A 72,089-nucleotide genomic window follows, 5' to 3' on the forward strand; every position below is an offset into this window, starting at 1 on the left:
ACTGTACAGATGTATTGTTGCTAGTGACAGGGGACTTTCTGTTAGGCCTGCCATCTCTGCCAGCTGCTCAAGGTGTCTTCTGAGCACTGTAACGTCAAAGTGCATTCTTTGGCTGGATCAGAAGACGCTAACCTGATACAACTTGGAACACAGTACACAGTCATTTGCTGTGATGCATTTGCCATATTTACCATGGTTAACAATTGTTTATACAATTTCACCACCTGTGATTTAGCTAGCTTATGTGTGCTTTAACATAAATCCACTATGCTTTCCTTTTTTTACACCACTTTGTGGGACCTGTGGCATTTTAAGAATTGTGTGATGCTAGTTATCAATTTGAGGCCAGTTCTCTTCTATTATACATATATTGGTAAATAAGTTAAAAAATAATAATCAAATAATTTATTGTAGCAAATGGTGCATATCAAGTTCATTACAAAGCACATGGATATAGTCTTTGCAGCTGTTCTTAGTGGGACTGCCCCTTACAAATTCAATAGTTTTTTTTTTTTTACTATATATAGTAAAAGGCACACACAAAGTAATTGAACTCCTATTCCTCTCTTTAGTGAACACATTGCAGTTTATCCCAACAAAGTTGATATTGCTATGAAAAACACTATGTATGCCTTATCTTGCCTTCTGCAGTTTATGAGCAACTGAGGCCATCTACTGGCCCTTGGGTGGTATAGCAACAGGTTAGAATTGGCAAGACTCCAGCCTTGAAGGCCATGTTTTGATTAAACTAGGTCATAAAAAATAGTTTAATTTTAATAATACATAGCATGATGTGTATTGAGAAAAACAGACCGGGTGTTATGAGGCCTCGACGGTGGCCATGAATGTGTTTAACTGCATTAAGATCAGATTTTATGTGCAATTCATCTTTTTGGCTGACTGAGTTCTTCAACCTGTTGCTTGTTGCCTATTGCTGTTGCTTACAGAGCATCTATGATTTGAACCCCACTTTCTTTATACATGTATATATGTTTACATTTTACACATTATAAAAAATAAATATGCCTGGAAGTGAAATGCATCTTTTGCTTATATTGCAGATTTCATTAGAATCTACAGTTTTTTGTGGCCTTGCTATATATAGTATGCAATATAAAGGAGTATAATTTGGAATATATCCTCCACTCATGTAATGATATGCTACTAATTTTCCCACACTAGTTCTTGGTGTGTAGTGTATATAGCCATAGTTCAAGTTCAAATGATGCTACTTTTTTTCTTCTTTTAATCAAAGTGGCCTCTTTATTTGTATCATTCTGTCAACCTCTTATATTCACTTTTGAAAACACTCTGTAGGTACAATACTATAGTGGTTTATCTTCTGTAGCATGGACTTCAATGAGTTGAATCACTTTTTTACAGCAGAGTGAATGCTGTTGCTACTTCCTGTCCTGTGCTCTTTATTGTGATGCAGCCATGTCTCATGGATTAAAACAAGACCTCAGAGATGTATGATTTTGGCCAGGTATATGCATGGTTTTTAAAATGGTTTGGAAATACCGTGCTCCTAATATTTAATATTTGCTAACTTGATCATTGCTGTGCCTTGTTGACAGTGAATTGTAAAAGTAATTTCTTGTTCTATATAAGGGTCCTTCACTAATCCAGTGTTTTCCATATGTCAGGGTTTTTAGATGTGTAGGTCAGATAGACAAATACAGAGGGAGTGCTCTGCTTATACAGACACTGCACTGTTTAGTTTAGTTTTGCTGTTTACCCGACTGGTTTAAGAAACCGGATTCCCAGGTTTATAGCATTAAATTCCCTTTACCAGGACAAGTTGAAAACCCCTTGCTGTCATTTCAAGCAGCATGTACAGTGCCTATAGAAAGTTTACACCCTCTTGAACTTTTTTCACATTTTATTGTGTCAGTGCCTCAGAGTTTCATGCATTTAAACGAGGATTTTTTTCCCACGTACCTACACACCATACTCCACACTGTTAAGGGGAAAAAAAGTTTTTATTGAGGAAAAAAATTACATATTAAAAATACAAAACTGAAAGATCATAATTGGATAAGTCTCCACCTCCCTGAATTAATATTTGATGGAAGCACCTTTGACAGCAATTACAGCTGTGAGTTTGTTGGGAGATTTGGCAGTATTTGAACATTTTTCTTTAGAAAACTGTTCAAGCTCTGTCAAGTTCCTTGGGGACCATTGATGGACAGCAATCTTCAAGTCATGCCACAAATTTTCGATTGGATTTAGGTTGGAGCTCTAACTGGGCCACTCAAGGACATTCACCTTTCTGTTCCTTAGCCAATTCAGTGTAGCTTTGGCTGTATGCTTTGAGTTGTTGTCATGCTGAAAGGTGAACTTCCGTCCCAGTTTCAGCTTTCTTGCAGAAGCCAGCAGGTTTTCCTCAAGGACTTCTCTGTACTTTGCTCCATTCATTTTCCCTTCTATCCTAACAAGTGCCCCAGTCCCTGCCAATGAGAAACATCCCCATAACATGATGCTGCCACCACCATGCTTCACAGTATGGATGCAGTTCTTTGGGTGATGCACTGTGTTGGGTTTGCACTAGACATAATGCTTTGCATTTAGGCCAAAAAGTTCCATTTTAGTTTCATCACACCACAAAATTTTTTGCCACATGGCTACAGAATCTCCTGAGTGTTTTTTTTTTGCATACTTTAAACAGGATTCAAGGTAGGCTTTCATGAGTAATGGCTTCCTTCTTGCCACCCTACCATACAGGCTAGATTTGTGGAGTACTTGGGATATTGTTGTCACTTGCACAATTTCACCAGTCTTGGTCTTAAAAGCCTGTAGCTCTTGCAAAGTTGCCATTGGCCTCTTGGTAGCCTCTCTGATCAGTCTCCTTCTTGCTCGGTCATCCAGTTTTAAGGGACGGCCTGATCTAGGCAGGGTCTTGGTGGTGTTATACACCTTCCACTTCTTAATAATTGTCTTGACTGTGCTCCAAGGGATATTCAAGGCCTTTGATATTTTTTTATACTCATCCCCTGATCTGTGCCTTTCAACAACTTTGTCCCAGAGTTCTTTTGAAAGTGTCTTGGAGCTCATGGTTCAGTCTTTGCTTTGAAATTCACTACCCAGCAGAGGGAACTTACAGGAACTGCTCAATTTATCCTGAAATCAGGTGAATCACTACAATTTAACACAGGTGGAGGCCACTTAACTTGGTGTGTGATTTTGAAGCCGATTGGTTACACCTGAGTTAATTTAGGATTGCTATTACAAGGGGGTGAACACTTAACCAACCAAGCTATTTCAGTTTTTATTTTGTAATTAATTTTCTACAAATTCCTAGAATATTTTTTTCACTTGGAAGTTGTGGTGTAGAATATGCAAATAAATTATATATATATATATATATATATATATATATATATATATATATATATATATATATGCATTTTAATTCCAGGCTATAAGGCAACAAAAGGTGAACATTTTGAAAGGGGGTGTAGACTTTCTATAGCACTGTACATTAAAATCTGTCTAATCCAGCTCCTCTACAAACCGGCATTCTATAGAATTCATTGTCGGTTTTGGGTCCTGTCTATTCTGGAATCTGACATGACATGATGAGTCTTGTCTGCCGAAATCAAATGTAAATCTGACTGTGCAGTTTGACACCAAGTCATGTGATTTTTGTTTTCTGAGTTTATACTCAAGCATGTTGTATAAATACACACATGTCCTGCAGGTAAGGTACATCTGTAGTAAAATCCTTTTTACAGTATGGAAAAAGTAAAATTAAAATTGATACAATCCGTGAATGTATTGTAATAGAGTTTTTAAAGTGTTCAAATAGTTTATCAACTGTGCACGTTTTAATTTTTTTAGGTCCAGTGTATAGAAGATAATGCCTGATCTAGTGTGTGATATGAGAAGTGAACGCCCCCCCTAGGGGAGGGATGCTTGGATGGGCATTAAATTGGGCAGGTTTTTTTTTATAATCTCTGGTGAGCAATTTTTGTTCTGCCAGACTTCTAAAGTTCTGTGTTTCTTGTTGCTACGGAGATGCTTACTGTACTGAGAGGATTACTGTACTTTTCAGTTTGATTGTGCATCATCAAGTAAAGAACTAAACGTGGTTGCTATATACTAATTTTGCAATTATAAAAAATCTTCAATGTTCTGTGGTGTGGCTTCTAAGTGATCTAAGGGTCCTGTACATCTAGCTTCTAAAATGTTTACTGTGAGGCCACTCTGGGTTCTCTTTTACAGTTCCAGCTGACTGACTTTATGTAAATTTCACCGAAACTGAAATTACATTCTCATGGTCACCAACACATTTGGCATGCACTGTTTCTGTAACCAAATCGTAATCCATAAACGTTGTTTACTCGTCGGTAGTGGCTTGCATCACAGGTCAAAGTGAAGGGGGCATGCATTTTGCTCTTGAGCTTCCTCAGGAGTTTCTATAAAATTAAAAATATGAAGGCATCATCCCAAACGGTTTATGAGATATGAGCCATTGCAGAAGCTATCGAGAGTATTGTATTCAGAAAGTTGCATTTATCTACAGGTCTGTTTGTGTTGAAACTTTCTAAGGACAATTTTTCTCACAAATAATTGAATATATCATAATCTTGGCGTAAATGAAGACAGCCTTCCATCTAACTAATCTAATTTTTAATTTTATTTTCTCCTATATAGAAAAATTAATTACATAAACACCAAACTGTAAGTTGCGCTTCATAGCTAAATGATAACTTATGGTGGGTGTTGTTTGTACCAGTTTCCTACTGTACTGTATATCAGAGCTATGTTGTACTGCAGGATTCCACTGTGCTTTTATTGGGAGGGGTTCGAGTTATGAGAACACTGTGAGAATATTACATCCCAAGCCATGCTGGACTCAGCACATTGGCTGTCAGTTGCTTTTCATTGTTAACTCAAATTGATTTGAATAGAGTAGTCTGCTGTGACTGACTACAGAGACTTTCAGCCAAACAGCATTAGTCAGCAATTGCTTTACTAACAGAGGGCACAGCCTGTATGCTTTGGAATAAAGCCTTTGTGTGTCTTGGTCTGAGACAGAACTAATTTACAGCACAGAAATTGAGCCAAGCTCAGTCCTTGGTTAAGCATGCTGGTTTACTGCATTGATTCTTTGTCCACTCTGCCAGTATCTCTCCCAGCTGAAAGCCCTATGAATACAGCACTACCCTTTGACCCAGCTGACATTAGTTCAGAGCTCTAGTCTGGTGTTGACTGGCCAGCTCTAATTCTCATTTTAGCAGCAATGGAAAACTAACCAATAAAAAATCTATGCCAGGTACAATAATAAATATGTTCCCAGTTGAGTTATGGTATGCCCAGTATGGCATGGTAGGCAGGAAACATCTTACAGGATATAACTACAAGAAAATAAATCAAAAGCTTAGAAAAAAAATTATAATCATTTTGGTCTGGTGCATTTATCAGCCATAAGGGATGTACCACCAGGCTTTCAATGTTATTAGCATTCATTGCATGAGGCAAGCTCACATACTTAGCCATGCACCTGCGTGCAATAAAGGTACCTTAGCAGTTTAAATATATATTTGTTGTAACAAAACACAAATTTAAGCTATGTTAGATTTTTGGGTTTAATAGCGTAATGCTGCCACCACCTTAAGTATACAGGAAAGTTTTATAGAAGAACTAAAGGGGTGTGAGACATGGCTGGCACAATGGGAGTGATGACAAGAAGCCAAGCGTTAGTTTAAGTGCAATGTCTGTTTCACTATTCCACGCAGCTTTTAGAAGTAAACTGCCATGCTGCTGACAACTGTTTATTGTATAAGAAACCATGTTTAAAGGGGGACTGTAAACAATAATTCTGGTCAGGGTAAATACAAATAACCGGAATGACTTTACAAAATGTAAATAATCCTACTGCTGCCACCAGTTTAACAAAACCTGAAATTAGACTATATTAGTTTTTCTGGATTTGATAGCATAAGGGTGTGTGAAAGTACGGTTTTGCAGGGGTGACATCAGACCAGAAACAGACTCAAAACAGTGAATGGCGGGGCAAACTGAAACGCTACTTGCACTCAGTGTTTTATTAAATAATGAACAAATGTTTTAAATAAAACACTACAAACAAAAAGGCACGTTGGCCAAACAAATAGCAAACAAGTATCATGCTGGTGTATAAACCAACACGCTTCGCAATTGTTCTATTCCTTATTCCACAGAGTTAGTCTCTCCTTTAACACACTCTGCTGAGAGTGCAGACAGCTACATGCTTTTAAATTCTGGCCGAGGGGTTAAGTGGCAATTAATTAATTATTTTATTAGTCCCTCCATAGGCCATAGTCTGCATGAGATTAATAAGGATGCATGACTTTGTCTGCTAGTTAAATAATCAGTAGTTGATCAGTCATGCATCCTCAATCAAAAATACAAAATACCAAAACAATAACCTGGCGGACGGCGTCTCGCTTGTCCAGCCAAACAATACATCATAACAACAAAATAAACAAAGTAGTGTGAGGCATGGCTGGAATATTGAGATTAACAACTGGACACTTTTCTTACTGGGAGCGGCAGCATAAATTGCATTACCAGGCAAAAATAAGGTCTGGAAAACGAAATTGTGCTGTGTTAATTCTTCTGAAACTGAGCTAAGGACATTCTGCAACTCATGTTGTGTGAACATGTCTGTGGGTGTGAAATTGCTTAAAGGATGGTTTCCTGCCAGATTTGTTTTGGCTTGCACGCAGTATGTCTCATGTAGCAAGCTAGCGTTTCTGCTTTAGTTAAGCCTCAAAATACAATACATTAAACCTTCAATTTATCTAGTTTGTTTTATATATCAGAATACTACATTAAAAGTTTTAAATGTACCTATAAATAAAAAAGCACAATATAAATCTTAATTATCTTATAAAAAAAGTAGTTATTAGCTTCCTGAGGAGTTTCTATAAAATTGAAAATATGAAGGCATCATCCCAAACGGTTTATGAGATACGAGCCATTGCAGAAGCTATTGACAGTATCATATTGAGAAAGTTGCATTTATCTACAGGTCTGTTTGTGTTGAAACTTTCTAAGGACCATTTTTTCTCACAAATAACTGCATATAGCATAATCTTAGCGTAAATGAAGACAGCTGTCCATCTAACTAATCCATTTTTTTTAAAAGTCTGAGATCTTTGCTCCAAACAAACACCAAATTTTAAGCTGCACTTTATAGCTTTATGGTGGGTGTTGTTTCTACCAGTCTCCTACTGTATATCAGAGCTATGCTGCACAGCAGGATTCCACTGTGCTTTTGTTGGGAGTGGTTCGAGATGTTGATTTCTTCTGTCTTTCAAACAGAACACTGTGAGAATATCACATCCCATGCCACCCTGGCTGTGTGGTGTTGAAATCACATTGTGTCATACAGTAAGTATTATATTTATTAAATAGTATTATTATTAAATTAGTATATATGCACTGTATACATAAATGTAGGCATTAACTATTATAACTAAAAAAACAATCATTCAAAAAAAGTTACCAAGCTATCAAGTAGGCTAACTAAGTACCTGTACTGTTTGTTTTCAAACAAGTTATACCAAAAAGTTGGCTGGCTGGCTTGTTGACAGTACGTGACATGCATACAGTGTGTAAATGACCACCGTCCTATAACGTCCACTAAAGAGGATCCCCTTGGGTGGATGTCTGTGACAAAGTTTCACTGTACGCAGTTATTTTGGCTAATTGGGCAGCGAGTTCTACATTATATAACATAAGGGAAACCCACAAACGCCTCCACCCCTTCCTTTCTTATTCATTCTATAGTGTTTGTACGCAGGAAGAGGCGCTGCCTTATCGGAAAGTACTTTGCCCGGTCGGACAGACTGTGCAGTGTGCAGCAGGACTGCTGTGTATTTTTTGAGTGAGCCAGTGAGGAGCTAGGATAGTTTACGAGTACTGTTGATTCACAGGCGCAAGGAAGAGGGGCAAAGGGGGAAATAATAGAGCACGCGAGCAGCCATACAGTTTCACAGAACCCGTCACACACACACACACAGGTAAGGCTAAATAAAATGTCTGACTGGTAAAGGTAATCGCTGGAGATATGCTGACTTGCCATTAATCGACGTGAACTGAGATACTTTAAAAACAGAAGAGGACGACTTGTTAGGGAAAACTCATATATTTGCTGTCATGAACACACTTTTAGTTATATATATATATATATATATATATATATATATATATATATATATATATATATATATATATATATGAGAAGCATGGTTCGTTTAAAATAAATTGCATTAGCGTTTTTATGTTTCATTGAAAGGAAGAGGTAACACTAGGGCAAATTCAAAAAGTTATAATGTTTTTTTTGTCAGGTTTATTTTAAATATGCAGCTATCAAAATAGATTGTTTTTTTTTATAATTGTATTATAACTATAGGACAACAAACATCGCTAGTTTATTAATCTGTAAAAATCGTTTGGCCTAGTTAAGGGGCCAGAAACAAGATAAGTGTTTCAATCGATACGTCTCTCGACCAAGCATGGCTACCCGCGTTTTAGTTTAAAATCCATATTGGTGCTTATGAGTGAAAATGCATTTTGTTTGGACTTTTAAAAATTCAATTTTAAATTTCCAGCAACGTTGGTTACGCTAAAATCAAGGTTGCATGTGTGTTTAATGCAATACAGTGTTTAAGGCTACAGTATATGGGATGGTGATCGCTGAGTGTTGTTACACAAACATTGTTTCCATATGTGGTTATAAAATAAATTAGACGTATCCACAAGCTTTGGTAATCTTTGTGCAAAACCGGGGCTGATTAGGAATCTAACGTTCTATCACTTATTCCATGCATTTTTTAATTTTTATTTTCAATCCTGTAAAACTGAATAAATACACGAGGCGTCATTCCTCTGCTGGAAATTAGGGAATCCGATGCACTGAACGCCAAGGGAAATGCGTATTAACTGCCTTGTAGTAAAACAGTTCGCCTACTTGGTGGGGTAAGATGTTGGGTATTTTTTTTTTTTTTGCAATTTAGAAGAGGTACTATATATACATTTATAATGTCATTTAATCAAATTTCCAGAGGGGGCAGATTGTGTCTAACTTTAAGAGCTTATAAAATGTTCTGCCGTGAGTTGATAACAGTAGGCACTTTAACATTTTGAAAAAAAGGCAGCAACTAGGACGTGAAATGGTATTATTATGTAGTGTAATATTATATAATTATTTTTGTAGTGTTTTTTTTTTTTTTTACCTGTGTAACATTTAGACTCTAAAATGAATGTTTAGTTAACTGTTTTCTGAATAATAAAAGGCTCATATTTTCCAGATTCTTTCAACATCCCTAAAAAACAACCTGTCGCTTGTAATGTGTGTTTGCATCATGGTGGTTTGTTTCCTGCTGCATGTGCAGATTAGTGCCTGTTTCCTTGCTGGCCTGAGGTCTGTGAGACCAGCTGTCACCTTGGGCTGTGGTTAAGAAGTTTCCTGTTCAGAACAGTAATTGTGTAAAATATAGCTGTAGCATTAGGAAGTCTTGATTCTTGCATCTCTGTTTGATTTTAAAGTCAAATAAGTACACTGAAGTGCAAAGCTTTTAAAAACATTAATTCGCAGGTAAGGTTACCACAGCAGCTAAGGAGCTCTTAAATGATCATTGTAATAAAGCTTTGTAGCATTTTGTTCCTACTTTTAAGATGAAGTAATAAATACTTAAGTCCTTAAGTTTTAAAACCACACTATTGAAAATTCCATGGTTTAGATCATTAAAAAAGACAGAATGTTGGGTGAATTTCACTGAAACATTTTCCCCCTGAGAGAAAAAAAAACCTTTTAATTTGTGTGTCACTGTTCAAAGCCTCTGCCTCCTTCCCTTGGACTGTATCTGCATTGATGTCGACGCACACCACACTGTGCAGTGAGGCGGGCATTCGGCAGCACTGTCTACTGTCTATATTCATTGTGGTGGTATTTTGTTAGTTATGCAGTGGTTTGGTTACTTAAAAAAAAAAAAACTCTGATTTAAGTGTTCATAAAATACCACAACAGGTATACACAATATTACAAATAAAACAAATCTTCAATAGTGTTTCTGTAGGGTGCACAAGACACCGCAATAGCACCTGGTAGAATACCACAGTGGATACCCTTTCATTTGTGTGTATGTGTATTACTGTGTGCATATTAGTCAACTCTCATGAATACTAATTTCAAGGGACCAGCAAAAAATGAGTTCTCAGTATCAAGAAACTGAGTCAAATGCATAATGTCAATTTTTGTTATTATTTGTTTAGAAGTTGCCTTTATCCAAGGAGACTTACAGAGACTAGGGTGTGTGAACTACGCATCAGCTGCAGAGTCACCTACAACAACGTCTCACCCAAAAGTAGGTTAGTTTAGGGGATGCAAAGGAGGTTAAGGCTGACTTGCTCAGGGCTCACAAGTGAGGTGGCTGAGCTGACTGGTTACAAGCCCATTTCTTTAACCACTGGGCCACACAGCCTCCAAAGACCTGAAGTTGTTGGGAGGCCAGGATTTCGGGAATATATATAGATGCACGTTGTCAAGTGAGCAGTAGGATTTGAACCAGTACTGTAGTTTCTGTGCAGCAGTTTAGTTAGTAGAGTGCCGTAGGGGATGGTTGATCCCATTTCAACCACTGTGACACGTGGTGTCACAGCCCTCCAAGCGTCAGACCAGGAGAGGTGTTTGTCAAAACATTTTGGGAACAACAGCAGTAGGTTAGTTTAGGGGTGTGTTCATCCAAGCAGATCAGGTTCAGGAGCAGGACGTCTCTTTTAAGGCTAGTGCTCACTCCGATGTTGGACACTATTTTTTCAGTTGTGTTTATTTTTAGTTGTGTTTTCTTTATTAAATGTGACACTAGGGCCAGCATTGCTGGTATCCTAGTGTCAGTATGTGTGTGTGTTTATTAAATCGGAATGCCTGTGCGAATGCCTGCTGTGTCCACCACGTGTCAACACCCAGTGCTTTGCATCTGATGCCTTATTATTCAGTGACGACCCACACAGGTAACAGCACCCAGTTGCAAACGTTTTTTACTCTACTTTTCGGAAATGGCAGTGATGTGTGAGCACAATGACAATTCAAAATGCTTTAGAGGATTAGCAGTCCCAAAACAGCCCTAAAATACAGTACAGCACTTCGGACCACTCTTGTGAGCACAATGACCAATTCAAAATGCTGTAGAGGAGTGAGCCATCTACAATAACAGACCTAAAATACAGTACAGCACCAAACAACCTTGAATCCTGAGTAATACTCATGGTAACAATATCCTTTACACTCAGCTGTTCAAACTACTAGAGCAATATGTTTTATTCAAATGTTTCTTCCCTGGGAGAGCTCCAAAATAATGTGCTCAAATTTAATTGAAGTGAATTGGTATTATAAGAGGTAATTTACAACACATGATTGCTAAATTTGGCAGTGACCATCTACAAAATTCGTAGTATCAGGAAATGAGAATTGACCGTATATCTCTGTGTGTGTGTGTGTGTGTGTGTGTGTGTATAGGATAATAAGGGCATGATCAGAAGACTACCCTGGCAGGAGAATGCTAGCTGACAGCCTTACGTGTATACCTGTGTGTGTTTTGTGTGTGTGTGTGTGTACAACCAATGCTAAGAAATGGGAGACAGAACTTCAGACCTTAAGGATCAGCAGTGCTTGCCTATGACTAACGTAGAACAGTCGAAATTATAAATATATAAATAAATAAAATGTGTGTGTGTATATGTTTCAGTTTTTATTTTTCCTTTAACCCAGCAGCTATGGCCCGTGGGCACCAGAAGATTCAGTCCCAGCAGAAAAATGCAAAGAAGCAAGCCGAGCAGAAGAAAAAACAAGGGCATGATCAGAAGACTGCTGCCAAAGCGGCCTTAGTGTACACCTGCAGTGTCTGTATGGTAAGGGGGGCTGAAGACCAAGCATTCCTCTGGGCAAATCCTCCAGCCTAGGATAGGATCCTCTTAGAAGGAAGCTGTTACAGCACAATGATGTAAATATTTCCCTGTGGTAACAGTGAGGCCAAAAGGCAGATTGCTCTTAAAGAAAAGTGAACTGTTTTGGAATAACTCTGTGTCACACATTCCCCCCCCCCACAATTTGTGTGCATGAAAATAAGTGTTTTGAACCCCAGAGAAGAAAGCTAAGCTGAGTTGTGAAAAGTTGCCTTAAACATGTGCTGTGTTCATTTTAAGAATAAATAAAATAAAAATGCTCACGGTGGTAAAACCAGAACAAGTATAGCATCCTGCTTCCTCGTATATATCTCATGGCTGTAGTTATCAGCTGTCAGTTCCATGTGCCTGTATCTGTGTGTATGCGTGTGCATGTTTCTGTGTGCGTCTCTGCGTGTGCATGTTTCTGTGTGCGTCTCTGTCTGTGTGTGCATGTTCCTCTGTCTGTGCCCGTGTGCGAGTGCCTGTGTGTCTGTTAAATAGTAGGCTTTGGTGATGCAGCTGTGGTTTTCCATGACTGTGAGATGGCAAAGCAGGAGCTTGTCTTGAACATGCTAAAGCATTGCAGAATACAGTGTTGGTTTTAGATGAAACCTTTAGCAACATTTGTGGCTGGTAAACTTTAACAGAATGGCTGAACATCGTAGTAAACAAAACATAACTGTGTACACGTTTAAACGTGATAGCCTTGTTGATACTTCATGTGTTTAGCTGTGGTAGTTACAGGGTTACAAAGCTGTCCAAAAAACACAACATTTTTACTGTAGGGTAGTTTACAGGAGTTGGTTGAAAAACTGGACCAGAAGGACAGTATATCTGAAGTGTGATAGCTTTAACCTCAGGTTCCCAGGTAAGTATTGGTATGTAATTCTGTAAAAGATATATTAGTCCGGACAACATGCTTCATCTTGTACCTTCGGCTAATGTTTTTTGTCTCCTTGCAGACGCAGATGCCTGACCCAAAGACGTTCAAGCAGCACTTTGAGAGCAAGCATCCCAAATCCCCGTTGCCTCCAGAACTAGCTGATGTGCAAGCATAAGATGCATTTTCAGGTATTTAAGAAATATGTTAAACATTGGCTTAACCCTTTCAGGACCAAGCATTTTTCAGCAGGATGCACCCCCAGGACCAGGCACGTTTTGGCTGTAGTTGACTCTTCCTATAAAAACCCATTAAAAATCAATTTTTTACAGTAGCATCTTGCAAATGGTGTCCTATTTTCAGAATGCTCTGGGGAACATTATAAAGTACTTCAGAAACCATACAAACTTTTGTGCTTTTTTTTTTTTTTATTATTTTTTTTAAGTTAAGTAATTTTTATTATGTATTCTGCTTAGAGATACATGTATAAATACTATTCTATAACATGAGGGACCTTGCAATACTTCATGAAAGTTTTGTTGAAAAATATTGATGTTTGGCAAATTTACAAGACATTGTTTCACCTGAGTGATTGCAATGACGTAATACAGGTTTATTCTCAGGGTCTTTATAAACAATAATGGACACTGCTCTCGATTTATTTTCTCAAAATAAATATTTATAAATAAAAAGTTTCTCATTTCATTATCAGCAGTAAGGAAAAAAAACATATATGATACATTTAGTTCATGAAATAGTATATGCTTATATCCACTTGTTTCTTGATTTCTAAATGTTGTAAAAACATATATATTAAAACACATGAGACGGAACAAATGTTCTAATATAATTGTAAATACATCATTTACAGTGTTTCCCCTTTTTTATTCGCTCTAAACAAGTTCCTGTGATGTTTTGTTTCTGCTTTTGTCTCTGCTGTAAACTGTCTCCCCCCTTTAGACACTAAATGCCCCTCTCATTGACATCACATGATAAACAAAAGCTATCAGGAAGTGAAAATCAGCCCCTCCCCTACCTGTTGATGTGTGTTTCAAGCCTCTACTGTAAAGTACTGTGGCCCTGCAAGTCATCAAAATGAAGAGCTTTATTTTATCGTGTTTACACGATCGCTGTCCTAGAAGTCCACTTCAGTATGACTGTGTAACACAATCTCGGTCATTAAAGGGTTAAAGTGTTACTGAACAGGCTGTAGGGTTTAAAACACAACACATTACTTCCCAAAGTTTCCTGCTTTGTTTGTACATATTCCTGGAATATCTTTTTCAGCATAATTGCTTTTTGTTTTTTAATAAATATTTTTATGAACATAGCCCTGGTCACAAGTCAGTTTTGACTGTTTTCTTTTGTTTCACATCAGTTATGCTTTGGGTCTTCCTGTCAAAATTTCTTCTGAATTTATTACATCGGCTGATAAAATCCAACTTGTTCAAACAGAAACATTTCATTGGTACCCGACTCCCAAATCCAGCATTTAGATAGGTTCATCTTCACCTGCTCGCTTAGAGTTATGTTTGACTATAGCAGGGGTCGCGAACCATCATCCTGGAGAGCCACAATCCAATTTCTAAAGAATACAAGCTGTTGATCAATTTAGCAAGTTAATGTGTTCAATTGAACCAGGAGTGGTCGTCTGTGGTCCATGAGAGCTCCAGGATGTTAAGGATTTTGTTCCAGATTATCTCTAAATTACTTAATTGAACAAATGACTACTTAAATTGAAAATATGTCTGCTTAACTAGTCAAATTGTTCCAAGTCTTTAGAAATTGATGATTTAAGGGTTACCTGTAAAACCTGCTGGATTGTGGCTCTCCGGGACCAGGGTTGGCCACCCCAAGACAAGAGTTGGCTACCCCAAAATCTTTTATTGAAGAACAAAACACAAGCAAAGAACCATGAAAAGGGGGACCGGTGATAACACTATCTAGTGCTCATAAGAGGTAAGATAATGGGTTGTAAAACCTCTCCTTTAAATGGACAATAACTAAGGTAAACCATGTCGTTAAATATATATTTGCAATTTGTGTAACATTCTAACCACATTTTGTTGATTTACTGTTTTTTTTTATTTTTATTTTCATTATGACCCCAATCACCAGTATCATGCTGGAGCATGAAAAGTGAACATATAATCTGGAAAATGGAATAAGGTACTTGTGAAAATGTTTTTCTGCCTTTTACCTGTCTCAGTAACAATTCAGTGGATACAATTTGATATATAATCCCAACATGGACACTTGGTTTATAATTATAATAAGTGGTAGTATTGTTATGACTTTAATGTGCTGGTAAGTTATACATACGTTTCTGTACTATTGATCTGCAAAAGCGCTGCAGCACAGGACTGCATTATGAAGCCCATTGCTGCATGGGGGTGTATAAAGAGAGCTATGCAGCAATGTGGGAGTGTCCCTGCCATCATCTTTGGGTTATAGCTAGCTGGATAACAGGAGCTTAATCAATAGCTGCTGATATAGGGAAACTTGCAGCATTACCTTTCTGATGCAAGGCATACTTTAGATTGTAAAGATGCTAGTGGGAACTGCATTTTTCCTGTTCTAAGAAATCTCCCCAGCAGTGGGCACCTGTCATTTAAATTGTTAGCAAGCCCTCTGACGCGTGTAAACTGTACTGTACTGTCTTCCATTGTGAAGTGATTATTACAGAGCCAGCTAGAGCAGCATTGTTATAGATGTAGAATACTTGGTAGGAAGTAGTTAAATGGGAAGGTAAATACATAAATAATGCTTGTTCATATGCTTTTTATGAAAAATAAGCACAAGAGGGGATCTTGTTTAATCCACAATATGCAATACATTTATTATGCAATATAAATATATATTTTTCGCTAGATTCACATGCATTCACATTTACTAATACAATGCAGGATCTCTGATTTCAGAACCCCTATAATAATGTGTAGTGCTGCTGACAGTTCTCTGTTACATAGGATGACATTTTGTCTGTCACAAAGAGAGACTGTTTTACACTGTGATTATCATGGTTAAAAAAATCTTTTAAATTGACCTTGTTTTCCTTTTTCCCCAGACTAACTTCAAGCCACAAACCTACCTGTCAACAGCCCCTCAACAATAACCCTAGTCCTGCAGCTGCTTTCATGTTGAACTACTGAGTCATGTTAACAAAAGAGCTTCGGATTACTGAGAATGGCGGGGTGATTCAGTACAGCCAGTTGGCCACTTTGCAGTGCTGATGTGGAAAATGCATTTCTTTTGCATGTGTTCCTGTGAAAATACTGCGTCCTGCTGTTTTTGTATGTTACTGGAATGCCCATTTCAATGAGTTGTCACTTATAGTGGCCAGAAACCTTTGTGTTCCTTACCAAAATAAATATTGCATTTTGTAAAAATGAAAATGGCAAGGAATGCCATGCTGTGAGATCAGCAAGAAACAGTACTGTCACCATTTGGATAATACTCTAGGCTGCGCACATTGTGAAATATTTTATGTTTTCATGCCAACACACATGGTCTCTTCCCCCTTCAAAAGTAGTTCTAGAACCTTGCTCATTTGGAGCCTCCTCTGCCCAGTTTCATCACCAGGGATGAATGTTTTCCCAGAACAGCAAGGCACAGTGGCCAACTGACTGTCTATAAAGCCTATATTTATAGCCTGTAACTTGTATACCACCAGTGTATAGCAATGCTGCATAGTTTCATAAAAGCATAATTTTGCACTTGTAATTACACTTGTTCATATTATATAAAATACAATTTTAATAAAGTAATACTTTGGTACATTTTCCAGGATGTTTGTCTGGCCTGCATTATGATGTCTTAAAGGGAAAAATGGGGGAAAAATATTTGAGAAGTTGCAAATTTATTCAAATTAAAGTCTTATATAATGGGGCTGTACAGATTTGATATAGTTAACTGTGTATTGTTTGATGTTTTACATTCATGAACAAGAGGCATGTCAGTGGTTTCCATAGTAACTGTGTGCCCAGGCACTATGTTATGATAATCTCATGCTGTACCATGCCGTTTTAGTAGGAAAAGGTTAGATAGATGTACAGCACTTAATGGGCCAAAACACTTGAAAAATGATTCGACTAAAAGCTAGCCAACTGATTTTGTAATTGTTATCGCTGTATGGTTGTGTCACCCTCTTGCTGTTGAACATACTAACGTTCCTTTTTTTGTAATATATTATGAACAAATAGCAAAAATAAAAATTATACTTGTTTCCCAGCTGTTCATTCTAGTGTGCAAAATTAAACAACTCTGTCTGGCAGCCTGTTCCATTGGTCCACCACCCTTTCTGTGAAAAAGCTCTTTCTTCCCTCGATCCTGAATATGCCCTTCTTCAGCTTCCACCCATGGCCCCTGACTGTTCTCTGTGAAAAATAATTCTCAGCAGTTCCATTGTCCATTGTTAAACCCCTTGACAATTTGAAATACCACTATTAAGTCACCTCTGACTCATCCTTTCTAGGCTATATTTCTAGACTTTTTCAGTTTTCATATGACATGCCTTTTAATCCTGAAATGAATTGTGTTTTCTCCTCTACTCTTTCCAATACCTCTATGTCTCTCTTATGATCTTGGAACACACAGTGTTCTAGGCGTGGTCATACCAGTTCATTATATCATTTAAATTTCTCTAGATTTGAATGCCTTGGCTATATAACCTAACATTTGCCTTTTTTTATAGCTTCTCCGCACTGTCTAGTACACTCTAGTCCTTTTCATACGTAGCTTCCTGTAATTCGTTACTATTCGTGTTGTACTTGCCTCTAATGTTTTTTGCGCCCTAGGTGATTGTTTCTAGGTACCTTTTACTAAATATTCATTTTAATTGTCTAAAATATACACAGTGATTCCTGGTGTAGGATATCTTATCTTACTGATTTCAGCTCTCCAGTTAATCTAAAGCAATGTATGGCTAAACAATTTAGTTACAGTTCCGGCTTCATGAATCTGGTAAGTTTACATGGTAACTGCTCAGCTAAGTAGAAACTAAGCTTTATGAGACATATGTATGTATATAATAAAATAACTGGTGAAACTGTTTCTGCTGTAAATGGATTTTTGGTGCATTTCTTTACATGAAGAAAAGAGCATAAAGAAGTTAAGATTTCTTGGCTAGTCCTCTGTAGAATACAGAAAAAGCTTTATTATATCAGTATGGTGTTTGGTTTTCTTTTGTAACATTTCACTGCCCTTTGCAATAAAACTATAAGATCATTATTGCATGAAGCATGATGTTGCCAAGTTATTATTGTCAAATTAGAATGATTTGCATAAAGGGTGTGGTGCCTGGAGTCCAATGAAAAAAAAAAAATATATATATATACACACACACACAGTGGTTTGCAGAAGTATTCACCCTTCTGCAAAGTTTTCACATTTTGTTGGCACCTGAACGTACTCCACGATGCTTTCAAATTAGACTTTACATGTAGAATCTACACAAACTACTCCACATTGATAAAGTTAAAAAATGCATGTAGATTATAAATAAGTAAGATGTACAGAGAAAAACAGATTAATCTCAGTTGCATAAGTATTCAACCCCTGTGCTACAGCAGCCCTAAATCAGCTCAGCTGCAAATGATATGTTTGAAAGGTCACAAAATTAGTGAAATGGTTTCAGCCGGTGTGTACACAAAGTGGTTTAACTGGTAGATAATTTCCCTCAAGTATATAAAGACTTTCAAGCTGCAGCTCACACAGTGATTCAACAAAGCAACCATGAAGACCAAGGAGATCTCGAAACAGGTCAGGGATAAAGTGGAAGAGAGGCACAGAGCAGGAGAAGTACAAGAAAATTTCAAAAGCACTGATTATCCCTCTCAACACAGTGAAGTCCATCATTAAGAAGTGGAAGATACATCAAACTACCCAGACACTACCCAGATCAGGTCACCCTCCCAAACTGAGCAGCCGGGCAAGCAGGAAACTGGTTCAGGATGTCACTCTGACGCCAACAATGACCTTGAGAGATCTGCAAAGTTCTGTGTCTGAGATGGGAGTCAGTGTTCAGACATCAACAATAAGCCGGTCCCTGCACAAAGCTGGCCTGTATGGACGGGTGGCAAGAAAGAAGCCATTACTCAAAAAGCCTCATCTTAAAGCACGTATGGAGTTTGCAAAAAAGCATGTAGATGATACTACAGACATGTGGAAAAAAGGTTCTGTGGTCAGAGGAGACAAAAATTGAACTAAATTACAAGTGTTATGTCTGGCACAAGCCCAACACTGCACATCACCCAGTCAACCCCATTCCAACTGTCAAGCATGGTGGTGGCAGCATTACGTTATGGGGATGTGTCACAAAGACGGTTGTATTGGGTGACGTCAGACCAGAACCAGGAACCAGCACAGAATAAACAGAGAGACATGGAGTTTGGTGAAGCTGAGCACGTGGTTGCGCTCAGCATTTAATGAATGAACAGACAGAAAATAAAAAGTTGCAAGAGAAACAAAACACAGGACACAGCACTCGTAGTCAAAACAAAGAGACAAATAAAGCGGACTACACAGACAAACACAGTGAGCTGGTATTATTCTAACTATTGCTATTACCTCCGTCTCCAATCCCGTTCTTCACTCTACGAACACACAACCCCTAGTGAGTGAAAACATGCTGCTTTTATGCAGCTATACCAAGACTCGATTGCTAATAAATCATTCAATTGGAGTCTCGGTACAACTGCACGTGAATTAATAAAGTGCAATTCCCCATGCTTAAATGCAAATATAAATTTAGCTCGTAACCCATGTTACATCCCGTGGACCAATGACTATATACCAACATTAACACACTACATGCAATATACAACACAGAAATACACCTAGGGGCGGGGCAACATTGCCACAGGATGCTTCTCTACAGCAAGGAATGTGAAGCTTGTTAGGGTAGAGGGGAGAATGGATGATGCAAAGTACAGGTGAATCCTTGAGGAAACCTGTTTGAGTCAGCCAAGACTAACAAGTCTGACAAGTCTTGGCTGGTGATGGTTGAACAAGAGGAGAATTAATGTTCTTGAGTGGCCCAGTCAAAGTCCTGACTTGAATCCAATAGAAAATGTATGGTGAGACTTAAAGATTCCAGTCCATCGACGATTCCCAACAAACTTATCAGAACTGGGGCAATTTCCCCGTGAAGAATGGGCAAAAATTTCACCATCCTACTGTGCAAAGCTAGTAGAGACCTATCCAAAAAGACTCATAGCAATAATAGCTGGAAAAGGCGCTTCTACCAAGTACTGACTTAAGGGGTTGAATACTTATTCAACCAGTAAATTTCATTTTGTACTTTTTCTTTGCAAGCTTTGCTGACATTTAACCTCCTCATATACAGTGTTCAGTTTAACTACTACAGCTTTGAATAAAAAAAAAATTTTTTTGAAAAACTGTGCATACATTATTTGTAATTCAACAGAACGTGACATTTGGTAGGGGGTGAATACTTCTGCAAACCACTGTGTGTGTGTGTGTGTATGTATATATACAGATAGAGAGACTGATTTAGTATTACTGTATAAAAAAACAAATTTCTTTCAATTAATCGAAAATATGTTTCAATCATTTTACATCTCCCAGAATGGGCATTTTAGTTTTTTAAAGATCTACATTTTATACCCCCAGAGTGTGATCATTTGTGTACATACTGAAGAAGGATCAGCGAGTTGCACACACAGTTTAAGTGGTGTAGGTGCACAGTAATTCATTTGGAATTTATCTAAACTAAGGAAGTATTGTATGCATTGCATTGTATGGGGTTTGCTTTTAATTTAAGTGGTCATGAGTTGTATTGCTCCAATATGTGTTTGTTGGAATTTGTCTCTAAATGTGCCTCAGCACTGATTTTGTCTGGAGAATTCTATGGATGGTCAAACCATCATTCTGTGTGACCTTTCAACTCTTCAAGCACCTCCTACTCTACACATGTATATAGAGGTAAAGAGAGTAGGGGGGCTGGTAGAGTTGAAATGTCCTATTTCTATTTCTGTGCCAATTTTATTTTCAATTATGGTGGTTGTTTTTGTTTACCTAAACTGTTCAAGAACATTTTTTTTACCACCCTTTAGATTCTCCCATAATAATCATCAGGAGTGGTCAAAAAGTTGATCAGCAGGGTATTTAATGAACCTCAATTCCAAGTTCATTTAGAATATGTCAATCTGACATACAGGCCCACATTGTTTGTTTTAGTAAAATAATTACAATCGTAAAAATGTTAAATATAGGTTCAAATATCATTTCAAATAGAAAGTCTTCAGTTGTTCTATGCCTAATGTGCTGTGTTGAAGAAAAGGGGATAGCAGTGCCCTGTGTGTCGGGAACAGGAGATCATTACAGAACTTGCCCTGCAAACTGGGCGTCAAGCTGCTTATCCTTGGCAGGCAACACTGGTTGCAAAAAAGCCTAAAGCAACACAGTCAGGAAAGCTGTTCATGAATGTGTGTAGTCTTGCCCTTATACTTACAGAAGGATGAGCAATCAGGGGTGTGATAAAGATTGCTTGATACAATTAAGCACAGGAATGTCACAATATAGGTTCTGTCTGTGAAAGCAGAATGCCTTCTGTATTACTGTAAAACAAGCACCAGGGTTTCGCCACACCTTCATTGGACAGCGCATTTCCACCAAGAATTATTTATGAGGCACTGTTTATTATTTAACCATAGTTTTAAATATACCAATGTATTTATTTTTTGTAATTTGTTTTGGTCTGTGTGGGGTTATGAGGCTCAACTGCATTAATCATTGTAGAAACCCTTAAACATTGATCATATGTTTATTGGATGTACATCAATTGTAAGGGTCAGGCTATAGCGATCAGGCAAAAAAGCAGTAAGTCAGGCAAGTGAGAACTGAAACAAATGATTTTTAACAAACGATAACAATACCCTTTGGCTGCTTCTGACAGCAACCCACTTCCTAAGCCCCAGCCTCTATAAGACTGACCGTACAAGACAGCTGCAGTCTTTATACACACCTGTATCAGTTAAACAAACTTGAATAACTGCTTGGCCCACATTTTACTCAATTCCATCCATATTCTTACACGGAAATTAAGCATTTTAAATAAGGCTCATAACCAACCCTTTCCTGAGTTCAGTTAACACTATTAGCACCATTAAACACATTTAGATAGGAAGATAAAGATCATGCTATTATGCATATAGTTTGGTGGAATAAGTCTGTGCATTTATACTGTAAAATATGGGAGTGAATAAAAACAAGTACCAATACAAAATAAGTTATTTACACAAAAACCACAAAAATAAACACAGTTTACAAGTGTGAGGTTTTCTCCCCATCACATAAATCAGTTGTAAATGTCTTGCAAATCACTAGTGTTTTATAGTTAAATATAGTTTCTATTTCCCAGTGTATGGTGCATCCTTTTTTCTCATCTTCAATTGGAGAGGTATTGCTGCACCTGGGTGGTTTCCAGAAAAACAAGATCAATCAAATGTGGAATATCTGAGAAATGGGCATCTTTCTCCAAACAGTATTTTACACAATTGTTTGAATACACCATTTTCACATCATATACCAATGAAACAGCTGGCCATTCAGGAAGAACAGCATTTTGGCAGCAATAAAACACAATGAGCAAATCTGAACTGAAAATCTGATTATAAGCACATTCTATTTAATAGCAGATTACTCAGGGCCCTATTTCACTGGTTACTAAGACACCACAACCCTCTTGTTGAATTAGCAGCTCTTATGTCTAACAGTATTTATTATACTACACACAATAATCCACTCAAAGTTGGGTTTCACCTATGTCAGAGTCCCTTTGATCTTTCTGAAACCTAATACGCTGATGAATTAAGTTGACTCTTTTCTTTCATTGCCAAGGGACACTAACATAAATATCAATGGATGACACCAAACTGCGTACTACAGCTCGGTTTCAGTCATGTGGCTCGAGTTGTTCTCAAACACTCCTTGGGCTTTCTTCCTATTGTTTAGAGGACATGTGAAGATACAGTCTTGCATTAATTTCAGTTTTATCCAAGCTGTAATATTACATGCAGCTGAGTGTGCATATTTACCATCAATGGACAACTATTATGTATCTCAACAGCTATACAAAGAGCCCAAAATCTTTAGCCAGGAATTATTTAGACACTTCATCATCCCCACAAAATTAAAACTGACCCTTGCTTTATATTTAGTTCATACTGTACGTACAGCATTTTGTCAAAGGCCCTATTTTGTTGCAATTTGAAAAATAAGTTTTTTGAAGAAAAAAAAAATATAAAAATATTATCGTACCGTCTATAGTATATGTAATATGAACATGAAACTTGTGTGAAGGGCTAACTCTTAGCACACTTGTTGAGTCTTAAATTGAAATCTTGACTGAAGGCGTAATATTTTTTACAAAAGAATGCATTACCCCTAAGTATTTTTGTAAATGGAACACACCATATTGTAATTAAACACCCTGGTTAGTTGACATCATTAAAGGAACCTATATAACATGATACGTTGTAAATGTGATTTCCTAAACATGGGGTTAGCCTTATCCAGACAATTGGAATACTTCAAATCCAAAAATAAATCTAAGATGCCTCACAAAATAGGTTGATGTGGCAGAGCAAAGCTCTGCCCTTTAAATTGGCAGGGATGGGGTTAATTTCCCCTGCCTGCCTGGGTTTATTATGTTCAGGTGGCTGGGGTTGATTAGTTGATTAGGTTGATTAACGATCAATCAGCGCCCAGCCACCTGATATAAAAGGAGGCCTCTGCTTCTCATTTGGGGAGAGGGAGCTGAGGAAGCAGGTTGGTTTTTTTGGGGTTGTTTAGAAAGTTTGAGTCCAGTGAAGGCATCGCCCAGCCTGGAAACTGTTATTTTTTTTTCTCAAAAAAAAAATAAATACTGCTCTGAGCCTCTAGGTGGCGCTATCCCACTTCTGACACCAAATGTGGCAGGCTGGCGAGTGGATAGAGGCCCAGAGACAGACTGCAGTTCAAAAAAAATAACTATTTTATTATAAATAAACACAAAAATGAAAGGGCACAAGGGCCAAAACAAAGCAATTTAAACACAAAAAGATAAAAAGCAAAACTTACAAAAAATAACAGTTTCCAGGCTGGGCGATGCCTTCACTGGACTCAAACTTTCTAAACAACCCCAAAAAAACCAACCTGCTTCCTCAGCTCCCTCTCCCCAAATGAGAAGCAGAGGCCTCCTTTTATATCAGGTGGCTGGGCGCTGATTGATCGTTAATCAACCTAATCAACTAATCAACCCCAGCCACCTGAACATAATAAACCCAGGCAGGCATACAGTTGATTTAACCACATCCTACCACAAGAGGGCCCTGTTTTTGAAAGATACCCTGTGCACAAGGTATTGTCAGGGTCAAATAAGTTGTATTGCTATCTGCTGAACAATTATGTACTAATGCAATTCAAAGCTACGGGTATTTAAAAAAACAAAACAAAAACAACTATAATGTCAAAATCGTGATCAGAAACTAATATACATTAATAATGACAATATAATATGGCATATCGTGATAATAATACACTATTCCTTAAATAAATGAACTACAGTTACTTGAGGCATGTTGTTACTATTTTTTTTTTTTAATTACTAGATGTGCATCACATCTTTATGGGTTTTTGTTTCAACACGCAAACAAACACACAGTTACAGGCCTATCATTATAATCTGAAACTGTAAGGTGTGGCAAAGGGGTGGGGAGTTAATAGGGTCTTGCTTATCCTTAGGCAGTCATGTGTGGTAGGCTGCTACTTTGCTTCATAATGCGGAAACTATTTCACTTTGACACAATTCACAAAGTAATGTCAGGGTGACTAAAAGAGAAACAGGACTGAGGGTGAACTTTATTGTCATCATAGGTCTTACCTCTATTTAAAGATATGTACAGTTCTTACCAAGCTTGAATGCTCCTCTCTTTCTGATGCCACTTGTCACTCACTAGTCTCAGTAATGTGCTTGTCATTTTTCATACCAGTATCCTACGTCTATGAACCTCATCCTGCAACATTTTCTTACGTAAATGAAGCACTATCTTCTTCTCCATCTTGGCCATACTTAATTAATAAAGTATTTTAAAATGTGCTCCCCAGCACGGCTATAGCATTTTGTTATCTTATGTGTCCCAGGGGACAGCAAGCATGCATTAATCCTATATGTAAACAATAACTGCACATAATGGCACGACATATATTACATGCAGCATAACAAAAACAACAACACAATAAATTGAAAAAAATATATGAATTATTTCTCTGATATATAATTGGGTCCATCTACTCTGAAAGACAATGTTCCTTGAAGTGCTTTTTGAATTCACTCAGTTGGCAGTTGTTTGGGTGCTGGTATCAGGTTCAAATCCACCTGGGACTAAAGAAGCCAACTATGTTGCCTAAAGTTTATGGTTCCTGAAGAGCATAATTAGAAGTGCACCAATTCTAATTGAGCCCCATGAGGACCCGTGCTGAGTGCTGCGTAAACAGTGTTCTTTTCTAATTAACTTATTTGCAGAGAACTTTGGAATACGTTCAAATATTCCTCAGCACCTTTAAATAAGGGCAAACTGCTTCTTCAGAAATGATCAACAAACGAGGCATTAATTTCTAAAAGTATACTGAAAAATAATATCAATACAAGCCAATAATAGCAATTCCTTGGCCCTGACTCAGCACTGATTACTACTAGGAATTAAGGCAATACAGTTAGATGTTCTACAACCAGGGGTGGGAAAAATATCAGTAGGTTTTATAAAGACTTGAAACAATTTCATTTTGACTCGTAAAGCAGGTCATTTGTTCAATTAAGTCATTTAGAGATCATTTGGAACAAAAACCTGAACACCCTGCAGCTCTCATGGACCAGAGCTGACCTCTCCTGATTCAATTGAACACATTAACCTTCTCAAAAAATTTGCATTATTCAGAAATTGATGATAAAGGGTTACCTATAAAACATGCTGGATTGTGGCTCTCCAGGACCAGGGTTTCCCATCTTTCTCTGCAGTGCTTATTATTAATCTAGTCTGTTTGAGTGATTTGTATGTTGAATAACTGCTGCTGAGAGAGTGCTTTCTCTATAAACAAATCTCTCGGGTTTAATGCTCTGACAAAAGGAAACTACAGTGTGCATTTGTGTTTAGTGTTTATGGTTAAATGGGCCATTAGAGGGGGAGGAGAGGGAGATAATTTGGTATTGTACTGCACCGACTGAAGACTAATGGTGTGCTTACAATTTAAAGCTATAGTAAAAACTTGCTTGGAAAAAATTACTAAAACAAAAGTGACAGTCTAACGGTATCATAACTTAAATGTCTAAGGTAAACTAAAGCAGACAAGCATTGTGGTTAATGCCTTTACCAGTGCTGTGGTTGTATGTTTATACTTTACTCTCAACCACCTCTCCATCTTTTTCATTATATTTGCCATTTATAATTACTGTTAATCCCCTTTCACTAATAATCTTCTTAAAGTTCTTTAAAGTTTGTTGATTACATTTAAACAAATACTCATATGCTTGCTTTACTGGAAAGTTCCTTGTTGGATAGTACTTGGTTTCCAAGTGTGTGTTAGTGTCTTTTAGAATTCTGTTCCACGTGTTGGAACAAGTTGTGATTGCAGACTACAGTACCTAAGAACTCCTAATGCCTTCCTGTTCACAGTGAGACTATTTCCCAGAAATCTACAAGGTCCTTTTCCCTGTACTCAGTCAACCTTCTTTCTAACAAGGTCTTAAACAAAGACACTGGACCATGTTTTCTAAGCAATTGATCTAGTGTAAAGTTGAGCTTCTACTTGTTCTATATTCATTAAACTTTTTTTCTAAACATTTTCTCAACACACACACAAAAAAATCATCAACAGTCTAGAACTAGTACCAAAGGGCCATATTCCCAAAGCGTTTCCTCTAGTAATTAATTAACTCTTATTTTTGGAAAAAATAAATAAATCATGTAAATGTTAAAAAATGAGAAACAAATCTGGAGCATGCTGAAGACAACTTGAATTATATTACTTAGTTGTTTGGTTCTAGTAAATAAACAAGCATTTTACCTCTTGCAAATTGTTAATTAAAGACTGGAGTAAAAGCTATGAAAATATGCCCTAAATAACTCACATTGTTTATTTAAGGCTTTAAATACATAACTAAACTGTTTCATTTCCATAGGTTTAGTATTATATGGAAACTTATGGAAACTATAATAAGATCCAAAATGGAAAATTACCTATATGGTAACAGTATCCTGAGACAGTCAGCATGGTTTTAGGAAAGGGAGACCATGTCTAATTAACCTGCTTGATTTTTTTGAACATGCAACATCAACAATGGATAATTGCAAAGCATATGACATGGTTTATTTAGATTTCCAGAAAGCTTTTAACAAAGTCCCACATAAAAGATTAATTCTCAAACTGAATGCAGTAGGGATTAAAGGAAATGGGAGTGGTTAAAATGTAGAAAACAGAAAGTACTGATTAGAGGAGAAACCTCAAAATGGAGTGAGGTAACCAGTGGAGTACCGCAGGTCCTCTGCTCTTCCTAATGTACATTAATGACAGATTCTGTTATAGTAAGCAAACTTGTTAAATTTGCAGGATGACACAAAAATACGAGAAGTGACAAACACCGTTGGAGAAGCAAAGGTCATTCAAAACGATCTAGACAGCATTCAGAACTGGGCAGACACATTTAATAAAGAGGACATTTAATAGAGAAAAGCATAAGGTACATCACACAGGCAATACAAATGTCCATTAAAAAAACAATATCAGAGATACTGAAATTGAAGAAGTAATCTATGAAAAAGATCTAGGCGTTTATATTGACTCACAAATGCCTTCATCTAGGCAATGTGGGTAAGCTGTAAAAAAGGTCAACAAAATGCTCGGACATATAGTGAAAACTGTTGAATTTCAATCAAAAGAAGTAATGCTAAAACTTTAGAATGCATTAGTAAGACCTTGTCTAGAATATTGTGTTCAGTTCTGGTCACCTCGCTACAAAAAAGGATATTACTGCTGTAGAAAGAGTGCAAAGAAGAGCAACCAGAATTATTCCTGTTTAAAAGGCATGTCATGGACGCCTGAGTGGCGCATCCAGTAAAGGCGCTCCGAATGGAGTGCAGGATACATCCTATAGCCTGGAGATCACAGGTTCGAATCTAGGCTATATCGTTGCTGACTGTGATCTGGGGTTCCCGGGGGCCGGTGCACAATTGGCCGAGCGCCGCCCGGGTAGAGAGGGCTTAGGTCGGCAGGGCAATCCACGGTTCACCACACACCAGTGACTCCTGTGGCTGATAGGGCACCTGCGGGTCTGCAGTGGAGTCATTCAGATCTGTGTTGTCTTCTGGCACTATAGGTGTGATGGCTTTGCTGTGGATCCACAGTAAGGAAAAATGATGGCTTGGTCAGAACAGGTTTGGGAGGGCATATGTTTCAGCCTCCATTTCCCAAGTCACCAGGGGGTTGCAGCAGTGAACCGGGATTAGTAATAACACAATTGACAATTTCAAATTGGGGAAAAAACTGGGGCAAACATCATTGGCAATGACTAAATTATATTGAAAAAAGGCATGTCATATGCTGACAGGCTAAAAGAACCAGGGGTCACAAATGGAGAACAGAAAATAGGAGGCACTTTTTTACACAAAGAATTGTGGGAGTCTAGAACCAACTCCCCAATAATATTGTTGAAGCTGACACCCTGAGATCCTTCAAGAAGCTGCTTGATGAGATTCTGGGATCGATAAGCTATTAACAACCAAACAAGCAAGATTGGCTGAATGGCCTCCTCTTGATTGTAACCTTTCTTATAAGCTTATATTGCCCAAAAGCCTGGAACATACAGGCACGGTGCAGCATGTGGGGAATTTTGCCACCTGTATCATTGCCATTGCTTTAATATGGTGTTGGACAGATCAATACGGAACAACACTGCTAATCCCGCTGTGATCTGAGCGGTGCCACTCAAAGCAAATCCAAAGCGTTTTTTTCTGGCTGCCATGCTTGTTTATTTATGCTGTATATTTTTTATATCACTAAAAATCTTATGAAGAGCGTTGGAAGGTATGGATCGATTTCCCATCAATTATCTAAAGAAGCTATAAGGGTAGAGAGTGTTGCCTGGAGTATTATAGATATATTATGAGAAAGCAACCAATCACAAATAAGGATTTATCAAAATTCCAGTACATCTGATGATATATATAGCTTTTATCCCAGGGATAGAACATACAGGACAGTTCTAAATTTAGAGTTTAGAATTTAGTGTTGCCAGGCGCCTCACGAAAAATGGGATTGTCATAGTTTTTCAGCCTAGATCTGGGTCAAAAACGCGTTGTGTAGTACATGTTTCAAATATTCGCTACAAATACAAATTTGGACCAGTCAGAGCACATAAATGACTACGTGTACCAATTTGAATCAGTATGACTTCTAAAAAAAATAACACAAGCTACATATTTCCTACGTTGGCTGGTTATGCCAATGTATTCACTTGTAATCGTTTCTTATTCACAACGCAATTGGCACAGCAGCCAATAACCTTTGGTGTATCATTTAGACAAGACATCAATTTAAAATAAGGAATATTTCAAACTTGCCGGTGAGAGATTTTCTTCTGCGCTGCAAGCATACATTTGCTGAGTGCAGCCGTCTCATTGAGGTTTGGCATTTGTTATTTTACGTGGCGTGGTCCTGGCCCAGACAGGGACCTTGTTTATTATCAAGTATAATACATCTGTTAGTAATTTTTATCTCAGTCTCCTGCGTTATGGTAAAAAATAGTAAGGGTCATCACAATCTAATATTAGTATTATTGTTATTATTATTAATAATAATAATAATAATAATAATAATAATAATAATAATAATAATAATAATATATTTTGTATAGCGCCGGGGGCGTTTCTTTACAATATTTTCCAGATGCCCCGCCGGGACAGACTAAAACGAATGACAAAATGGAATGCCTGTTGTCTACAATGGGGAGTGGAATGCCCATTGACAACAATGGGGAAAACAGAAGGACGTTCTATATTTCCAAATCCCAGACAGGAATCCTAAAAATCCAAATACACTTTCTTCAAAATAAACTAATGCACAAAATAAAAGTGGAATGACATGGAATGACGGCTGCTTTCTATGGAATGACAGGCCTGGAATACCGAAAACACACTAAAAACATAGCACAAATACTATTGACAGTCTATATCAAATTTTAAAAAATTATCAAATTTTAAAGGTTATTGTGCATTGTCTTAGTTACATTTAAAAATAAAAAATAGGGTTGTTTTGGGGGGAAATTGTTTAAATGCAAGGATTCGTTTTATCTTCATCTAGTTTGTTTTCTGCTAACATTTAGCTGTTTGAGCTGTTTTTGGTTTCAAGTTATTTCTTCGGAACATTCTTTATATTGTATTCAGCAAAGCAAATAGTAGCTGTCTTTAAGAACTATTACAGGTTCCTGTTTAATTTGGATTGGCTTGTTCATAGAAAAATAAATGAATATATTTTTGGTTTATTAAGTTTTAAGCCTAAAAATGACTGGTTTAAAATTTTTATTAAAAAAACCCCACCACAAAATAATACAAAGTTATACATCACATTTTAAAAAATCCCTTGACAGAATTATTGACATTTTGTATTGTATTTTTCTCCGCATTATACTGTATGGAAAATATTCTAAGATTATTTTTTCACAGATAAAAGTAAATAAACACATTTCAGTTAACCTGCTCAACTTAGTGGTATTTTATTGGTGCGTTTACAGCCCGGCACCGTCCGCGCTCACATCGGCGATGACACTGATGCCGATTACTAGGTACCGACGCTGACAGCTCCCCCCCACCCCCCCCCCGCACCATGTCAGTGCGCTCTGCAGGGTTCTCAGCTGATTTTCACCAGTGTGACTAATGTGTAGCTAAGCTCCCGAAGGAGGATGGGCACACCACCTGTGTTAGGTGTCTTGGGCCAGACCATGCACCCAGGGCGCTGGCAGGAAAGACTTGGACTGCTCCCACTGTCAATGGTTCTCTAGAAGAACCAAATGCTGAAGGGCAGCCCTCTCCTCAGTGGATTCCCATTCCTCTGGGCAGGGAAGTAAATGGTTAGTGGTCCAGGGTCCTTCTCAAAGGGCCTCCGGAACCTCTCGTACCATAGTGACTAGGAACTTCCATGTCTCCCGAGAAACACCAAAGGTCTGCGGAGTGATGTTTTGAGGAACCCAGCAGGCCATGCTAGACACCTTGCTGCAGGCTCAGGGGAGTCTGCCCCCTGCTACTGTGCAGCCCCAGCTTCCCCACTCCCGCTCTACGTCTCCGGCCACACCTAGACCCCCAAGCCCTGGCGAGCTGTCATTCACGGCTTCAAGGTCGGACATGTCCGACCCCACCACTTCAGTCAGGCAGGCCACAGCGGGGGAATCCATACCGTCCATCCCGCATACATCTTAGAGGGAGAAGTTCCAGGCCCTGATGCAACACGCAGCTGCTGCCATGGACCTTCCCTGGCGGAAAGGGGAATTGGTTTTTGAAACAGAAAGGGCACCCACAACATGCTCTTCCTCTTTGTGAGGACTTTTTGGAGCAGGTTCGCTCTTTATGGAACCACCCGGAGTCTGCTTCATCTGGCTTCAAAACAGCTGAGACCATGCTGCATACCGCCGGAGCCCAAGAAGCTGACTTGGGCACGTTCCCTCCCATCGGGGACACGGTGACTGTACTGGAGCAAGGGTCCACCTTCACCAGAGTGGATAAAGACCCTACATGCCCATTCAAGCCATGCAGACGACCGATACAATGCTAAAGAAAGCATATGCTTCAGCGGCACTGTCGGTGAAGGCAGCAAACGTCATGTCCATCTTGGTTCTTTACCAGTCACAGCTAGCGGCAAGACTGCAGGAGCGGGTAACGGAGACAGATGTGGGGGAGCTTCAGGCTGTGACGGTAGCGACGACTGGGCTGATGGGGGAGCTAGGTCAGGAATCAGGGAGGTCTCTGGCAGCGCTGGTGGCCGCTTGTCAACATCTTTGGCTGACACAAGCCAAAGTGGTGGAGACAGAGAGGGTTGCGTTGCTGGATGCCCCTATAACCCCGGGGCAGACATTCGGAGCGACTGTTGATATGAGCCTTGAGAGATCCCACAAGGCCATGGAGGTCGCTTCAAAGTTTTCATGCCTTCCTGCCTATCGCCAGCACCCTAGGTGGCCTTCCCAGCCTACTGGGGCAGCTGGGCCTGAATGCCACCCTCCACCCCAGGCCATACAAGCAGGCAGAAGAAAAGCCATTGGCAAGGGACCAACACCAGCCAGGGGTAACTGGTTCTCTGGCTGGAGACAGAGGCCGGGGCCTAAAAAAGATGTGCCCCCTCCCAAGCCCAAGGGAGACCACCCCTGAGCTCCGGCTGCCACCTTCCCCCCTCACAACTGGACTGACCACTGGACACGACCCATGGCAAGGCTGCATCAAGGATTCCTGGGTGCTAACGACAATGAGACACAGTTACGCTCTGCAATTCCGCTTAGGCCCTCCACCCATCAAGGATGTGCTCTTTACCACCCACGAACCAGCGTGCGTGATTTTTCCTTCAACAGGAGCCGTGCGACTGGTTCACATCGATCGAACTGCAAGTCGCCTACTTCCATGTCCCGATCTGTCACGCGCACAGAAAATATCTACGCTTTGCCTTTCAAGGCAATGCGTATGAATTCTGCATGCTGCCGTTTGGCCTCTCGCTGTCGCCCCGCACATTTTCCAAGTGCATGGATGCAGCACTTGCTCCACTCAGGCTGCTGGGTATTCGGATCTTGAACTACCTGGACGATTAGCTAGTTTGCACGCGTTCCAAAGCACGAGCCGAGGTGCACACTAGACAGGTCATAGATCATGTGACAAAGTTAGGGCTCTCCATACATCAACAGAAGAGCCACTTCGTACCATCTCAGTCCAGAGTGTTCCTGGGGATCAAATTGAACTCTGTGAGCATGCTTGCCTCACAGTCGGAAGACAGGATTCAGTTGTTGGAAGTCAAGCTTATAGCAGATGCCATAAGCTTGACATATGAACAGACGGACTCCCCCATGCCGGGGGATATCAAGGCCCATTCTACCAGGGGCCAAGTGACTTCATGGGCTCTCTTTCATGGCACCTCCTTGGATGAGCTTTGCAATGCTGCTACATGGACAGTTAGTCAGATATTTGTGTGTTTTTACTGCCTTGATGTAGCAAACCGAGCGAGGCCCTCTTTGGGCTCTAGAGTATTGGAGGCGGCATGCCCTTAGGCGTCATGAGGGCTCTGAGGTTATAGCCGTGGGGCTGTGCTGTCAATAATCTGGAGCCACGACAGCTTTGGTACATCTTCCCATTCGGTAATGGTTGTCATTACACTTCAAAGGGAATGTTAGGTTATTACCATAACCCTGGTTCCCTGAAAAGAATGACAACCATTACCCTTCGAGGTCGTGTCCCCAGCTGACCTTATATTTCGAAAATGGCGACATGCTACTGTGAGGACGCCCCTCTTCAGCAGGAGGTGGGAGGGACTTCCTCCTCACATCGGGGCCCTGATAGTGCAGCTTTTTTTATATATGCTCAGTAATTGATGGGTCAGAGAAGCTCTTCCCATTCGTTAATGGTTGTCATTCTTTTCAGGGAACCATGGTTATGGTAATAATCTAATGTTGTACACTATTTTAAATGCATTTACAATAATCACAGGTAAGACGTATGGATATGTTGAGAGTACATCTGTACGTAAATGGGTTGCAGTGATTATTTCAGATCACAAACACTGCAAGTGCAGAAGACAGGATAGGATAGCCCAATGTTCCTATTCAAAACTGGACAAGACCCTTGAGGCAAAAGATATGTGCATGCCTGTAACAGAAAAAACACTAATGCACTACTTATCTACACTTACTAACCATAACAACAGCAGATGGTCTACCTGTGCAGATAACTTGTGTTCTGGCATCTTCTCAGTTGACGACTGCATGGTTCTTTGTTGTCAGTGTAGGTAGTGGTATCATGGAGCTTGCCTTTCAACAAACACCATAAAACTTCCAAAGTATTTCATTTGTGAAACCTGCTTGTAAATCAAAATATTTCTGTTTTGTGAAAATCGACACAAAGTTAGTGAAAGTGATTTTATGGAAAATTGAACTATGAGCATTCAACTCCGAATAGTTTCTGAGATACAACTGTTTTCACCTAGGGGGTACCAGCCCTTTATTTTTGAGCTGATTAAGTGAAAAAAACCCTCAGTGTTTTTAAAAGCTAACAAATCTGAAACATTTTGGATAATTTGACATAAATTAACCTCTTCTTTAACATTCTTTAACACAAAAATAATTTGGTATTCCAGGCCTGTCATTCCCTGTTTATTTTGTTTTATTTTAGATTATTTTAAAGAAAGTGTATTCAGGATTTTATGATTCCTGTCTGGGATTTTGAAATTTAGACTGTCAGTTCTATTGGTATGTTTTTAGTGTGTTTTTGGATTCCAGGCCTGTCATTCCATAGAAACCAGCCGTCAATCCATGTCATTCCACTTTTATTTTGTGTATTAGTTTATTTTGAAGAAAGTGTATTCGGGATTTTAGGATTCCTGTCTGGGATTTGGAGATATAGAACGTCCTTCTGTTTTCCCCATTGTTGTCAATGGGCATTCCACTCCCCATTGTAGACAATGGGCATTCCCTTTTGTCATTCGTTTTAGTCTGTCCCGCCCCACTGACTATTGAGACCCAATGTTTATTTTGTTATGCAACATCAGTAACATCTTCAAATACTTAGATGCAATCACGGAGAAGCCATTAACATACAACCTTATACCATTAACATAATTAAATTGCAACATTCCAGCAACATCGTTAAAAGGTTGTGTCAGTGGGTATTAAGTACCAGTTTTATTTTATAACAAAATACCACTATATTGCACACCCCTAAAAGCAAAAGTAAGCAAGATATGCAAAACGTTAGAAAACGAAGAGTCAGAAGAACGACTCTGTATTGAAAAACTGAAATACACTTAAAAAAAAATCAGGAATAAGGAAAATTGCAAATTATGGATTTTCTTCTACGGTGCAATACGGTACTGCCAATTTCTGACACAGACAACGTTGATCATGACACGGTTCAGTTTGTATTAACAATGTACACAATCAGGTTTTTTTTTTCAATTATATTTATTTCAGTTTTGCACTAACTTATTGAGTTACCAGAGGGGTTACCACTGAATTAAAGCAATTTCTAAGGCTCTGAAGCCACCGGTTGATTCTCGTCTCGGAGGGAGTGGGTCTATCCATCTTTCACTAGACTACGCAATGCCAAGTCCAGAATGCATATAAAATGATCCAGTCTTAAGGAATTGTTGGACATTTTAAATAATGATTGGTGAGAAAATGGAAAACTCCATCTTTTATACAGTAGTCTCTGCGTATAGGAACACCTCCTAAGAGAACACTTCGTCTAAGAGAACAACCTTGTGATGAAACAGATTTTTTCCATTGTAAATGCTCTGCCTAAAGGAACAGGACCTTCTCTAAAAGAACACCTTTTTGACTCTACTAACGATTAATTCACAACTGATACAGTACTGTTTTGCAACCTGATAACTCATCATCAGACTGAAATTTAAATAATGTATTCAGTCTTTTCAAAACTGACTTGTCATTGCAAGAGTGTCTTGAGGAACACTAACCAGTTTATTCAATCTTTCAGTTTATTTTGTTGTGTATTCTGATTTCCACGAGTGCACCTCATCGCTACAAAATGGCATGTAAACAAACATCCAAATGTACGATTACTCTGCTCATAACAGAAAATAGGATTACAACCAAACAAAACATTGATCACTATACATAACATTTACCTTGCAAGTTGAGCCAATGATTGGAAAACATGTTGTGATGCATATTTAGAATCTCTAACAACTATCAGGGGCACAGACGTGGACTTTTGTCTACGAATTCATGTGCAGCCAGGTCTGTTCACATATTCAGATAGTTTCTCTGCACTAAAATATTACTCCATATGATTGTTTTCACATTGCTTCTCTCGTTGATCAACCAATGAGCACTGACACAAAGCAAAATGTCATCCATTGGTTCATTTCGAGAATATTTTAATGAGTTTAGTTGCTGTGACGAGACTGCTTTCCAGCGGAATGCTAGTAGACTGTGTACAAGTGGATGGAATGCATGCACGTTGAATAAAAAGGCGGTCAAATAAGTCCCGGTACCTGGTACCGGCATCAAAATAAGTCCCAGTACTGAATACCGGTGAGTACTGGCAGAATTTCACCCATGGTTGCACATACTATCAGCAATTGTTAAATAATGTGTGTCTAGTTGAATGTGTAGAATATTGTGCAAGTGGGAAAGAGCAAGATGTGCCATTTTCTTCGATCTAGTCTTGCATATCATTCACCACATGGCTTTAGAGTAGTCAATTACACATTTCAAAGGTGGCTGTACAACTAGTATGAGTGGTCTCCCTGAAAACATTGGTACAATTAATGGCTTTGCACAAAGGTAATGGCAAGACAGGTTTTTAGACCAAAAACCAGAGCCAGTATCAACAGTATCCTCTTTGTGGGTAGAGCTGAAAAGCAATCAATAACCTCACCCTACTTTAAATATCAACCTTAATCCCAGTGAATCCTTCCCTTAACAGTCCACCATTTGGAAACCACAATTGCAGTCCGCTGAGGGAATATTTGTGGTTCATTTCTTAAGTGTTCTTTTAATTTGGTTAGTGAACACCCCCAGGGTGAAATGTTAGTGGGACAGTCCATCTGCAACACTTACAGTCCATGGTTGTTGAAAGCATCTGTTTTCTTGAAAACTGCTTGTGGTGCAGAAGTTGAAAACACCCTGGACAATGAAAATGGGATTAACCATGGATCATAATCTTCGTTCCGAAGGTAGTTATCTAATCGAATTTGAGAACATTTTACTTGTGATTTGCATACTGTATTTGCAGCAAGAAGTGGAGGAAGAAAAGAATAACAAGTTGAGAGGTGGCTTTTAGAGAGAGAAAGAGAGAAATAGAGCAGCCAAAACATAATGATTTTTAAAATGTAAAAATTGCACACAATTAGTCTGCAACCATGAAATTGTTTCTTAGAACTAGATGGCCTCCCTTGGGAGTTATAGAAGAGGGGAGTCACATTGCACAGAACATGTTTACATATATTCAAGTGTTTGTTTCTACCACTGCCTTGGCAACTATGCATTAACTATGCACTGACTACTTATCTCTGCTCGCATTCAATTTAAGACCCTTGCTCTTGCCTATCGCACTATTCATCATCGCTCGTGTCTGCTTATATTCTCTCTCACCCTCTCCACTCATCCTCTACTGACCAACATCAGCTCCCGGTTATCCTCAGGACTGTTCAGACTTTTATTGCTGTCCGCCGTCTTCTCAAAACCCACTTATTCAACCTTTATTTGCAAATTAGTATTTATATATCTTTTTGTATTTTATTTTATTTATATTTATTCGTGCTTTCAAATTCAACCACCATCACCTTATCACAGACCACCATCGCCTCACTTTCTAACCACCATTAACTCACTCCACAACCAACACCACATCACTCCCCAACCACCATCACCTTGCTCCTCAACCACCATCACCTCACTCCCCAACTACCATCAACTCACTCCTCAACCACCATCAACTCACTCCTCAACCACCATCACATCACTCTCCAACCACCACCTCAATCCCCAATCACCATCACCTTGCTCCTCAACCACCATCACCTCACTCCCCAACTACCATCAACTCACTCCTCAACCACCATCACATCACTCTCCAACCACCACCTCAATCCCCAACCACCATCACCTCACTCCTCAACCACCATCAACTCACTCCCCAACCACCACCTCACTCCCCAACCACAATCACATCACTCTCCAACCACCACCTCAATCTCCAACCACCATCACCTCACTCCTCAACCACCATCACATCACTCTCCAACCACCACCTTGCTCCTCAACCACCACCTCACTCTCCAAACACCATCGCCTCACTTTCCAACTACCACCACTTCACTCCCCCCAACCACCACCTCCTGACTTCCCCAACCACCACCACCTCACTCTCCAAACACCATCACCTCTCACTCCCCACACCATCACTTCACTCCCAGCCTTGTCCGGAGGGGGGAGTATACAATGCTCCTTCGTCTAATATTTTTTGTTCACCAGGTTAAACACGTTGCATAGATGTATTATTTTATTCTTTGTTTTTTAGGTGGGTGGAACCATAATGCTCAAAAGGATGAGGCTGTGCTCCAACAATTATTATTCTACCTTTTATTTTTCTTCATTTTTTGGGTTCACTGTTTTGGAAATCTGTAAGATTGTGTAACATAATAAAGGTGGTTAACACAAGATTGTCCTGGCTGAATGATAATAATAATAATACATGCCTCCTGTCCTATTTAAGGTATTGTTCATGATTAAACAATGTAAAGCAAACCAGTAGCCTGGTTCCTGTGTGTGAGCGTACATTTGTGAACCATGACTATGAAGCAATATCTTGTTAAAAGTGCCATCAGGAATCTTACACATTTAAGACTAAAAATACAACTTCCTTCCTGGTTAGAAAATGATTCATGTCTCTCTAGTGTTTGTTCCCTTGGGTAACATTTTTTATTTTATTTTAAAGACCCTTCCTGGGGTTTTTGTTACCTCTATCCCAGATTGCTTTGGTAGTACTATAAACACAGAAGAGCTGTCTGCTGATGCAGTGTTAATACTGCTGTAGCACCCCCAAATATCCCATTTTACAACCACTCTGTTGCCCTCTGATGACCTAAAGATAAAAATATATACACAATGTTACCTTTCCAAAGACATGGACTTTTCAAAGCATTGCCTGAACAGAAACAGAAACTGTTATTGCAGTGATTACCTTTAAACCCGGATCAATTAAAATCCCCTCCATGGAATCTGGATAGATAATTCATAAATAGTTTGGACTTAAACAAATATGTTTCTGGGCAATTCAGTGAAAATGTTCCATTTGTCACATTGGAAAAGTAATCAGTACTAGACAGATATCTGCCTTTGGTTAAAACCATCACTTACAATACTTTGTAATACTTTACTTACTGATATCACAGAAGGTTGAAATTCAGTTGTTTGGTTTTGAATCATGTTTTTGAAACCAGAAATGCAACACGTTTTTGGAGATGTTGGATTGCTTGTCAACTAATTTAAACTATTGACGTGTTCATATAAAATATATTGATAAGCTTTCAGACTCATACAAATAGGAGTCTGTCAACTTCTGGGGAACTGAAGAGGGATATTTGGCAAAAACCATTGGTCTGTCATGCTATTCTTGCCAGCCTGCATCTGTGAAATGGGACCTTGGTTTTTCTGAATCAAGGAGCCACAATTTTACTGTGAACTGTATGTACACAGGCAGTTGGAGAAAAGCAGACAAATACATTCTAATCACAGTATAAGAACAGACCAGTGAGAAAGTGAAAAATCATTTTTGAGGTCCAGAATGGCTGCCCTTGCTGCAACCAGCAAAAAGGAAACCACAATTAATAGAGGAGTGAAGCTTACAGAACGGGTAATATGTTCCATTACCAGCACTTCCCAAATACTCTCAATCGAAGTTGCCAAGTTAGTGCAGCAATGCACCTTCCAGCTGCTATAAGTAGATGTGAAAAACAGGTCTGTTTATGTTGGTGCAGTCAGTATACATTTCAGGGACAGTAGACCCTGCCAACAGTCTGTGGGCAGTGGGGGTGGAGGTGCAGAGGTTTTCTAACACACATGTGTGGAAGTGTATTGAATTGTGATTGGTCACTACTATGCTGCATGGCCCTCTAATAGGCTGAATGAACTGTAACTCCAAAATCCAACATACAGAGCGTCGATAGAGGTTCTTTTGGCTTGCCATGAGCTCAACTTGACTCACAAATGACTACTTTGAAAGAGAAAGAGACAAAGAAAGTACTTTTTCTTAACCACATTTTAAAGCCTTCATTTCGCCAGTAGTTATTAATACACAGCCTCAAATAGAAGCCATACATTTTCCCTATACATCAGAGGTACTTAGAGTAGTCATGAATTATGACATTGCGAACAAAGGGGTGCATTAAAAAACAGGATGTGATGACTGAAAAATAAAATGATACGGTGTGAATCTACAGTAAAGATAACTCTGATATTGAATTCACTTATCAAGTTGTTCTTTAGGTAATTCATTGTGGCAAAGTGGTTTGCAGTGCGCAGGTGTAGCGGTGATGCAATTCGTAAACAATAAAGTTCACGGTCCAAACAATCCTTTTTTTGTTTTACTTGTAATCTAGGTCCTGTTTAAACCACGTGTTACAGTTCCAAAATAATAAACACAGTACAAACACACACAGACCACAAACACGATCACGTCCAGAGTGAGTGCTAACGTGCAAGTGGTGAAATACAATTTATTAGTGAACAGTAGTGCAGTGCTGTCCAGGTTGATGCTGGCCTTTAGTGACAGCTCCCGGTACGTGTTAGCCATCTAACAAGAACAAGCGAGTACAATTAGAAACAGAAAAACAAACAAACACTAAACACTCACGGTCCTTTTTTTACTCTCCACCAGCCGTTCTCTCGCAACCTTAACACAGAAGCAGTTCGCTCGGCCACATCCCCTTTTGTACCTTCAGCCACGCCCCCTTGGTTAGCCAGTGCAATCGCTTTTTCTCCAATCCGCGGTTGCCACATCGCTTCCCGTCTGGGGCATGACTTGGTGTACTGTGGTCCTGCCCCCTTTCTAGGTGGCTGACTTTCACCTTTTCCTGGAATTAATTGTCTGACTATCCAGTCCGGGCACTCTGTTCCCTTTGCACATCGCCCTCACAGGTCGGGAGGGAGATTTATACCCAAGATTCATTCTTTCTCTGTCACATTCATCCATAAATTAAATCATAAAATAAATCTACCTGACAAACATTTTGAAATGTCCATTTCATTGAAAAATCTTAGCAATTATTATTTATTTGACCTTTTTTTAAGCAGTGGGGTTTCTTTATTAATGTACTGGTACTTTTCTTTGTGTTTGCAAGCACTCCATGTTAATGTTAAGACATGAGAAACAAACAACTCAAGTGTGCTATAGAAATTATGAATTATGTAAATAGTAATTGGCTTTAGTTTAGTTTTGTAAAAATAAATGCAGTAATTTGCAGACTGGATTAAACAATTAGAAAATACCACCGCCTCCCCTTTATTATTGCTTTACTTCACACTTTATAAAAGATATGTATAACAAAAAGTCTGGCTACTTTACATGTTTGCAATCTGAAAAAAATGTACTAGCACATTTATGAGTTTCTCAGTGAAAACACTATATTGTGGTACTTGTACGGGCCGTTTCACCGGCCCCAGTTAGCACTAGTCATGAACTTCTTTATCAAATCAGGGTCTGTGAAACCAGCCAACAATGTTGTCCTAAGGATTAAATTCCTGCTTGAGATGATGGTAGCAATTGTGACTAGTAAAATCACACTCCTAGGTGTCGGCTTCCTTATCACCCATGGTGGAAGTCCTAGGGATCTGGTTTTCCCCTTGTCTGGAGCCTCCACCCACCAGGTTCTATAGACATCAGGACACTCATGGCTTCATTGATGACCATTAAGCAAGATCAACAACACTGTTTACAGAATCTAAATACAAAACGCCAAATGACTCCCCAAAAGAAGAAAAATGTGGGATGTTTCACCACTCTTCCTGTGCAACTGCAGCCAGCTGGTGGAGGTTGGCTGGTCGCGGTTGTCTCCTGTGGATGGCACTGGTGATTTGGTTGCACAGATGTTCTATTGGACACGGGTCAGGAGAAAAAGCTGGCCATGGCAAGACCTTGACATTGTTTTCTGGAAGTTGTGCAATTGTAATCCTAGCACTGTGTGGTCTTGCATTGTCCTGCTGGAAAATCGACACTTCCAGATTAGCTTGCAGGAATGGAAACACTGTTGCCTATATATGAAATGAACCCAGCGTGTTGCCTATATATGAAATGAACCCAGCGTGTTGCCTATATATGAAATGAACCCAGCGTGTTGCCTATATATGAAATGAACCCAGCGTGTTGCCTATATATGAAATGAACCCAGCGTGTTTTTAAAAAAAAATAATTATGATATCCCTTATTCTTTTATTACTTCTTAGCTAATTTCTTCAAAATTGTATAGCATTTAAAAATGCGGGGTGGGAGCATACATATTTATAAACAAGCCAGTTAGTATAACATATTGAAAGAATCTTTTAAATCTAGCGGTACCGTGGTGGAATTAGCTTTCATTTTCAAAACAGCTTGCTTGTGGTTGTAGCCTTATAGTTTATAATGCTATGCAATGCAGGATTCAATGATATTATGGCCCACATTCTTTTTTTTTTTTTTTTTTTTTTTTTTTTTTTTATATAAAATCGCTCTTTATAGGTGTGTATGACTTGTTAGTTACCAAAATCTCAGTCAACAAATGAAGAAATAAGAGGATAATTTTGTACCACTTAATTTGAAACCTGATGAAACCTGGTTAAGCATACTGATGGCATATTAAATGCTTAGATGACAGATATGGTTGCATTCTTGTAGAACTTAAATAATACCAAAACCAAAATACATTTTGACAAGGAATTGCATTAGTTCCATTGCTTAGTTGAGCACAAGGTGGTTTCAAGAAATACTTTCTGATTTAAATATAGGCCTACTATGTGATAGTTTGGGATATTCAGTATATTTAAAACAATAAGTAGGTGCTTATTTAAAAATAAACTTTTTATATATAATCATTAGTCGAAGAAACCACTATCGAATAAGACCATTTTGCTACCTACTTTCCAGGCAGATAGCAGTTCCTCACTACTGTCTTAAAAAGTTAACTTCTAGCCCTGATGTTTATGTGTGTATATATATATATATATATATATATATATAATATATATATATATATATATATATATATATATATATATATATATCTATACACATATATATTTGGTTATAAAATTATCAGATTATCAAACTAATCTGGTAGGAATGTTTCACAACCAGTGCAGGCTTTCTTTCCCAAGGGATTACAACAACACTTTTAGTTGTCTTTTTTTCTTTTCCTTTCTTCCATATCCCTTCAAGGGATTTTTAGGTGTGGCTGAAAATGTTCAAAACCTGCCACGCCTGCAGAAAAAAGGGTCAAATGACATAACCGGCTTGCATTTCATGCCATTAACTTCTGAATCAGGAAAAACTGGCAAGATTTTTTCTTATTACGTCTGGCAATTTATTATAAACCGTGCCTCTTTTTAATTTTTTTTTTTTTTTTTTTAAAGAAACTAAAAATTAGACATTTAGATAAGCACTCAAACTTTTGTACAGTGCAGCAGGGTATATTAAAAAGTAGGCCGCATTGCACAATTTGCTTTAAAAAAAAAAAGAGTTTTTCATGATATATAAGTTAAAAAATAGATTATCCTTGAGCAGGGGGGATAATTGTTCAATTTAATCTCATTAAACCCCATTGCCTTTCTCCTTCAAATTTAAAGCATTAGCTTCATTATTTATCAATATGCAGCCTCCAAGAAGCAGTTATTTCCTCAACAGAAGCATTGGCCTGTTCCACGAGCCAAGACAGATTTTATTTCCAGACATTAAATAATGGTTAATTGCGTTCCTACGGTTACAAAGTGGCCAAGTCTTTTTTTATGTCTTCCTACTCTGTTAAAAAAATTACAGAAAATGTAGTGGTTTACCCATAAAAGACTATTTTTTCACTGGTAACTTTCAGAACAATTTCAGTTTACAATATTTTTTCTGTAAATTGACAGACATTTACTGAAAAGGACAATATACCTGAACAGAGCAATGAGTATGAAGTTACAGTAAACACTGTGTACAAGAAACTGTGCCATACGTACCTCAAAAGATCTGATCTGTTCCGTGTCTGCTCGTTTTTACTGTTGCACCTACTTGTTAAATGTGTTCCATCCGTGTAACTTAGTAAACCCTGCTGGTCTGTTTCAGTTTGTCTACATGCAAAGCACTGCTTGCTTCCAAACTGCATCCACTTAAGTTTCCTGTTCCCAGCAGCAGCTATATTTCTCTAGCAAAGTGCAATAAAGCATACTGAAAGCATGGTAAAGCATATTAAAAGAACATGGTGAACTACAGTAAACTATGCATAGAGCACACCCATGGGAAAGCGTGGATACACATTTTAAGGAGACTTAAAAATACTTTTTTCTACTGTGGGACAGGTTTTGCTTCCTTTAGCACTGCTGCTGCTCACCCCTCCTGTTCATTTTGAAAGCAGTGGCTCACCAAGTACTGTACAAGAGGTGGTTGGAACAACATTTACCTCTGCTGTTTTGTATACAGCACTGAACTCCCTCTTGACATACAGCTCCAGCAGATACAGATTTACACCCAGACAGTGTAACACCTGCCTGATATTAGAGAAAAAACATTACAACCTGGGGCTGCCCTTCTCGATAGCCTCTCGCACTTTGCCAGAAATGCTTCACACCTCTATATTTAATACATGAAGCGGCAGCAGTGATCTGGCGAATGTGGCATGATCTTGAAAAACAGACTTTACATAACTAGACAGGACTAGCGTCATGCTTGTAACATGAACCCCTGTAACGAACCACATCTCACCTTCCTGCTAGTTCAAAGAGATTGGTCTTTATCACCGGCAAACCAAAAATGAATGACAGAAATATCACAGCCAGAGGTCAAGGTTAAGATCACTGGCAAATGTTGCCAATTAAGGGAATTTCTAGAAACCCTCCAAATATGCAGACTGTATCTCAGTTGGTTTTTGAAATCAGTATGAAGATACGAATGGTGGTGGCAGGACCTATGAGAATGCCTAATTATCAATGAGTGGGAAATATGAACCTTGCAAAAGGAGAAATGCTGGCAGTCAAATTCAATAAGCTGATTGTGAACTATAGGGGCTCTATGACTACTCTGACCATAAAAAACATCAACAGAATAAAAAAATAGCAGGACCTGGCCTCATATGATGTTCAGTTACCACATGTTCATCAAAAATTATAGATGGACTCAGTTGTCCACATCGTGAATGCAGTTTGCAAGTCAATCACAGCTTCCAAGTGAATGTCGCTGCATGGAACCACCAATGCTTGAAATTGCTTAGCAGACACTTCTTATGCCTGCTTCAAGTCCTCATTGTGCCATGCACGGTGTCTCCCGTCAGTCAAACTGTTTATTCTAGGCATCACTAGTCTGTTTGATGGTAGTTTATTCCAGTCAAATACACAACTCCAAGAACTGTAAGCCTTACTATTGAGGTACCTGCTTGTCTACCATCACCACTTGCACAAAAGGAATTCTCTTTATTTCTCTCAAGACACTGAGGTTGTCTCATAGTCAGGTTTACTCTGCCTTTTACAGTGTTAGTATGCATTTCCACCTTAACTGTAGAACATTACAAGCCACTTCTGCAGTATCACGATGTCATGCAAATTAAGGGGAAGGTGGGTGGAGGATATTAAAATAAAATGAGCAGCAAACGTATGCACCAGACAATGTTATCCTGTCTTTATTATACCCGAGAAAATACATTATAATAATATACTGCTATCTCTTAAATGTATAGATTATGATCAATTTCAAAGAAGCAACACATTTTTTTAACCCATCATTGTCTTGTGCAGGAAATAGAAAATATCTGATCCTGTGTATTCTTTCTGGGATGACCGGCTCTGGTTCTTTTATCTACAGAGGGAATGTTGAATGACTGCAATTAACAAATGGACATACTTGTCAGAGTACTTCTATACGTGATCTGATACACAACTTGAACAGTGCTGCCAAATACACCCTTCGTGCCAATTGGAAGGGTTTCTCGACTTCACTGTCCTGATAATGTAATTGTACAACAGCAACAAAAGCAGCATTGATGTAGCATTTCTGTCTTTTCTGCAAACATTTTTTAGATAATAACAAGGGTTGTTTTTTTTTTCTATCAGTTGCAAAACAACATTAGGGACACAAACTTTAACATAGGATCCCCAAAACTGCCCCTAACAACAAAGTGGACTTATTTACTTTATTTAAAGGATTTTACAGCCAGCAATCCACAGACTCTTTGCTGTCTGTGGCAATTTAATATAAAGGTACTGGCAGATGTATCTGCATAACAGCAGAGCACCCATCAACAATAGACTGATGCCACTTCTTGTTAGAACACATTTTAAATATTTCAATGAAATTTTGAAGAAGAGTTTGGTTATTTCTAGATGGTCATTTCTTGGGAGCTAAATGTAAAGGGAATGTCAAAATAAATGAAGAGCATGATGAGAAAACTGAGCATGTGCAGGGAATCTTGAGCAGTGCCTCTCTCATCACAAAGAATCCTGCTAAACACCAACTCAGGTCAAAATAGGATCAGTTGGCAAAACACTCATACTGCAATTGTGTGTGATAACCAAAATCATGCAACTTAAAATAACCTTACTCTTTTATTTCAAACACAGATCTAAACTCTTATGTTTATGTTTCATAAACTAGTCACATTTTTATTTTAACCTGAATATTGTATTATAGATAATCCTGTGTTTATTTGGAAAAAAATACAATGCCCCATAAAAAGCTAATTATCTTTTTTTTTTTTTAAAGATGTGCCATGCTAGGTTTTTGTTGTTGTTTTTTATTATAAAAAGAAAGAAATCATAGTCATTTTCATAAATGTGTATATATATATATATATATATATATATATATATATATATATATATATATATATATATATATATATATATATATATATATATATATATATCTACACAGTGAAGCTGCTTGATGAGATTCTGGGATCAATAAGCTACTAACAACCAAACGAGCAAGATGGGCCGAATGGCCTCCTCTAGTTTGTAACCTTGCTTATGTTCTGATGTTCTTTTATTTTGGGACTTAAAACTTGCGGTTTTACCCCCACACCATTGCTGGCATAGGGGGTGTTTGAACTTTAAATGAAACAGATCTTTTGTAACTGAAACGGTCACGGATTGGACATTCACTTCTTCCCACACCACTCATCCTGACACGTGGTGTCTTCAAGGGATCTACGCAGACTGGAGGACGGATCCCAATATTGTGACAGCTCTGCTGGAGGCCCAGGGCCAGCAGAGAAACAAGGAGGAAAGGAGGAGGGAAGGCAGGGAGGCCCAGCGGCAGGCGGAGCAAAGACAAGACTTCACCGACATGATGGAAAGGATGAGCCACCCTGTACATGTCCGGCCAAATCCAACAGCCTCAAAATGACTTTGGATGATGAGAGGACTCGTGAATGATGGGCCACTCACCTTGGCCCCTGCTTGACTGAGGAAACCCAGAACGCCTATCGAGCCATGACGCATGAGGCTGCCATGGATTATGACCTGGTTAAGCAGACCATCCACCAGCGTCTGGACATCACAGAGGAGACCTATCGCAGCCTGTTCCAGGAATACCAGTGGGGGAAGGTTACCCAGACCCCCAGTGCACAAGCTACTATAGCCCCGCTCGAAGTTCTGGGACTGGGATGCTGATCTAGAGTGGGAACAAAAATATGGCCCCACTCTGGTGAACATCTGGGTCAGGTTCGGTATATTGAGGGAAGGAGGTTGAAGGCAATTGGCCCCTCACATATCCTTACTACATTATTACCGGACATGTATTATATAGGGTATCCCAAGTCTCGGGCACAGGACAGCCTGTAAAACAACTATTTGTTCCAAAGTTAATTCAGAGTGAGATCATGCGGTTGGCTTATGATATCCCTTGTTTGCGACATTTAAGTAGTGAAAGATTTTGTAATGAATACTGGCTCGGTTTTATTGGATGGGAGTTTTTAGTGCAGTAACGAGATGTGATGGGGTGTCCCTCCCTCCCTGTGAGGGTACTAAGTACCGAAAGGGGAAGTCTTTGGACGGGCTGGCCTGACAGTTCATTTTCAAGGTTGGGAAGTCGGTCAGCATGGAAGAAGGTGAGGCTCCGTTGCAAGAATGTATTGGCCCGGAAGGTGCAATTGTTTACCAAGGGGCCATGCATGACAGCATAAAGAGGACGAGAATCGTAAATCTTTTCCTTCACTCGGTTTGTGTTGTAAAGTGGAAGGACCGTGTGAGACGCAGTGAAAAGCATACTAGAAATATTTGTGAGTGTTTTGTTTGTTTGTTTGAGTCACCTTGGGCCAGCACAAAACCGGATCAACATTGCACTAAACTGTCACGAGAAATAATAAATTGTTATCACCCACCACGAGCGCTACTGCACGCATCGGAACGGGTTACCATGGCAAGTATTATTGTGGGGTAGATAACTTGTCTTTATTATTTAGGGCTGCAATCCCTGTTACTGTTCTCGGTGTTTTAAACATTGCTATGTATTACCAGAGCTTATTATTTCGCCAGACCAGGATTACAAATAAACTGTCCTTTTTCCAAACCGGAGTTTACAATTTTCTGTCTGTGATTATTCCTGCACTGCATCACCGCTGCACCTGTTCATTATCAGCAGCCACTTTGCCACAATCATCCACAGATGGACGGAAGAACTGGTGGAACGCTTTAATCAGACCTTGAAACAGATGCTGAGGCTGTTTGTCAACCAAGAGCAGAAACATTGGGCCAAACTTCTTCCCTACCAGATGTTTGCAGTGAGAGAAGTGCCACAGAGTTTGACTGGGTTCTCCTCCTTCAAGCTGCTGTACCGGAGACAACCCCCAGGTATCCTTGATCTTGTAAGAGAAGGGTGAGAACACCAAACTAACAGTTCCAAAAATATAGTAAAATATGTAATACTTTTGAGAGATTGCCTGGAATTGGTTGGTCTTTTGTCATAAGAGAATCTAAAACTGGCTCAGCATCACCAAGAGCAGTAATACAACAAACAAGCAAAAATTCTGACCTTTCAACCTAAAGGAATCTAAATTGCTTGCTAAGTGGCAGTGGCTAAGTGGCCTGAAGGGACATGGGGAATTGGTAAAGTAAATTATGAAATTAGACAGCTTGATCACTAAAATGAGCTTCAAATTTACAACATTAATTTGTTAAAACCCTGGAAAGAGAGGGAAGCCCTATTTATAGCTAATGACAACATAGAAGAGAATTTTGGTTACACTGTCAATCCACTTGAGACAATTAACATTCAGATGGGGGAACAGTTGTTTCCTGATCAGAAGCTGGAGCTACAAGAATTGGTGAAAATTTGGAGATGCTTTTTCTGATGTACCAGGTAGAACAAATGTTATTAACAATGCTGTTATTACTTCGCCAGGTTTCAAGGTCAGGGAGAGACTGTACCGGATCCCGAAAGTCCCTGGGATACAGTCTACAAGGAGGTAGGGGCTATGTTCAAGCTGGGAGTCATTCAACCTTCCCAGAGTGAGTGGTGCAGTTCTATAGTGATGGTGCCTAAAAAGGACAGCTCCACTTATTTCTGTGTGGATTTTCGTAAGGTGATTGCAATCTCCAAGGTCAATAGATACCCTATGGCCCGAGTGGATGATAAAGGGATACTGGCAGATTCCACTAACTCACAGCTCACAAGAGAAAAACTGCTTTCTCTACCCCAGGTGGCCTGTTCCATTTCCAGACCATAACATTTGGACTGCATGGAGCCCCAGCAACCTTCCAGAGACTGATGGACAAGGTCCTCTACCCCAATCAGACGTATGCAGCTTCTTATATTGATGATGTGGTGGTTTTTAGCATATTGTTAGACTTTTGGCTGTCCTGCAGTCTCTGAGGGATGCGATGCTGAGGCTAATCTGGGTGAGTGTGCATTTGGCAAGCAATAGACCTAATATCTTGGCTACATCATGGGTAATGGTAGAGTAAAGCCAATAACCTCTAAAGTCTAGGCTTTAGTGGAGATCACTACTGGGGTTGACGGGCTATTATGCCCCGTTATCCAAGAATATTCCACTATAGTTACTGCCCTGGTTGATCTCACCAAGAATGCACCTAATTTAGTGAAGTGGACAGGAGAGTGTCAGGAGGCCTATGATATAATTAAGAGTAAGGTATGCCAAGCCCCAGTCCTAATTACACCAGATTTCAGCAAAGAGCTAATTATTCAGACTGATGCATCCCATTGTGTATATGAGCAAGAAAATGGCTCCCAGGGAAAGGAACTACTCTGTCATTGAGAAGGAGTGTTTGGCCATCAAATGGGCTACAAGCGCTCTTCGCTTTTACCTATTAGGACATTCCTTCCTCTTGTTATGGACCACAGTCCTTTAAAGTGGTTAAATATGATGAGGGACACGAACGCCTGAATAACTTGTGGTATTTGGAACTGCAACCCTTTACTTTCTAGATGAAGCATCGTGCGGGTAAGGAGCATCAAAATGCTGATTTTCTCTCGGGAGATGGGAACCATCAGGGAAGTTAGGGTTAGCCGAGTGTTCCTTCAGCACTACTCTGAGGGGTGGGATATGTGGTGAGGAGAGAAGGAATCTGAGCTGCAAGTCTACCTCTAAGACCAGGAAGAGCGCTGGGTAAGGTTGGTGGTACTCTTTCACAAAGATGGCCCAACTCAATGGTAAGATGGAACCGGAAGTCGATCATTTTGGAGAAAGAACATAGTTGCAAGACTGCTAAAAAATCCATTGTGATCAGGTGTGGGGCACGCAACGACTGGATTAGGCGTTTCATGTTTCAACCAATTAGCACTAAGCATTGCGATGTGAGGGAGGGTGCTTATCGTTTCAACCTATCAGCACCAAGCATTGCCCTGCGATAGAGTTTACTTTCCGAAAGTCTTGTAGCAGCTGGTTCCAATGTGATAACTAAGATCAGCAACGTCTGATGACAAAACATGAAAAAAGTAGCATCCAGCACTACATTTGAAACAAAGCTGAGCAAGGAATATTTGAACTGTTAACATACATTTGTGAATAAATCTATCAATAAACAAGCCATATCACACAGGTTCATCACACAGGTCCAGAGTATCTCTCCAATCTGCTCACCTGCTATGTCCTCGCACACAAACTGAGGTCCTCTGACTCTGGCCTGCTTGTTATACCCAAGCAAAAGTGCACCACACTCAGAGAGAGATATTTTAGCTTCATGGCCCCGACTCTCTGGAACTCTCTCCCTGCTTTAGTGCGTGCAGCTCCCACAGTCGCTCGCTTCAAATCAACTCTCAAGATCCACTTGTTCTCTCTTGCTCTTAATGCTCTCTAAGCCTGATATATGTTATTATTTGCTGCTAAATTGTTATTTCAGGGTTTTCACTCTGTCTTATTCGTATGATTCTGTATGACACATGCATCTACAATGTTTAGAATTCACATCCTAGCCCTGTATGTAATGTGTTATGCCTGTAGTTAATGTATTTGCATTGTAATATGCCTGTATGCAATGTTTTGCATTGTTTTTTAGTGTTTGTATTTAATGAACTATCCCCTTTACTTCACTGTATTTAATGTATTATACATTGTTCCTCACTATCTTGTAAAGTGCTTTATGATGGTGGTCCGCTATGAAAGGTGCTATATAAAATAAAGATTGCTTGATTGATATTATAACATGTTATACATGTTTGTGTTTGTTTAGCACGTCCCTTTAATAAGCTGCATGTTGGAATTATAGGCACTGTATAGCATTGTGCTGATTTGCCACTGGAACTGGTTCTCCATTTGGTGCAGCTTGTGTTTGTGCTTAATAAATGCTCAGTTAGAAAATATTCTACATGTTATGTTGAAACACTTGCGCAGTGTTGTGGGTTTACTATTACAAAAACAATAACTTGAAAAAGAATGAACAGTAAAAATCAGGTTTCCCAGAGTTTCTGAGCAAAAAAAAAAAAATGCATCACTACGCTCGCAGTTCTTTACCTCTGTTCGACTGTGTAACTATTTCAACAATCCCATCCCGGGCCGGGCCGGGCCGGGCCGGGCCGGGCCACTCCACTCCACTACTTCTTTACCTTCTGTTCGACTGCTGGAACAGCATACATTCTTATATAGCTTTACCTGCCTCTAGAAATAAACTGCCTGTGGAGGGGGATGGGTGTACAGTGGAGAAATAGCTCCTCCAATAGCAACCTGGCTGACCTACAGAGGAAGAAAGCGCGCGCTCCTATCTCAGCCGGGGGGAGGACACAATCTCTGGCAGACTCCACGCCGAGCCACTCGTCAATCATAGGTTGCCCTGGCAGCCATTGACGTCAGCGCTCGCTGCCCTGTCCCTGCTCCGAGGCTAGTGATTGGAGGAAACCCCGTGGATCAGAGCGAGACAGACTGAGTGAGAATCAGCTGTAGTCAGACCGAGATCTCTGTATATTTGAGCCACTCAGGTAAGCGGCAGAAAGAGGTTAAAATAAAAAGCTAATTATTATTTCCCTCGTTTTTAATGTTGGTTGTTGGTGATTAGGTTATCTTTTTTCTGTATTAAAATGTGTGAGTGGATTAAAAACAGCAGGTTAAAACGGAGCCTGTCTGTAGGCTTCCGTGCTCGTACAGGCTTTGCCTCCGTCAGTATGTGAAGAAAGGCTAGTCTAACTGTTCTACATGCAGGATGGGCTGTGGCTGTTCATAAATTAAAATCCGATTTATTTCACCCTTGTTTGGCTTATATTTCAGAGTATGTGATTTTACTCGCTGAGTTGCGTGCGTTTTTTGGTATGCTTAAACCAATATGTTAGCGTTAAAGACGAACAAAAAACAATGCCCTGATGGAATAACAAGGTCGAGATCGACTGGAGCTTTTTTTTTTTGGTTTGTTTTAAACCGTGAATAAACAGTAGTATTTGAAGGAGAATATATTGGATTTGTTTTTTGTTTTTTTTATTATTTAAATATTACCTTGTATTTTATTCTTTATTTTTTAAAACGTTAGTGTGGTTTGTATGGATAGGTTAGATAATAAGGAGTTGACGGATGTAGTTTATTTAGGATGGGTTGGGTCTGCCCAACCTCCATTACGTACAGCACTGGTGTGATTGTGGCATCGGCAGGTAAAGACATGTATGCCGTGAGAAGGTGCAAATTATGATTGGTTTTATTGCCTCATTTCAACTTATGTAAAATATTCAGTTTGTTTCTATTTTTGTATAAAACTTTTAACTAAAATAATAGGTCAGTAATCGTAATTTAACGGTTAACATGTGTGTTTTAAAATATGTCTAGTATATATATATATATATATATAATATATATCTATATATTATATTATTAATTATATTTGCGTTACCTGCAATGGATCTATCGGTGTTTTAATTGTTTAATATGTCCCAAATAAAGTAACATCTATCCAAAATAAAGATTACGGTAGTTACAGTCGTTCTGACAAAATCAAGTGTGCAGCAGGTAAGGTAAGGGAATGGGTGGGGTGCGGTGGGGTGGGGTCTAGTATCCGCATGTTTTCTCTCATTCGAGCACCACCCATTTTAGGTAATTTAAATAAGGAACTTGGTTCCAGAACGTGTACTTAAACAATAAGGCGCGAGAGGTGATGGGTTGTGCTGGATATGCGTCTCGTGTCTGCAACCGACCAAGAAGTGAATGTCCAGCACAACCCTTGCCCTCAAGTGCTCTATTGCTTTTGTAAAACGGATTTCTAAGAGTGTTATAAAAAAGATAAAGGATATATAGTTTCTAAAGATTTATTAACATTGAGGTATAACCTTCCACAACGTAAAATAGGCAGTCCCTGTGAACAAAAAACATTGTATTCAAGTAAAACATTTTCATTTTCATTTTTTTTGTTTCCGTCAAAGAATATATATATATATAAAATATTTATTTATAGTTCATCGTTCTGGCTTTAAATAACGATCACAAAAAACTTTGCTTAGTTGTGTATATCTGTGAGCCCTTCCTGTGCATTACGTAACATTGTTGCTAGGTAGTTCACTCCCATTGGCTCTAGCGTATACCGAACCGCGCAAGTTTTAGGTGCTTTGTTGGGATGAAGATTATTAAGTATTTCATTTAAAATTGAAAAATATTTTTAAAAATCCACATTTAATTAATGAAGTCAGTTTCACAAAATGACGCCTGATACCAACTAAAGTAGGAAAATAAAATTTAGTATCTGACAACTGGAACCGACCGAAGTTACAGAAAATGACTAGTATGTACTACAAATAAAATGCCAAAACAGCCTCTTGTTTAAAATAGAAACTGGTTTGTAGTGCAAGTTAATATAAATTGGAAGATATGACAAGACACCTTGGTGTCTCCAGTATCTTCCATGACAGCAGGTATTTTGACAGATGCTTTCTTTGATTATGCTGGCGCAGTGATTTGCCATTGTTTCTAAGCAGTTCCTATTCGTGCTGTTTACTGTAATGGCTTTGGACCTTGATGCAATCAGCATGCAGCATTCTAACAATCCGTTTTATAATTGTGGATTGCCCATTCAGCAGAGTACTTGGTACGACAGCAAGTCTTGTTTTGACGCTTCGAAATTAAACTAGGATTTGTGTATTAGTAAATAGTCCTAGTATGAATTTGTTTAGAATAGTATTTATTTTGCCGGTCCATACCATGTTAGTTGTATATTTTGTAGAAATTGTACATGGCTGTTCTACTTTAAGCTAAATCACTGTAATCTTGTCTTGTATTTTTGACGTCTTTTATTTGCCTGTCTGAGGCTGTGGATAGTGCTGTGTGTTTGAGTTGAATGGGATTCTGCTTAGAAGAAGGTTGGATTTATGATACAAATCCTGCATGAAAAGTATAACCAGGCTAAATTTAACACTAAATAAAAACAAAACAAGCATCCAGCACTACGTTTAAAACAAAGCCGAGCAAGAAATATTTGAACTGATAACATACATATGTCAATAAATCTATCAGTAAGCAAGCAATATTATAAAAGGAGAGCCCTAATGAGATTTTCAGATGGCTCTAATAAGGCACCTACGCCTATATCTTTAGTTTACTTAAGGGTTTTTATCGATTTTTATTTTTTTTTTATATTTTGTGCATTCTTTGGAGGTAGGGGATTGGCATTCATTTTTTTAAAACCCCTGTTCTGTCAATGAATGTCAGTAAAGCCTAGCTGTCTTGCGTATTGATTTTTGAACATACTGGTTTTGTAGGCTTTCATTACATGGTAACTAGGATACCGTGCTTATTCTGTAGTTTAATATGTGAGTTTTTTGGTTCTGCAAAGTTCAGTCACTTTTTGTCACAAAGAACTTTGCTACGTCTGTATAGTTAGTTATTTGAATAATTTACTAAATTATACTAGGGCTTATATTTGTTTCCTAAACTGAATTTCATTCTACGTGTCTAGTTGACGTATGTCTACATTAAAATATTGTTTTCTTCCTTTAACTGCAGATGTGTCTAACATGACCCTTTTAGTTGGACTTCATTCTTTGATTTGTACATTTTCATGTAACCTAGAGTTGTACAACTGGTTCTTTTGTTTAGCATATTTTATTGGCTAAAAATGTTGGGATATTTTAAATCTCATTTCCATTAATAGAAAGATTTAGACATTAAAATAAGACAAGTCTTTTGAATTACACATTCAATTTCAATTTAAAGCACTATCTTCATGCTGTTTTTCTTAATAACCTTTCCTTGCACAGGGCATGAGGTCCTTAAAATGTCTCCTCTCCCATTTTGAAGTTAAGCTTGTCCATCTTTTTTGTCAGGCAAGCTAACATGCTTAAACTTCCCAATTATAAAATATAAACTTAAATAGGTATTTTGTGTTCCCATTTGGATGTGTTATTTGGTCTACCAACTTTTAAGTAGGCATTTATTCCCTTAGATCATGAATTAATGAGTCATTGTCCATCCACTGTCAATTGAAACTACACAGTATGTGTGCATGTGTTTTTTGTTATCCATATGGTAGAAAGATCCATTAGTTAGGGGCATTAAACAATTTTTTTTTTTTTTACAAACTGTTGTGCGCAACATTGGATCGGGCTTGTAATTGCATAAAAGCACAAGTAAGTCTGGATTAGGGATACCCTCTGTACTATCCCACTGATCCTTGCTTGCTTTTCCCTTGTATAGTCCAGTGTCTTCATGTAATTTCCCGGTGTGGCTTTCACTCTATCAGGTCATTTGTGCTTCATGTTGATATTTCAATATACAGTTAATAATGAACACATTGCTCTTACCTTTTTTTTTTTTTTTTTTTTTTTTTTTTTTTGGACATTCATTGTGACAGTGGCTACTGCTGAGTACATAAGGTACAATGCTACTTATCCATGTCCCTAAATGATCCACTACATACATTTTGTTTGTTTGTTTTTTTCCTGTTTGTGTTTTGTGTAGAACTGAGAAGCCATGGATAAGAGTGAGCTGGTGCAGAAGGCTAAGCTGGCCGAGCAGGGTGAGCGGTACGATGACATGGCAGCCTCCATGAAGCTGGTGACGGAGCAAGGTGTGGAGCTGTCCAACGAGGAGCGCAACCTGCTGTCTGTGGCCTACAAGAACGTGGTGGGAGCACGCCGCTCCTCATGGAGGGTCATCTCCAGCATTGAGCAAAAGACAGAGGGCAGCGACAAGAAGCAGAAGATGGCCAAAGAGTACAGGGAAAAGATTGAGGCAGAGCTCAGGGACATCTGCAAAGATGTGCTGGTAAGTTTCATTTACTTTGAGGGGGGGTGAATTGCCCATTTTAAACAGTTTGGGGTTTAATCCACCAACAAATAAGTTGAATCTTCACCTTATGCAGGGTGCCACGCTTTTGGCAGTGTTGCTTTACAGCAGTCATTGCACACATTTGTTTTTGGATGAATCCAGTTACCATAGAACAACGGGAAACATCAACCACAACACTCCAATGACCTTTCCTTTACCTGTTAATGCATCAGGGTGTATTTATAGATTTCATGATTTCTGTGTAGTTCCCTGTAAATTTCCATTTCTGAAGTGTAAATTTACATATTTTTAATCGCTTCAATAAGTACAGCAAATGTTTACATTATTGACGCACTAACTGTTACACTGCATTTAGGAACCTGACAGTTGGTTTACTTTGCTTCCAGTAAATTATTGAACACACTGCATAGAGCTGCAGAATTCTTTAAAATGTCTTCAACTTAAGACACCAGTTGCATCAAAGAGCGAACATATTTGTGCTAAAGATTGCTCTGTCATTACAAGAAGGGGACTTTCCACGTGCCTGTTTTTACATTTCTGTGTTTAATTTGTTTGATAATTCACTGATGGTAGAAGTATAATGTCTGAGGTGGACATAAACAAAATATTTAACATTAACTTTCTCAGATAAGCATTTAAATATTTAGAATATTTTTTGTATAGTGTCTAGATGATAAATTTTGAATGTGACAGTGCTATTTTTTCTGCTTTAAGTATGTTTAAGCCTGACATATCTTGAAATACCTATTTTTAAACTGTGATATAAGGCGTTTTTAACTTGAGACTCCCAAACAGACTCGCTATTTGTATACAGTAACTTCAAACAAATATCAGGAAACTGACATTTTCATGATTTGATATCTTGGCTTCCTTTGAACTATATTTAGGGCCCTTCGTTTTTTTACCGAAAAAAAATCTTGGGGTACTTGGACCACTCAAGTACATAAAAAATAGTTTTATTATATTATGTTAAGAAAATACAATACATACATTAGATATGTGTTTACGTTAATAATAAATTAGTCTACTTGTATATACTAGGCTTTCTGTTAAAGTAAGGCAATGTAGTGGAAGATGTACACGCACGCAATGCACACACCCACGCATGCGATATTTGCATGTACTGTTTATGAATCTCCAAAAAAACTAAAACAGGGGAAGCGGGTGAGGTTGAATGTTTGTGCTGCAAATGGTGTGACATCAATATCAATACTCTGGCCAACCGGATTAAAGAATTTGGAAATTTAAACGACACTTAAGACTAAAAGAAGGCGAAAATAAAAACAAACTCAGTTACAATACTCAATTAGCATTCATATGGGCGTGGCAGAAAGATCAAGATCAACACAATGTGAGTGAATTTGCCCGCTATGTATGCTTTTCAGGGCAGCTGTTAGGCCTTGTTGATGGTCCTTTGGGGAATTTTGTGCGAAACTTGTGCATGGCTGCAAAATCTCTGCCAAATTCAATCAACCTGACCAAGAAATATTTGGAGGACAGTGATGTTGCCTAGAACAACAAAATTAGAGAAGTTGGCTGGAAATGTGTGTAGTTCTTTGGTTTTTGACGAATCACCAGATGTTCTCAACTGCCATCAACTGCCCTGCTGTGGCAGTTTTTCTTTTTTGATTTTGTTGTGGAGAAGCTTGCACTCATTTTGGCAGATTTAGGGTTTGTAACTTCAGCAAATAGTCACAGTTGTAGCTTGTGTCAGTAAATCTTTTTCAAAGAATATGCACTTACCTAGCAGGATGTGTGGCAGCAGGGAATTCTGTCTTGGTTTCTTACTGCGCGAAGTACAGGAAGTGAAGCTGAATGAAAAACCTGAATTGCTTTGTTTGCCTTTCCCAGCTCATCTACTGCACGTTGCTGTCTGTCATGTAACAGGTTTTCTGGAAATGGCTTATTTTAAAGAAGTTTGTAATTGATACTGGTGCAGTTTAAGCATTCTAGTAAAACAAAAAACCTATGATGTCTGTGAAGAGATCACATTTGAATGTAGCATTCCAATTCCTGTTGTGTTGACAAGATGGTTTAGTCGGTATTTAGCTGCACAGACTGTCCAGAAGGCATGGGGTGTCTTAATGCAGCTTTTAGATCACGAAGAGTTCAGTGGAAAAGCTGAAAAGTCAAGTTACTCAAGAAATTAGGCAAAGCCTTCGCACAAAACTCAAATTTATGTTTGAAACCCTTTAGCCATTGTATGAAGCACAAAAGATCATTAAATACTGATTAAGAGATGTAGTGTTCTCTAATAGAGAGATGTTTGGCATTCTGGTTAACTAGATCTCTGCAGAACTGTCTCGCAAAAGCACATCTGGGGAGATTACATAAAAAAACTAATCTTTTCATGTCCATGTTGCCAGTCACTGAGTAGGATACACTCGGAAAGGATTTACAAATTTTTCATGAAGAGCTGTCAGAAGTGGGAAGCTACTGTCTCTTGTAGTATATCCCCCAAAGCTTTTCAGAGTTGTCATTCTGGAAAGTCTTTGTGTTGTTTGACTACCATCGCAAAAGTGTGGCCTGAACAGCTACTTTTAAAAAGTGTTTGTGTCATTTCCTCTTTTATGGCTCCTAGTGAAGAAAGGGCTAAACTGGAAAGCGAATTCCATGCGTATAGGGCAATGTCTTCTCCAGACAACGGCTCCATCACTCCGTTTTGAATTCTGGAAAATCCACTACACTGACTTTTTCAAAATATTGAGCCATGCTGCTTCTCGCATCCTCAATGACCTGCATAGCTCTGCTGATGTGGAGAGAGTATTTTCTAAATTCAGCTACATCCAAGGCTACATGAGAACAAGCCTTGGGGAAAAAAATTTTAAAAAAATTTTAAAAAACTGCTTCAAGCCTACGCTATGCAGAGCTTTTGGAATTTACACTGAAGCCCAGTCAAGTATCTGGCAGGGCATAATAAGGCTGGTAAATGTATTTAAATTTATAATTGCAGTGGATGTAGATTTTGTAAAATTTGGCCCAATTATTTAATCAAAATGCTTATAGACCAGTGGTCTTCAAAGTGGTGCCCGTGGGCAAATTCGTGCCTGCAAAGCCAGGCCATCGTGCCCACGGCAGCTGTTCTTAAATTATGGGTCGTGAACACATTTCTGGTGGGTCGTACCATGGGAAAATAAAGAAAGCAACATTTTTTTCTTCCTGAATGGCTTCTGTGATACGATCAACCAATTGAACATCTGCATTGTCTCTGCGGTAGTCCAAAGAAAAGTTAGCTAGGTGGGACATAAACTGTGTCTGTTTCAGGTGCAAGTACTGACAGTAAGTTTAACCAATAGGAGAGTCAAATATCTGCCAAGTTCTACGCAGCTGTCCAATCGTAAGCAAGCAGTGGCCGTTCACGGTATTTTGCATGAAAATTGAAGGCGATTGAGAAGCCAAAGGGAAAGTGAAAGATCTGACAGCTGTCCAATCATTCGTGAGCAGAGGCGGGGTGTTAATATGTTAGTAAGCACTGAATTTCACTGACTGTTATAGAGATAATACATTTCAGTATTTAGAATTGAATTTTCTATCTCTTTTTTTTATTTTACCAGACAAGGGAAACACCATAGTATATTTAGTTACGAATCCACTTTCTCTGGATAATTGTACTGGAGATGAGCGATCTTTAAAACAGAGTAGTGTTGATAAATTTGTCAAATTGAAACAAAGTGAGATGCTATCTACATTTTATTTTAGTTTATTCATGGTTATCTGTAAACATACCATTGCAGCATGCACACCTACCTGAGACTTGGCCTTATTAGAGTGAGCCAAGAATAATCCCACTAAAACTTTTAAAATATATAAAGTATATGTCGTGAGAAGGCAGTGTATAAGATAAGAACCTGTGCAATGCAGTCAGCATGCCCGCAAAGATCAATTTATGCCTGTGCCAAAATTACATTGAGGACCACTGTTACAGACTAATGGTTTTAAATGTCACCTACAGTAAACTGTTATTGGGAGATTAGAGAGAATGGTTTCATAAACTCAGAAGTGGTGTACAGTGTTTTGAGTTTCCTTTTACTTTTGAATACTCTTTTCTCATTTGTGTTTTTTTTTTTTTTTTAGTGTCCTCACATCTGCCAAAATTAACTCCACATTTCTCTGGGTAAATATCTGGGTTAATCGGTGCAAAGACTTTTCACCCGTTTTTTTATGTAGCCAATCAATTCCTGGGAAATGTAAAAAAAATATTAAAAACGAAGGTCCCTAACTATTTCATGGACTAGTCTTAACTGTTTTACAATGTTCTCTGACATTTTACTTAGGGCAATACAATTTCACAGGCTTGTACCGCCTTTCTGAATCGGGCTTGTATGACTGAGCTTTGCTGTTCTAAGCATTTAATTATCATTTGAGGTGCTGTCAAATCTCATAAAATGCCAAACCCCAGGACTGACTGATCTCGATCCACTTCCTATTAGATTCGACATGCTCAGACAGTACAGGGTGAATGCATAGGCTCCAATATCTAAATGTAAAATATAATTTAAATTGAATACTGGAAACTTACTAGAAACCTTTGTAATTCTCCACCCTTGGCCAGTGTGAATTCTCCAGTGGACAAAACTACTTACCGTGCAAGTGCTGTTTTGAGCAATAGTTTTAGGTGGGAGAGTTCATCTCAAGTTGGGGTATTTGCAAATCGGTTTTCTTTTATAGTCCACTGTCAAGGGTTTATGTATTAAGATTTGTTACCCATTATGCAGGGATTTTGGGGAATGATTTAACGGAGCCAGGCTTTAAATAAGACCAGACAAAAGAAAGGAAAAAAAAAAAAAACTTCCAGCTAATGTTTTTACTGCTGCTGTTGGTGATAGGTCAGGCTAAATTCATGATTGATTACATAGATTTTTTTTCAATCTCTGAACTTAGTTTAACAAGAAAAGACCAATGTCAACATTGCATAAAATGGTCTTTAATGACTTAAGCTGCTGTAAAGTTTTTATTTGAATAGGTCTCAATTAATTTAAAAGTTTGCTGTGGTATGTGAAAAGTATGGCTGTCCAGTAATTTGGTTCTGACAAAAGGTAGAGCTACTGATTTTCCATTCTGGGGACTAGGAAATTCCATTTTTCAAAAATGGCCAATTCTGGGGGGGGGGGGGGCTGTTTGTTTTTGTTTTTTTCTAATTGTGCTATTTCTGAAATTGTGGAAAATCAGTTGCCCTAACAGTTGTGGAGCCTTAGTTAACTGCTTTCATGGTAAGGGATGTTGTCAATGAGACAGTGACAGTAGATGTTCTTTTTGTATATATGTCACTTCCTCCTCCCACAGCATTCCGCTTTAGTGGGTGAAAGTGAGATGCACAATAGCAGAGTTAACCTCAGATGAACAACCCTCTGCTCTGATAACTTTTTTTGTTTGTTTTTTGTTTTTTATTTAATACGTTTCAAGTAGGAGACTAACGTTTCTCATTTAAGTCCAACAGTAGTGGAACGAATGCTTGTAAAAGTTTTGTTACATAAAAGTAAGAACATTAGAGAACTTAAATTATGTAACTACACACTTGTACTAAACAAATAGATTGACTGTGCTTTTGAGGCTGATTTGATACAAGATGAAATTGCTTTTAAAAAACCTGGTGAGAACAAGACTGACTGACTGGTACAGGACAGATTGTAAAATTGTAAGGACATATTCTTATTGAAAAATTGATTAAAGAAAGGCTGTTACACATTTGTGAAATTTGAGCTGAATCTGGAAACTAGTCAAACATCATGTTGGTTCTTTTCATACAGTTAACAAAGTTTAAGGCCGCATGCTTGTTTCACTAGCATATAATCTATTTGCTGCCTGCTGAATGTTAACAGTCACACAGCAAGAATACATAGAATGTTAGTAGTGGTGCTCACGTTTTTAAAAATAACTCTGCTATCTGCTCAAACTGAATTGAATTTCTCACCATCTAACAGTGGATAGTAAAAAGCATTCACAAAAAGTGCCCTCAGCAGATCAGATAAAGCACTGCAAAGACTGGTTATAATGAATAGCACTGCAGAGCTACACCTGGCAAACCACAGGAAGTCTTGTGCTGCAGTCACCCAGAGCTGCACCCCCCCACCCCCCTTTGTTTTTCCCCTACTTTCTTTCAGACTTAGCTCAAATGCAAAGAGCATTTAAGAATAACAGTGCCAGTTGTCACAGTACATTGTCACTGTACAGTGAGTCATTCGGTTATAATCCTTTAAACGATATTGGCTGAACCAATGCTCTGCACCACTGACCTCCAGCTTGGGCGTGACAGGAGAGGAAAGGAGGTTATTTTCACTCCAAGGTAGAATTGACTGTGATAGCCAAAGCACAGGCATGTCCAAGACAGATGTGTCCTGCGAGTACAGGCATTCATGTTTTTTTTTTTCATCTTCCCCCAGTAGTTATAAAAGTTATGTAGGAAGTATGATCCATAGGTTAATTGTAAAGAACTAGAACTTTGCGTTTTGAATCCCAGCTTAGCTACTGACTCACTGAATGACCTTGAGTGACCAGGTAACTTGATCTCCCTGTGCTTAATTTTCTCCCTGCTTTAACATTGACAAAAAAGACTTCACTCTGGAGTGCAGATTGTTCCATCCCTGTGTCTTTTACATCTTTGCTTCCTATTGTTAATCATGCACAGTAGTATAGATTGATTTTATCTCAAAATCACAGGCCAGGGCTCGTTAAGCATAACCGTTAATTTTCAAGAAGTGACACCATGGCAGTTGGGTTCATATTTATATTTTTTGTAAAATTTATGTCTGCTTCATATACTGTGTTTTATATTTTTATAAATCAAACTTGTGAATAATGCCCTGGTAAAATGTATATATACACAGTGCTGTATCAGAGGTGGTGCACAATGTGTGGGGCAGTTCTATAAAGAAATAAATATTATAAAATATACTTTTGTTTTAGGGTATAACATTAATAAATAGTCAAAGTTCTTTCCTTTCAATGAGCTGTTGACAATCACTCTAGGACTCATAGAACCAGATGAATTGTTAAGTGTCTGTGAAACTGCAGTGAACAGAGCCAAAATGGCAGCGTCCATGTATGGCTGAGTGTAAAAAAAAAAAAAAAAAGATTTAATGTATAATAATGTATATCACCTATTTTTTTCCTCTATGTAAACCCCCCCCCCCCCCCCCCAAAAAAAAAAAAAGAAAGGTAGCAGTTGTAGCTAAATACAGAAATGTTAACCATCAGAGGAGAGGAGGCAAGGGAAGTGGAGAGATTGGCTCTCGGAGTATAAGGGCAGCTCTGCAGCATACAATGCCAAGTTAAACGCTTTTATGGGTGGCGGCTGATTTGCGCATTCACTTCAAATTTAGCTGGCAAAATACATATTTATTTGAAAACACAGATTTAGTTTTTCAGATTTAATTCCTGAACAAAAATTATTTTACAGATTTATCTGTTTGGTAAATGTTGAATGGCCAAGTGTAAAAAAAAAAAAAAAAATATATATATATATATATATATATATATATATATATATATATATATATATATATATATATATATATATATATATATATATATATAATATGATTTATAGACTGATTTTAAATGTGGAGTACGCATGTTCAACATTTAGAAATTATATCTGAAAGTAGATAGATGAAATGGTAGCCGTATTAATCTAGTCTTTGTCTTATCTCAAAGCCCAAATTTCAAAACTTAATGTGTTTAACATTTGTATATTTAGTTAAATCTGGACTTTGTTGTTAAATCTAGGAAAAAATATGCGATTTACATTAATTCTGTTAAAATATAAAATTAAGTTCCAACGTTTTAGTCAGCGGGGGGTCGGGTGTGTGTGTAACTAAATGTATGCCAAGACTAGGGGGCGGCATATAAAATGTTTGAGCACCACTACTCTATATGATTAGGAATGCATAGTTGTACCTATACAGATCCAGGCTATCAACAGCTTGCACAAACAAACATGGAGGCTGTCCAGTGTTCATTCGCTTGTAAGGTACGCAGTGCAGTAAAGGCTGAGAACAGTTCCCTCCAGGTCAAAACCAGACATGGCAGTTGAATCTACTTTACTGCCCCTGTGACTAAGACCAGATTACAGAGAGAGAACCCCTCTACTGCGTCAGTGTTGTGTTGCACACTCCTCCCTCCCTTCAAAGGCAGCCAAGTAGGTGAGATGCCAGGTGTGTATCGCTGCTTTGTGCACTTCACTGTAAATCAACTAGGAACCTTCGCTCATTTCTCTTTTGTACATGGAAAATGGTAACCACCCCCTGTGGTTTAAATCGCTCTGCTGACATACTTGTGTGCTGCTGCACACAGTTAATGAGTGTAATTTTAAATTAAGAACCTAGTCAATGACCTACTTTTAATGCAAGGTCATGTATTTTAATTTACATAACAGGATTCTTTCTCCATTCCAATGATTTTACTTTCCTCAAGTGAACAAGATACCTTTTAATGCAACTTTCATTTCACTGTTGCTAGCTACTCTCTACAATTATTGCCTTATGAAAAAAACATTACGAACTACTAATCTGTGCAAAAACTCTAGAAGTAGTTTATGCTGCTGTTCAGGTTCAGTTCAGGAATGTGAGGGCAGCTGTGCAGAAAGTAGACAATCTCGTCTGGTGAGCAGCATAAACACCCTGTCATGGTGGACACTGCTTGTGTGTGAGTAATCTTTGGGGGTTAAGCCTTTCTTGAATTGGTGTTTATTAAAATAATAGTTTTAATAACTAGTTTGGAAACATGTCTAATTATGCCGGTTTAGGTTGCTGATACACCAGAACCCTTTATAACTCCCATGGTACAGTACAAATGTGTGTTGGTAATGGGTTTTAATCTTCTTTCTTTTAACATCTAGATCTGGGATTTATGTATTATGGAACATACTTAGCAGTTTTTAAAAAGTACCAATAACAAAATCAATTGTGACAAGAGACTTGGGAAGGTTTTTGCATACCATAATTGCAACTGGGGGTGCAACATTTATGATTTTTTCCAAACTGAAACCGACATTTGCATAAAATTCCCAACCGATCGATGCTGACAAAAGAGAAAACCAAACCAAATTTTTCATATATAACATAGGCTGGAGTTCTGTTTGCCACTGGCGGCGACAATGGAGGGTACCAGGAAAATAAATAAAATTGAATGTCTAATACATTATTTTGTTTCTACATTGTCTAAATGTATAATACATTGGCATGAGTAGTGGAGTAACACTATACTGAGCTGATCTGTCACGGTTAAAGAAAAAAAACGTGATATGTTAAATAATGATATGTCCTGTTCCCTTGGCTGCAGAAATGCAGCTCGGTTTTAAACTTGCATTTTGGTTTTATCAAAAACTGCTGAAAGAAAAAAAAATCATAACCAACTTGCATCCATAATTGCAATATCTTAAGTCATTTTGTAAGGATAGCAGTGCCATGAATACAATGTAATTCTAGTTGTCATGAATTGCCAAGTGAAAGTCCCATAGCCTCAGTAACCTTTTGGCAGCTGTTGACCCCCGCAGTGCTGCTATGTACAGCCTGCACTTTGAAATTTAAAGTTCGGACATGAATATATTTACTGTAAACAATATGTTTTTTGTTTAATTGCATGTTAATATGAGGATGTCTTTTCTTAACTCCTCTTTGGTACAAATCTTGACAAAGTTTTCACTCTCTCTGCAGGGTTTGTTGGACAAGTTTCTGATTGCAAACGCCTCTCAAGCAGAAAGCAAAGTCTTCTACTTGAAAATGAAAGGAGATTACTTTCGCTACTTAGCTGAGGTGGCTGCTGGGGAAGACAAAAAAGGTAAGCTCAGATAAGCATATCTGATGCCAGGCTTGCGTAGGTTTTACTAGAATACAGAAAAAGATACCATCTAAAGTCATTTGTTTGTAATCCTTTAACATTTTACATTTATATAAATTGCCCATTGCTGTGTGTATCTTCAGTACAGCTTCTATATTTCAAATGTAGATTTTTTTTTTACCATTTTAATTTCTCATTGGCTATACTGTCCAAATTCAATACTGGTTTTAGAAATTAGATTTACACATAAAGATGATAAATTAGGCCTAATGCCTGAAATATAAGATTAATCGGACTGGTGTCTAACAAGGATCCTTGTAAATAAACTTGTCCCATTAATAATCTAATAACGTTTGTTCACACTGCGTGAGGAAAATCTTTACCAGTAATTGACTTGAGTCCAAGTGCAGCCTGCCATAGTAAATAATGGGAATTTTAATGGTATTCCAAATGGCAGTGCCTTCCATTTAAAGGCAATTAAAGTGACAATTTTGGCTGTCTGAATGTACCTATAAGCAGCACTTGACCAGTAAAGAAATAGAAGGCATTGATAAATACTATTGATAAGTATTGTCAAGTTTGTGTCATAACGTTACTTGTAGTATGCTTAGACTTATTCTCAACCTGGACTTTGTACAACTGTATTGAATCTGGCCTGAGTGAGTCATAAAATAAATGGGGGAGTCTTTCTTTAACTTCCTGCTCTGTGCACAAGGGTGTGTTCTCAGAGCTGAAAATGCCAGAGAAAAGAATCATTGCAGCTGAGGTTTAGGAGGGTACGGAAACATGTTGAAGCTTATAGAGAGAAAGGAAGGGTGTGGCACAAGATGCAAAAGATCCCTTCTAGGTGAATCAGAATGGTAATATTGGAACAAAGTAGTGACTAGCTTAACCTTTAAAAGAATACCTGGGGTGTTTTATTTATATATATATATATATATATATATATATATTATATACACATATATACATACACACACTACCGATCAAAAGTTTTAGAAGACCCCCATTTTTCAGTTTTTTATTGAAATTTAAGCAGTTCAAGTCCAGTGAATAACCTGAAATGGTACACAGGTAAGTGGTTAACTGCCAGAGGTTAAAAAAAAAAGTTTAGGTTACCAAAAACTGAAAAATAATGTACATTTCAGAGTTATACAAAAAGGCCTTTTTCAGGGAGCAAGTAATGGGTTAACAACTTACAGCTGTTCTGCAGCAATGGATGTAAATTAAGCCTTGAAAGTTGATGATAGAAATTCCTACAGGTGTCCCAGCTTTTGTTGATTACTTACAAACCCTCTGTCTGTATAAAAGCAGTGTTGGAACAGACTGTGTTACTACACCCTCTTAAGCATTATTTGGACAGTATTGTACTGCAGGAAGTAGTATATTGCTATCATAATAGCGAGAAAAAGGCAATTAACAAAGGAAGACAGACAGACCATTGTAACCCTTAAAAGTGTAGGTCTTTCCTTTTAGAGAAATTGCAAAGAAAAACAAGGTGTCATTGAGTACAGTTTCCTACTCCATCAAAAGGCACTTGGAAACTGGAGGAAACTCTGACAGGAAGAGGTCTGGCAGACCCAAAGCCACAACAGAATCAGAAGACAAGTTTCTGAGAGTCAACAGCTTGCTTGATAGGCGGCTCATGGGACAACAGCGTCAAGCACAGCTTAACACTGGTCGAAGTAAGCAAGTCTCAGTTTCAACTGTGAAGAGAAGACTTCGAGCTGCAGGTTTGACAGGTCGAGTGGCAGTAAGAAAGCCATTGATAAGATGGCAAAATAAGAAAAAGAGGCTTGCCTGGGCCATGATGCACCGCCAGTGGACTACTGAAGACTGGAAGAAGGTCTTATGGACCAATTAATCAAAATTTGAAATCTTCGGTTCAGCACGCAGGGTTTTTGTACGCCGTCAAGTAGGCGAAAGGATGGTTCCTCGGCGTGTGACACCAACTGTCAAACATGGAGGAGGAAGTGTGATGGTCTGGGGCTCTTTTGCTGGATCCAGAGTCGGCGACTTGCACAGAGCGAGTGGCACCCTGAACCAAAACGGCTACCACAGCATTTTGCAGCGCCATGAACTGGACAGAAGGGTGAAAGCAAAGCAACCTACAAGTGCAATACATTTGTGGGAACTTCTGCACCAGTGTTGGGAAGAACTTTCCGAACAATATTTGATTTCCATTGTAGAAACAATGCCACAAGTGTGTTCAGCTGTTATATCTGCAAAAGGTGGCTACTTTCATGAGTCAAATTTAGATAAAATTTTGTTAAAACGATTCCATGATTTCTTTATCTCCAATTGTTTATTTGTTCTATGCTTTAATTTCAGAGTACATTGAGACATTAAACTGCGTAAATTTCAATAAAAACTGGAAAAATGGGTGTGTTCTAAAACTTTTGACCAGTAGAGTGTGTGTGTGTCTATATATATATATATTACACACACACACACATAATTTGTGTTACCATAACCATGCAGTATTTAGAGATCAGATTGAATACCTGAACAGAGGATATTTATTGTGATTTTTTTTTTTTTTTTTTTTTAGGTACCTTGTAATATTTTGTCCATGTAGACTTAAAAAAAGTGCTAAATGTTTATTTACCCAGGCGAGACTGTAATTGGGTTGATCAAAATCATTGATTCTTTATAGCTGGAATAGGAGGATTGGGGAAGTAAAAAAAAAAAAAAAAAAAAAAAAAAGATGAAAAGCTCCTTTTGTTTTAGTGAGTGTAGCTTGGCACAATCAGGGCTTTGTGTTCCCTTTCAGTTGGAAATGGGCAGAGATCTTATTACCTCAATATTGGGGAGGCCGAATATCCAAACAAACATTTTTTTAACATGTATTCCAAGACAAATCAAAAATACAATGTCTGTCCTCCAGAAATTACACAATTGATAGAAATGAGAAATACATATCACATGTGTTTTGTCTTGCACTGATTTATCACATTGTCAGCTTTTGCATGATGATTTCTAAAGTAGCAAGAGTAAAAATAGCTTTGTCTAGTGGGATTTCTATCAATCTATATCTAAAATAAATTAAAAAAAGCAAAAAAAAACACAAGATCAACATAACCACCCTTGGTCCCCTATTTACTTCTGTCTGTCAAAAATCTTTGTCCAGGTTAGGGTGGACTTAGTGATCTCTACCTACATATGAAGTTGCCAGTGCTGCTTCAGATTTGGGAAGTGAGTAAATCGGGGTCCGTTTATGTCTGAAATATAAGTTCGGTACGTCACTCCAGTCTGCAAAATAAGTGACTTGTATAGTGATCGTCTTTCTTTCTTTCGTGATCCTAGTTTTTGTTATGTGGAATGCAATAAGACAAATCTGCAAGTAAATTGTTTTTTATTTTTCATTGCACAACGCACACTTTCCCACATATTATATTGAAAGTGTTTATTCAAGTTAAAGTAATGCTTTTACTTTATGCAAATGTGTCTCTAGCCACTTTGTAAATTGAGAAGACACAACAATGGCAGGGATTATACAAAAAATGCATTGTCTCCTTCATGCACTGTGTTTACTTGAAATACAGAAGAGTTTTTGTAGTTAATTCATTGGGGTAAAGTTAGTTCTTCACAACCTGTTCTTACTCCTGGGATGTTTTTCAACTTTAATAGTGTTACATATAATGGCTATGATAACCTTTTCCAATTGAACAACTATTCGAGTACTTGTCTAAATCTGGAACAGATATCCAATCGTGAAAATATCGTGTTTGTCCCAGCATTATATTCATTTTCATAATTTAAGGAAGACACTTTGGTTATGGATTTTATTAGGTATATTATTCCATTGTTAAAACTTACTTCAGAAATCTTATTTTTTTCAACTTATCATTCTTTAACAGTCTAAGAAAATGTAACCCCTTATGCAGACTTCTGTTTGCATGTTGATTTGCAGAAAATTATATTTGTAATAAGGGAAGCCCAGACTTGATCCCGGTATTACCAGTTTGCAGCATTTGTAATATGCCTTTTTAACAGAGTTGATCCAGCCGTGCATCAGGAGATTTAAATTAACACCTAAATTGCACTTGCATTTTCCTTCCATTACTATGCTAATGCTAAAGCTCTTAATTGGTAAATATTAGTTTGGAACACATTCTTGGTGAATTTGGATGTGAGAAGATTGAAAAAGCAACCATCAGGACCTTGAGTTATAAATGTACTTCTCAATTGGGTCAAATTAATCTGGCTGAAATGGAAGGAATGCATAAGTTGCAGTAAGGATGGTTTTAATTCTGTCATACTTTCTGCATTTGCATTCTTATCCTGTACTGTTTCATTAGTCAGTTTTTGGGAGGTAATAGCTAAGGCTGCTTATTCCTGGTGCATCGTCACAAATCCTTTCTAATGCCATTGGACTGGCTTTAACTTACACTCTACTGTGTAACTAACAGAGTGCAGGACAACTGAGCTGCACTCTCTTTTTATTAACGCTCAGTAGCAGATAGACTACATTTTTAAAGCAATTTTAAAACTGCACATACATGGTTCATGCACAATTATTGGGTAGTATATTTCAATGAAGCTTTATAAAAATATCAGTTCATATGTCCCAAAACTTTTGAGTTGGTGAAAAGGGTACTAATATCAGTCATTCCCATTCATAAAGTTGCTACTTATTAAGGAGCTGAGTCTGGGAATTCCTCGGTCTTAAACGTTTTCTAATGCGTCCTTTTCTCTGTTTGATGCTTTTCACAGCCACAATAGAGAACTCACAACAGGCCTACCAAGAGGCTTTTGAAATCAGCAAGAAAGAGATGCAGCCTACACATCCGATCCGTCTTGGCTTGGCCCTCAACTTCTCTGTGTTCTACTATGAGATCCTCAACTCGCCTGAGCAAGCCTGCGCACTCGCAAAAAGTGTAAGTGCCCCATGTACCAAGAATCTTTCACTGCAGTATTGAGCAAAGCATTTAGAAATAGGAGTGCAATTTTATATTGTTTCCTCTCTCTCTCTCTCTCTCTCTCCACAAAGGCATTTGATGAAGCAATTGCTGAGCTTGATACTTTGAATGAAGATTCGTACAAAGACAGCACATTAATAATGCAGCTACTCAGAGACAATTTGACAGTAAGTACCAACTACAGTTCAGATTCATTTGAGTGTTTTATAAAAAAAAAACAGAGAAAGCATTAATTTTTTTATATTGTATTTTATTTTATTTGCTTGCATCACGAGCGTTGAAAGTCTCAGTAGTTTTTTTCAGAGAGAATCACTAGCTATAGCCCACTGCCTGTGCTTCGATTCAGATCTGTCTGAGCCATATACAAGCAACCACAGACCATCTACTGAAGACCAAGCCAGATTGACCAGGCATTTTTTCCAGCCTGAACGTGGTCGGTGCATTTTAGTACTTGATTGAAACACAGTCCTGGACTGGACGTTGAGGGCCATAGCCATTGCTCAGGAAGACACTGGTTTAGAACAAGCCAGGTGTAGTGGTGATGCACTGTCTTTGTCTTTATTTTCTAAACCTAGAAGATTGACCCTTCACTAAAGCATGATGTTCAGTTTCCTGTTCCAGTTTTAGTGCTGTCTCTTGCTCAGTTATTTGACTTGTTTTCCGTTGCTCAAAAGGGTAATTGGATCAGCACTGATCCCTCTTGCTTCCAGTAATTTTACTTACCTTGGGTACTGCTTAAAGTAGGTTAATGCAGCAGATCCTTTCCAGGTGACTTGGTAACACCCGATCACCATCACCCCCCCTCCCCGAGGCACATGTGTGCTTGATTTCTGGCTTTGCATTCATATTCAAATCAGTTGTACCAAGCTATGACTGTCAATGCTATAATTATGTTCGATTTTATGTAATTTATCATTTGCTTGGCTCAATTAAAATAACAT

General features: G+C 38.4%; 2 protein-coding genes across 5 annotated transcripts in view; both read left to right on the top strand.

Annotated features, from left to right (window-relative positions):
* Positions 1–7,286: 7,286 nt before the first annotated feature.
* On the top strand, positions 7,287–17,043 carry LOC121314938 (zinc finger protein 706). 4 transcript variants are annotated; one of them, XM_041248721.1, is made up of 5 exons: positions 7,287–7,380; positions 11,765–11,901; positions 12,900–13,008; positions 14,936–14,986; positions 15,885–17,043. In XM_041248721.1, exons 2-3 carry the CDS (start codon positions 11,767–11,769, stop codon positions 12,993–12,995), a joined length of 231 nt encoding a protein of 76 aa, XP_041104655.1. In that variant the 5' UTR covers positions 7,287–7,380; positions 11,765–11,766; the 3' UTR covers positions 12,996–13,008; positions 14,936–14,986; positions 15,885–17,043. The 4 variants fall into 4 exon arrangements, with proteins under 4 accessions (XP_041104655.1, XP_041104654.1, XP_041104652.1 ...); XM_041248720.1 differs by having other exon boundaries at positions 7,291–7,380; positions 11,762–11,901; XM_041248718.1 differs by lacking the exon at positions 7,287–7,380 and adding an exon at positions 7,785–8,012 and having other exon boundaries at positions 11,762–11,901.
* A 35,019-nt stretch (positions 17,044–52,062) lies between these two features.
* LOC121314939 (14-3-3 protein beta/alpha-1-like) overlaps positions 52,063–72,089 on the top strand; it is a 21,040-nt gene continuing 1,013 nt past the window's right edge. The window contains exons 1-5 of the mRNA XM_041248722.1: positions 52,063–52,170; positions 56,120–56,425; positions 66,103–66,226; positions 70,943–71,106; positions 71,220–71,315. Of these exons, the coding sequence (XP_041104656.1) occupies positions 56,132–56,425; positions 66,103–66,226; positions 70,943–71,106; positions 71,220–71,315 (678 nt within the window). The 5' untranslated portion in view covers positions 52,063–52,170; positions 56,120–56,131. The remainder of the gene's footprint in view (positions 52,171–56,119; positions 56,426–66,102; positions 66,227–70,942; positions 71,107–71,219; positions 71,316–72,089) is intronic.

Source organism: Polyodon spathula, chromosome 4, assembly GCF_017654505.1.
Source record: "Polyodon spathula isolate WHYD16114869_AA chromosome 4, ASM1765450v1, whole genome shotgun sequence".
NCBI classification, from domain to species: Eukaryota; Metazoa; Chordata; class Actinopteri; order Acipenseriformes; family Polyodontidae; genus Polyodon; species Polyodon spathula.

Bases quoted from the DNA above. Each gene is read 5' to 3' on its own strand.
- LOC121314938 (XM_041248721.1), top strand. From the start codon at position 11,767: ATGGCCCGTGGGCACCAGAAGATTCAGTCCCAGCAGAAAAATGCAAAG. The intron at 11,902-12,899 runs GTAAGGGGGGCT...GTCTCCTTGCAG, and splicing joins ACACCTGCAGTGTCTGTATG to ACGCAGATGCCTGACCCAAA.